Here is a 72,089-nt window from a genome sequence, read left to right on the forward strand (position 1 = left end):
GGGAACTTCCCTCCTGGAGGGGGAAATCATCGTCGTCATCATCACCAACAACTCCCCCATCTTCGGGAGGGTAATCTCCATCAACATCTTCAATAGCACCATCTCCTCTCAAACCCTAGTTCATCTCTTGTGTTCAATCTTCGTACCGGAACTATAGATTGGTGCTTGTGGGTGACTAGTAGTGTTGATTACATCTTGTAGTTGATTACTATATGGTTTATTTGGTGGAAGATTATATGTTCAGATCCAATATGCTATTTAATACCCCTCTGATCTTGAGCATGATTATCATTTGTGAGTAGTTACTTTTGTTCTTGAGGTCACGGGAGAAATCTTGTTGCAAGTAATCATGTGAATTTTATATGTGTTCGATATTTTGATAGTATGTATGTTGTGATTCCCTTAGTGGTGTCATGTGAACGCCGACTACATGACACATTTGGGCCTAAGGGAATGCATTGTGGAGTAGTTATTATATGATGGGTTGCGAGAGTGACAGAAGCTTAAACCCTAGTTTATGTGCTATTCCGTAAGGGACCGATTGGATCCAAAAGTTTAATGCTATGGTTAGAATTTATTCTTAATACTTTTCTCGTAGTCGTGGATGCTTGCGAGGGGGTTAATCATAAGTTGGAGGTCTGTTCAAGTAAAAACAGCACCTAAGCACCAATCCACCCACATATAAAATTATCAAAATAGCGAACACAAATCAAACCAACATGATGAAAGTGACTAGATGAAATTCCCGTGTACCCTCAAGAACGCTTTGTTTATTATAAGAGACCATTTTGGCCTGTCCTTTGCCTCCAAAGGATTGGGCTACCTTGCTGCACTTTTGTTACTACTTTCGTTACTTGCTCGTTACAATTATCTTGCTATCAAACTACTATGTTACTTACAATTTTAGCGCTTGCAGACATTACCTTGCTGAAAACCACTTGTCATTTCCTTCTGCTCCTTATTGGGTTCGACCCTCTTACTTATCGAAAGGACTACGATTGATCCCCTATACTTGTGGATCATCACAGGAATCAGGCCATTGACGGTGTCTGCAACGACAAGGTTGCGAGCTCGATTCCGAGCAACATGGCGGCGTTCATGGTGCTAGGCTTGGGGCAAAACGAAGACGGGTGCGGGGGGTTTATAGGGCAGGTCCGCGGGCACGGAGGGGCTCGGGGTGAGGGGATCGTGCTGCGTGGCCGACAGGTGCCCTCAGTCATGGGCAGGGACGTGCGGGCAGCGGGAGGTTAGGTACAACATGGGTGAGCCCACGCATCAGTGAGACAGAGAGGGGGAGAGAGAGCGCGGGTGGTTGTTGGGCTACGTCCGCGCGTGTGTTAGTTAGGCCGGCCTAGGTTTTCTATGTCTTTCTATTTTCTATTTTTCTTTTTGTTTCTTCTGTTATTTCTATTTCATTTTGATTTAGGTTTTTCTTTCAAAAACCAACATGCCCTAAGTTCCAAATGGAATATTTCTGATTGTGTGAACTTTTTGTTTAGGCACTTTGGACAAATAATTTCTGCAAGTTATATTTTCTTTTTGAATTTGGTTTCAGAATCAAATGGGTTTCAAATATATTTTACAAAATTGGCAGAGGACCACATTGTCATTTGGACTTATGGAAATAATTTTGCCTGCCAAGTATAATTGCAAAGCCATTTTAAATAATTTCCCCTTGATGTGAATTGATTCCAAAATAAAACCAATTCAAATATTTTCAAGAAAATTTTATTTGACTTGGATATTCTTGGGACTTATTAAGGTTAGCCTTGTGCCCAATAATATTTCAAATGGTTTGGTTTCAACCAGAGGCTAGCAAGGCTTCAACTAGTTGCATTGGGGTTTTATCCCTTCTAGGAAATCAATCAGATAGCAAAAGCAATTCAAAGTCAGTCACAAGCATTCCTAGGCTCTCACGGGTATTTCCTAGAAATAAATTAATTCCCTGTGAAATTTTTAACATACTAGATTTGGGAAAAATCTGGGATCTGACAACATGTAAGCAAGATAAATCGTTAAAGCAAGTAAAAATAAGCGTTGGCAGGAAAGAAGTTGTATATTTCATAAAATCTTAAACGGGGGTAGCACTAGAATAGTTGGAAAATGCAACCCGATTTGAAGATCCTGTTAACCAACGATCCACATGTTCATCCTCATCCCGACATCTAGCTCGTATGCCTTGGTCAATCTTCGCCAGCAACAGCAACTGAAAAGGTTTGATCATTTTCATTTTTTATTAAAACCAGGAGATTGAAGTGCTCTTCTGTTTGAAGGTTAGACTCAATTATGGTTGGCTGCTCGACTGAAACTTGTAGCATCTCAAGGACCTCAATCCTCGCAAAGCAAGGGATGATCTTAACAAAATAAAAGGGAGGAGGAGTTAGACATTTGTTATTCACATCTACATATCATGTAAGAAGCCAACACGTTATGAAACATCTATTATTCCTACTAACATATTGTGTTCGGCCTGAAGTCCTCTCGAAGCACAATAGAGAAGCGATTGGTCATCATCCATCTTTGCCCCTGTTCAACCACCATGTTGCACCATATCGCCACACCTGGGACACACCAGATCCATTGTTGCGTTCACAACAAATTAGCGTGCGTTCATATGCACATGTAAGATAATTACTAAACTCAAGTTGTGGAAAACTATTTTAAAATATAGTCATATCATCTTTGTTGATTAATTAATTGGTTGCATACTCAAGTTGTGATAATTAAAATCAAGTTGTACATACTAATTAATCAATCTACTACATATAACACTAATTAATCGATCTAATTAACTAGATATATATAGGTATAATTGATCTAAATTATGTATATACAACACTAATTAATCGATATAACTAATCTAATTAACTATGTATACTCCGAATAAACTAAATTTAATCGGTCTAAGGTATACGCATTCGTATGATTGAAGGCGGCCGGATTGAACTCACAACGTGTGGAGCAGATCGAGAGGAGGCCGGCGTGTGCAATACTAGGTGTGTGCACGCCGGCCGGCGGACACAAATGCCACCAATGATCGTCGGTGTCAAAAGTCCAGCGGCCATCGATTGCACAATGAGAATGGCGGGCGCGGTGAAGAAAGAGAGAGATGGCAAAGAGATGGGGAGAGGAAGAAGAGAGAGTTCGTGGGAGCGGGAAGTTAATAAAACCTAGGCGGGACGGTTTGTATGCCTACCGATAACAACTTGTGCGATATTGGAACGCTGCTAATGCTGCTAATGTACGTGACGGTTTGTACACCAAACACCAACCACGTGTGTGTCCACCAAATGTGGCTAAGGTTGTAGAACTAGTAGCGTGTGTCACCCAACCAAACTCTGCTACCTATTTGGCGCTTGAATTTAAAAAATAATAAACGCATTCTAAAATTCTTAAAACTTGGTGTGATGTCATTATATGACCACCTGAACTAGTGGTTAAAATTTCAAAGTGTTAAACCAAAATTTATTATAGGTTCCTTCCAAACCGAAGGTCTATGTGTCACCACGAATAATCCGAAGAGTTCTGAAAAGTGTGCCTACTTTAAGAGAGAGATGGTGGTGTTGTCATATATTCCACTTTAAAAGTTTGTTGGCATATCATATGCACCATTTTTTTATAGTTACATATACACTTATTGATTTATTGACTGTTGTTTTGAATTTTCAAGGGGATTTAATATAGAAAATATCTTAGCAGCCTGCACATGGCATAACATGATGCTAGCTTGTATAACATGAGCGTGTGGTCCTACAGCAAACGTTGTTGGTAGTATTCATGCATTTTAGTATTTTAAGCACAACAATCCGTGTTTTGTGTTCTAAATTTTATAAACTTATTTTTATGACACATTTCAAACACTGTGACATTTTTTGTATTTTTTTTAAGAAAATGTAAAGGGGGTCTCATGTTTAATTTATAATTTCAAAGTTTTACACAAAAAATTTAGTTACAGACAAGTACAAGTGGAAGACCGAGTGGAAATAGATCTATTAATGAAATGTGCAGACAAAAAGTAGAGGGGGAGAAGTGGAAGGAGAAGAAGGGGTGGTCAATTATTGGGCGCAACAATTAGCAGTGTTTGCCCAAACTCAAACGCTACTAGGTTTTACTCGTTACCAGCGTCCTTATAAGAGAAACGTCGCTAGTTTTTAAGACCCACATGTCTGCCAGTACACAGGGTGTCATAGTAGCAGCATGTGCATCTAGCGCAAACACTACTACATGAAGGACACTGGTGGTGTTCATCGTACGTGCATGTTGTCAGTTATTTATGGCACAATAGCTATCTTCATGTACCTAACTAGCAGCGTTTTGTTCCTCTGGAGGACGATAAAAGGTACACTGCTGCAGCGTTCAATTTTTAACCAGACGCTGCTAATACTAAAATCCTATAAGGGGTTTCCCTACTAGTGGTGAATAGTTCTTTTAGGACCTACGGGTCCATAGTAGTAGCTAGGTGGTTCTATCTCTCTTTTAGATCTTCAATACCATGTTCTTTTTTGAGGTCAATCTGATGTAATTCTTGTGGTGTGTTTGTTGGGTTCTGATGAATTGTGGATTTGTGATCATATTGTTTATTGAAATCAATTGAATCTTTTAAAGTTTTTTTGTTGTATAATTGAGTAGCTATGTATCTTTCCGAGTTATTTGTCTTCTCTGGTCAAGATAGATGGGTAATTCTTGAGAGGGACTTGTGCATAGTAGTGGGTTCAATCTTGCGGTGATTTCTATATCCTGGTGACAGAAAGGGATAAGGCATGTAAAGTATTGTTGTCACTAAGGATAAAAGGACGGGGATTTATCTTATTGCTAGATTTCTTTCTGTCTACATTATATCATCTTGCGTATTGCATTGCTCTGTTTTCCATTAAACTTAGTATCTTAAGATGCATGATGGATAGCAGATTTGGAGTGGAATAATAGTAGTAGATGTAGTTGGATAACGGTTTACTTATCATGACATGATGCCTATACAGTATTATTCCATGAATGATTATAGTTATAAATTATTGCTTTTTTGTCAGTTAACCAACAGTAATTTGTCTACCATACCACTACCTGCTTCGAGAGAGATTCCAGTAGTGAAACTATGGCCCCTGGGTCCATTCTCTGTTAAAACTTGTGTTTACACAATTTCTCTTTATTTCCTTTTACTATTATTGTCGTTTTGCCATACCACTATCTATCATTATTTGCTTTTAATCTTGCAATTAGCAAGACAAGGGGATTGCCAACCCCCTTTCCATGTTGGGAGCAAGTTTTTATTTTGTTTGTGTGCATATGCTGCTTATCTTGTTAGCTTGTTGACTCCTATTGGTTGGACTAAACCTTGATTATTAACTGAGAGAAATACTTCCTATTGTTATGCTACATCACCCTTCATATTCAAGGAAATCCAACAACTCCTACGGGAGTAGCAATGATATTACTGATAAAGCCTGTGAGGTTGATCGTGCTAGAGAGGCGGTGTTGGAATACTTACTTCTTTTACTAGGGCAAGAATTGCGGATTATGGGTCATCAGAATGTGCATGAAATGATTGTTATCTCAGCCTAGTATAACGTGCAAAAGAGGATGATTAGTGCCCAAGAAGACAACTCAAAATGTGTATCAGATTTTTATGGGGATACTAGCTTTTACGACAAACTTTGTTTCTGCCTCATCTCCAAAGGCATCTAAGAAAGGGGGGTTGGTCTTATCCTCCAGTGGATTTTATGAAACTTAATGCCAATGCTTCTTTTGACTATGACCTGCTTAGGGGTACGATGTGGGCGGTGCTTAGCGGTGACAAAAGAAGTTTTATTGTTGGGGGAATGGGAAGATAGACTACTGCGTGGATGTCTTCACGGTTGAAGCCTTGGCCCTAAAATTTGGTCTATCGTTGGCACAAAGATTGGGATGCAATCGCCTTATTATCAACTCGGACAATCTGGACGTGATTGATATCATGAAGGATGGACGGCTGGCAGGTGCAACGGTGGCTATTTTTGATGACTGTTTTCATTATGCTTGTGATTTCATTATTACTCGGTTCAAACAATGTAATAAAGAAGCAAATAAAGTTGCTCATGAGCTCGCATTGGTATGCGTCGATGCTATACAAACGGTTTTTAACCCCTTTTCGCGACGGCATTTGGAACCTTCGCCAAGTGAGTGTGGGCGATAGGGGGTCCTTCCCACACAACACAGAAACCGTCGGGGATAGGGGGCCTTGGTGCATACAGTTGTCCCTATATAATCGTTTCCGATATCTCGAATATCCCAAATGCTTCATCCTTGCTACCCGTTTGTGCTCGCATTGCCATCGCAGTTGAAGTTTTGCAGTTTTACCTAAAACCAGGCAGATTCCAGGCACGGGAGTTTTCCAGGCACATACCAAACTGGCTCTACGTTTACGATGTCTGGCACATCACAAACAGTTCATGATTATAAACCGTATACGATAGGTAGACAATCACACACATTTAGTTTTCCCGCATCGTATGTGATAGTGTCTGACATCACACACGCTTTGCAAACGGCAATTGTGTGCATTGTTACACATGTTTCCTCTCCCTGAACCGTGTCGGATTATGATGCATATCGCACACGCTGTGCTTTATTAACCGTGTGCGCCGTAATGACCTGCACATCGTAATTTCGCCATAATTTAATTGCTGCTATTTAAAATTGTACCTAATTTAAACTTGAAAGTAGGCTATACCTTTATTCATATCCATCAGGTTCAAACAACCAATGCATTATTCGATTCACAGGTACATATGTTTAAGAATTACATAAGCACCAAATAAAAAATGATGAACCAAGGTTCTATACTTATTACAGATGGTAAAGAAAGAGGTGACAGACATTTTGGTTGCTGAACAAAGTGAAGCGGAATGGCCCTATTATGCTCTCCTAGATACAGAAGGCACGCACGACTCTAGTCCAACCCCTTGTGATGGTCGGCCGCCAATCATGTAGTTTGAAAGATAATCTTGATTAAACCGCTTCAGGATCCACTACAAAGGAAAAAAAATTCAGACATTGTCATCTAACACAACTCATTACGGACAGTAAAAAAAGGCTAGAGGGTTCTTACTTACCATCCTACAGTTCACCCTTTGTCTTGCATAAAGTGTAAACAAATAGTTCGATTGACATCTTTTGACCCATTTTAATAACAATCTTTATCAGTTTCCTTACTTGATGCTGGTTCATGAATATCTCATTGCCCCATACGCGGAAAGGATTGGAGTGTGGATCTTTAGCAATGACATATGTACCTAAAAGCACCAAGTTAATATTACACTACTAGGAAAAAGCTACTAGCAGCGCGAGTACCCGCGCTACTAGTATCACGCTACAGCTAATAGTTAGTAGTAGCGTTGGTGCACCCACGCTACAGCTAATAGTTAGTAGTAGCATGTGTGCCACCCGCGCTACTGCTATTACGGACCCGCGCTACTACTAACGAAATAGTAGTAGCGTGTCTATAATACCAACGCTACTAGTATCCTAAATACTAGTAGCACACAGTTTTTTTCCACGCTACTACTAACTTATTAGAAATTAAAAAAATCAACCAATTCCGTTTTGTGCATACAATTCCAGGAAAACACAATAGTGACCACTGTTGGGCTCCTATTTCATGGTTAACCGGACACCGAAGGCAATAAATGAGGCAAAAACCATCATTATGCATTGCTACTCACGAATGACCACTTCAAAGAACATGCAAGTATGTATGTCATTAACAATTGCAAACAAAAGTTTCTCTTTACTACGGTTGTTGTATCTACTATCACAGTTTCTCATTCTACCTGTTGTCACTCCAATAATAAGAAAAATGAAAAGAAAAAATAGAGATAATCTGCCGCAATTGCACTTCGGTGTCATGGATTCAGTCTGCCGCTTCAACATCTCATTATCCTACAGCAATGGAAATTTGCCCCAAAATTACCTTGTGCAACTCTTCAAATCTCTTCGTTCAAGTAGACAGTGAGGTCTTAACCTACAAACAAAGATTGTCCCATAAGAATTGCAGACGTCAATCATGGGAGAATATAAGAGTGTACAAGGACATATACAGAAAATGGAACCAACCTTTAAATGTTCATCTTGTAGTTCCCTATTTTTGGCCAATTCCGTGTCATGTTGTGCCCACCCGTGATAGCCTCGAGGTAAGATCTCTGCACAAACCTTCCCACTCTGGCGCTATCTTCTACCTATGAATGAAAACATAACTGACATGTCTGAGAAGCAAATGTGAAAGCTGATTACAACATGTATGCTAAGTTGCTAACCCATATAGACTAGACCAAATTTGAAAGCTTCCCATGTAGCCGATGAAGTATATGAGCACCCCTCAAAACATCAATTAGCAAGTACTTGACACAAACAAACTTGTACAGAAAAAAATAATACTTCCGAATTTAATAGGCAAGCTCATCGACAAGGCAGGTGAAGATGAGCAGCTCATAGATTTTGTTGCCAGAAGGGTAATAGTTTGTACTCCTACTAGCTTCGAAACTACTTCACGTACTAGCTTTGGCCATAACATATATCAAAATTCAAAGCAGACATAAGTCTGTCAACTATGTTGATTAATGTGCAATGAAGCAGATCATACTAGTACAAGCAAATCAAGGATCTTTTATATGGAGGAAAAAAACAGATTTATACATCTCAATGTAATTTCAGGGCGAATCGTCAGCACTTGATTTGGCAACCTGAAATGAATAGGCAACAGGCTCCTACAGAGAACCAAATCGTGGGGTTCAGGAAAGAAATAATGGTACCGGCTGGAGGCAGAGAAAAGGAGCTCCTCCATATTGTTTTTCTTCTAGTCTTACATCTACGTATAAAGCTATGCCTTTGATGGTCACTTAGTTATGAGCCTGGTATGGATCAGAATGCTACTCTTTTCTGCAAGAAACTGCACTTCTTGTTTGTTGCTCATGCTCTAAAGACCACATGGCCGATCGACACAACGAACTGGAATACAGCCTTCGCTACTCTAACGATCGCGCGGCACCATAGAGAAGGAATGCAGCGTGGTAGGGGAGTCGGATTACCTTGAGGATGCCGAGCTTCACGGAGCTGTAGACGACACCGACGCCGAAGGCGGAGATCCTAGCCACCTGCAAAGCAACATCCATCATGAGGACAAGAAACCTGACCGTCAGCCAGTCAGTCAGCCAAATCTAATCTGCGAGGCCGCGGATGAATCAACAACATCCATCGCGAGGACAAAAAACTTATCCACTCTGGAAAATCAGAATGACTAGAGACAATGTGACACACTCAAATCCATGTGCATTCCTCCAAACTTAACTGAATGAACAGAGCATAGTTTTCACTTTTCAGTATATCATCCAAAGATACTACCAAACTGTGTAGTCCGTTAGTAAAATCACTGAAACCTCTTTCCTGCTTTCAACAAAGGGCCCAACTGATGTCTGAAGCTATTGTACTTGACAGACATAGTTTGTAGCTAAAGATGACAAACATGGAAGCACCGTGCACACATCAGTTAGATAAACAAGAATGTGCAGGCGCATGTACCACATGGTTAGAAAAAAATGTTTAAATCCGGGAAGAGAGAGGCCTAATAATGTGCAGGAGGAGAGAGGTGGGCATGGCCGGGAAGAAGCCAGCGGCGCTGAGCACTGCGCCTTCCGAGGGCGAGGAGAGCGCCGTCGTCCCCAGCTCCACTACCAAGCGCGGGCCCGGTAGACCTAAGAAGGACCCGTCCCTGCCGCCGGCGCCGGCGCCAGCCCCGGCTCCACTGTAAGCATGGGCCTGGGAGGCCTAAGAAGGATCTCGTCCCCGCCGCTACCACCGCGAGTCCAGGCTCCATTGCCAAGTGCGGGCCTGGGAGGCCTAAGATGGTCGCCTCCCCCACCGGGTCCGGCGAGGGCTCTGCTCCAGATCCCGAGAAGAGCTACGTGGGGGGCGGCGACCCCGAAGAAGTAGGGGAAGGGGGAGAAGGCGGCCACCCCAAAGAAGAAGAAGGGTGAGATGGAGAAGGCAGCCACCCCGAAGAAGAAGGAGAAGGGGAGAAGGCGGCGGCGCCAGAGAAGAAGGAGAAGGGGGAGAAGGCGGCGGCGGCAGAGAAGAAGAAGGAGAGATGGCAGCGTCCTTGGAGAAGAAGGGGGACAAGCCGGTGAAGAAGAAGAAGAAGAAGAAGAAGGGGGACACGGCGGCGACCCGTCTCGTCCCAGCGTGGGTGGTGGTGGCGGCGACGAGATCGTGGGGGAGAAGAGGAGTTCGACCGAGGGGTGGGTGAGGTTCACGAAGGGATTGGTGAGGTGGGAGTGGATCGGGTGGTGGGTGCTACGGCGGTCCCTTAGTAGTAGCGTGGGGGGTCTCACCGCTATAGCTATTCAATTAGTAGTAGGGTTCTACAATCCATGTTAAAAGCTAAACAATAATTGCAAAATGATGTAGTATAACACTTCCTCCATCCCATTATATATGATTTTATTACATGTATATCTAGATATCATCAAAACATTAAGGTAACATTCTTCCTTGTTGCTATGTAGCTTGGGATTGCATATTTAGTCATTCAGTACAATGCATGTCGCTATGTAGCCTCAGATATATTAAATATGGCTCTAGTTAACCTATTGATAAATGGGTTACAGATATATTCAGTGAAATGTCCGATTCGACGATTAATCCCTTATCAGCCCCCAAGCTATATGGTACCAGCTACCGAGATTCTGAACAGTGAGTACATATAAGCAATGCGATGAAACTAAGCTCGATGAAAAACAACACTATTCTCAATATTGTCCTGTATGAGTACATATAAAGGCATGTTAAGCACAACAGGTTAAACATCAATCAAATATATCCATGGTAGACAACATAATCTTCAAATGATAGCTTCAGTGTGCAGGCTTAAGCACACTAGTTAAGCAAAACAAGAAGTGAAAAGTTAACTGCATCAGGCATAACATTTTAAAATAAGCAAATAGTCATTCAAACTGGTATTGTGCAGGTCTAAAGTACACTAGTTATTGTTAAAAAAATGAAAAGGCATGTTAACTGCAATATCCTTAACAGCAACCAAATATCGTAATTCATAATGGTATTTTCGAAACTATTATTGATGAAATTGAACTGCACGGCAAATAGTTGCACATATAGAGCATCACATTGTGAAGAACTAAAATAAACAAGGCATAAGGCCATCCTAGCCGGTCCTTTAAAAGTTAAAGGACTAAAACCCTTAGTGGATATATATATACTCCAGCAATTTTTGGTCGTTTCTAGACCCCCTAAACTTAATGTTGTAAACTTCAATTTGATCAAGTTCAAAGCAGGTTCAACCGAAAGTAGCATGCATTCAAACATAAACATAGATAGTTTTGCATATTCGAACATAAAACATAAATTTAAACTAAGCTAAACTACTTTCGGTTAGAGGTCGAGCCAATCCTTCCTCGTCAGGTACGGTGTGCCACGAGCCGGGTCCGGGCCGGTGCCGTCGTCGAGGTCGTTGGGGAAGACACTCCTCCACTCATCAACGTCGATCTCCTCGTCCTCGCCGCCCACCTCGACGCCCTCCGTGCCGCCGTCCTCGCCGCCTTCGACTTCGTCATCGGAGGAGAGCACGATAACCTCGCTGCCCTCCGCGCCGGCAAAGATCGCCCGCTCCGCCGCCACGAGCTCCGGGTGCTGCCGGCGGAGCTCTTGCATGTAGGCCTCGTCGGCGGGCTCGGGGCGCTCCCACTCCTCGCGGTCCTCCCACGCCATAGCCGAGCTCACCACCCCTGGCTCCGGCGGAACGAGGTCGACCGGACGTGTGCTGAAGGGGAAATTGAGCCTATCCGTCGCGCCGTGGTAGCGGACCTGCTAGCGGTCGTACTCCATGGCCGCGAGCTCGGCCGTGTGGAAGCTACCGAGCCACCAGCGGGTGTGCGTCTCCCTATCTGTAATCTCGGCGACCCACGTCCCCACCGCCGCTGCCGGACCCCGAGGTAGGACCTCGTCGTCTGCCGGGTCCGAGGGAGGACGGGGAAGTCCTCGAACCGGCATAGGGGCGCGGCGGTGGGCGGATCGGGGGACCGGTGATGGCGGATCGATAAAGAGCCCATGGAGGACGACGGGGACACCTCGGCAGTCACCTCGCCGGCGTCGGGCAAAGAGGACGTGATAAACCTCTTTTTGGCCATTGGCTCCTCGAGCTCCCCGGCACACAGGCAGAGGTTGAGGATGGAGGCGGCGGCGATGGCGGCGACCTGAGGTTTGGGGAGTGTGTGGTGTGGGTGGAGGGGGGCAAGGTGGTGTTTGAGGAAAGACCGCGGCAACTGAAAATTTTACTAGGCGGGAGTAACAAGGCGGGGCTACTGAAAATTTGGATCAAGGGTGAGCAGATATTTTTGAGATTGCGAGGGATGCAGAGGCGGGAGTAAAATGACGGGGCTACTAAAAATTTGAATCAAGGGACTGAAGCAGAGCGGGAGTAACAGACATCGCACACGGTCTGCACATACTAATCGTGTGCTATCAAACACTAAAACCTTCCATGCGGTAGATATTTTTGAGATTACGAGGCAGTAGATATTTTCGAGACCGGGAGGCAAGCCTCGTGGAGCCCAATCTACTGTGCTGATGTGAGGGACTGCAGGGCACGGGTGTGGCACACAGGTAGTCTGACCGAACCATGTCTATTGCGTACCCAATCGCAGACAGTTTCTACATCCAACTCGTGTGCTGTTTATAAATTTGGCAAAAAGAATAACCCGGGAGAGGGTTAGAACACGAACACACTTGCATGTGGACCAAATATATGTATGAAAAGGGTGGTTTGATGTTCGAATACGCAATGCACAACTTTGATGTGGCACCTGTCGCACAAAAGCACAGTATTGCTAGTCAGCCACCCCCCTACGAACCCCACTTCGTGTTGGCGGTAAGGGAATCCTAGCTACGAATGCATGCCCCCAAATAGCTAGGTCTGAAATCTCATCCTACCGTAACACAAAACCTATAGGAGTCCATCATATATATATATATATGGTCAAACTTCCCCTTTCACTTCCCAACAAAGGTGGACTGTGTGCTGGCCCACAAATGTGTGCTTGTGGCACGAGATGGGTGAGACCACATACGAACCACATGCGGGTGGCCCTACTATATGTATGAAAAGGGTGTGGTGTGTGATATTTAACTACCATTCATAACTTTTGATGTGGCGCGTGGGCCTCGCAAATTAACCGGACTTCCCCGACCCCATGGAGGTTGCAGGTAGCGCGAAGTAGCCCCCCCCCCACACACACACGTCAGGGGGGAGGGCATCTCACCAAGACGTACTGTAACACGGACCAAGCAGAATCCAACTTGGTCATACAACCTCTCCCCGCTCATTGTTCGTCAAAGTGATGGACGTCCACACGGCCCCGCAAAATGGGCTAGCTTGTCGCTGATAACCTCGCGAGGGAGTATTGTATGAAGACAAACCCACTATGTGCATGTGGCCCAAGTATGTATATGTAAGTGGTGTGTGTGGTTTTTGAATACCAAATGCACAAATTTGATGTGGCACCATGATTTGGAACCGTAAAATCCCCACACCGAGCGTGGTTCACGACGCGTAGCATGCGCTCAAACTTAATTAGGCTTGGAATGGGCCGACCTACTATACGGTAACTCGAAGCAAAGAAGAAGAATATATCCACCCTGGTAACCTTTCTCGTCGTTGGTCGAAATGATGGACGTCCACGCGGGTGCACGAATATATATAGGCTTGCCGCCCATAACCAAGCGAGTGAGAGTGTGTCCAAAGACAACCGTTATTGCATGCGTGTGTCCCGAACATATTGATGGAGGTGTGTGATGCATGCATATGTGTTGAATACCCGACCCAATGCACAACACTGATGTGGTGCATGCGTTGAAAATCGCAGAGGTCCCCACATAGAGCAAGAGGTCGTTCGTGACGTGTCGTGTGCTCCCCCCCCCCCCCCTCGATCCGGCCGGATGAATTCATGTGTACAGATGCGCTATTACATATATGTAATCTCACATCATGATCTATATCAAGACAAAACATAAAATTAATCCTCTCCTAAGTCAAATTAGTTAACCTCTCTCGCGTTGTCGATGAAAGTGATGGACCAAGCTGGTCACCTCTCCCCCCCTCGACACGTACTATATATACACCTAGTAACACATCCCTAAAAGAATTAATCCTCCTTGTTCGTCAAACGCGCACCTCTCTCTCGCTGGGTCAAAGTGATGGACGACAAACTCGCGGGGCCAACACAAAAGCGAAGCGTACGTCGCACGCGGTGATCATCCTATATAGGACTATGTACCACTGTTTGCATGCACGTGGCCCAAAGAGCTATGTGTGTGATGTTTGAATACGCAATGCACAATTTTGATGTGGCGCCACGTATATAGGAAACCAAAAGGTCCCCACAGAGAGCGCGAGTTTCATGATGCGTGGCATGTGCTATATGTACGCCCCCATTCGACGCGTGGTATATATGTACTTATACTGTATAGCACAAACCAAAAAATAATCATTCCTTGATGATCAAATTAACCTCTCTCTCATTGGGTCAAAGTGATGGAGGACAATCTCGCATGCCCACGGATGGAAGCGCCACACGCGAGTGAGTTCCAATACATAGGGCAACCACCGCCTACATGGTATTGCATGATGTTTGAATACCAATATAATGTACAACTTTGATGTGGAACCTGCCTCGGGAACCGAGAAGTCCCCACATGGAGCGAGGTTATGACACGCATATATATAGAGTATTCATGTTGCCCCCTCTTTGACATGTACATACTCCTATACCGTGCATATATGTATCACAAACCAAAAAAGAACCATCCTTGTTGGTCAAATTAGCCTCTCTCTCATTGTACGTTCAACTGGTCGACGACGACCTCGTGGGCCCAAAAAGAGAGGCACACGCGAGTGATGTCATAGGACAAAACCACCGCGTGCATGCGCCCGTGTGTTATGTGATGTTTGAATACCCAATGCACAACATTGATGTGGCACATGCTTCGCAAACCGGAAACGCACTACACCACGATGCGTGTAGCCCCCTCACTTCAAGCCGGCGGGAGTGTGTACGCACGTGCTCGAACTTTGATATGAAATCCCACCATGATCCACACCACACACATGCCAAGATGAATCCACCTTTTGGTCAAATTAATGTCTCTCGTTGTCGGTGAAAACTAAAAACCTTTGCGGGCTAACGAATGGGCACGTCGTTGATAACCACACTAGGGAGTGTGTCCGAGAGGACCACCAATTCATGCATGTGGCCTGAACAATATGTATGAAAGGGTTGTGTAATGCTTTAAATAACCAATTCACGACTTTGATGTGGCATATATGACTCACAAAATGATCAATAATCCCACACGGAGGTTCACGACTTGTAGTGTACTGCCGGACCCCTCCCCCCCACCCACCCCCCACATAAACAGACACACACATCCCGCACCACCACAGCCACTCTGAGGCATGTCAAACTTTTTCTGCAGTGAACATGTGACGAAAGGCGGAGTGTTGTGTTAATTTTAAAAAAACAGACATCATTCGGCCGTTTTTATACATCGATTGATTTCCTAGGGATTTAATGTTCAAAATCAAATTCGAGCTACATGTGCACAAAAATGGGTTGCAAAATCATGTGTGTCCCTGGGTGCATGTTTCCCTGTGCAAGAGATTTCAAAATATTAAGAATACTTTTTTTTAATTCAGTAAATCCAAAACTTAGTTGAAATTCATGAAACTTATCGTGGTGTCATATATGGACACCAGTAGACTGTGATATTGTATTTTTTTCGTCAACGAGACCCGTTTATATAATCTTTTTACAAACAGGAGATTATTAAAAACTGGCAACCAATATCTCATACGGATTATTTATTCGGACCATGTGCGATAGACCGTGCCATGCTTCAGTTAAGCAGTAAAGCGGCAGAAAATAAACCAAAAAATATACGTGCTGCCACATGCCCCGTGTGTCGTGTGAGCAGGCGTGAGTTGATGGGACGCATGCGAGCAGTCCGCCGCGCAGGCATACCGGGAGGCGTGCATGCAGGTGTGCGTATTTACGGGAGGCGTGTGAGTAGCTCTGTGAAATGATGGTAGGAATGGCAGAAGTCCGCCGCGCAGGCTCACCGGGAGGCGAGACAGCTTTTGACCGCAGCCTGCCTCGCTCCCACTGGTCCATATTAATTGCCCGCCCGAGCCGCTGGCCATAATAGGCGGCCGCACCCGCCCTCCAAGTGGTCACCAACGTATGGACTCTAGAGTGTATGAGGATGCCGCCGAAGCGCATCATCGGAGGGAGTGGCGACGCCGGGGCTGGTGAAGCACCCGCGCAACGCATGAAGCTGGGCACAGAGGTTGCCGTCACCGCCGACGAGGTCTCGCGCGGGCAGCAACACGACCTTGACTTTGTCGGCGCCGTCGTGCCCCCCCCCAGCTGGAGCTGGAGGTCAACAGCAACTCCGGCAATGACTGCGACTCCGACGGAAAACCAGTTAGTCATCTATATACCCATTTGTGCGGCAAACATATCATATGTTTTCTCTGGTTACTCCCCCCCTATAATTTTTCTAGAATACAAATCCTATAGTTATGTTCTCTCAGTCCATGAAATCAGAGTAATTAAGATCCGTTAGATGCACGTAGTGTATTGATTGTTTGAATGTTATCCGTATAGAGTTAGTGATTAATTGTTTGTTCTGTACAAATGATTTTTGCTAATAATCCGACTAGGGTTAGCTTGCGTGCTAATAATTCGTGGCCAGGTCTTGAGAATTGATTTTGAATGTCCTACATATATGTTTGTGCCTTTTTTCTTCCTGATCTTGAGAACTGATTTTGAATGTCCTACATGTTATGCCATTTTTTCTTTCATATTGGTATGTACACAGACGAGGTTCCGACCAGCGCCGCCGCCGGATGTAGATCTTGGACCCGGCTGTGCGGCCAGAAGCGGCCCCCCGGATCCGAGGAACCAGTAGAATCTTCGGCGGACCGTATCAGCGATCTCTCGGACAACATCCTTGGGGAGATCATCTCCCTTCTCCCCACCAAGGATGGCTGCCGCACACAAGTCCTCGCATCTCGGTGGCGCACTCTGTGGTGCACCACGCCTCTTAATCTCGACTGTCGTCAGCTATCTGACGATGATGATTCTGAACTCCCCGGAGCCATCATCTCCTCTCACGAGGGCTCCTTTCAACGCATCTGCATCCCGGCATGCTACTTGCTGGACATACCCTGCATGGTGGCCGCCTGGCTGACATCCCGTCAATTCGATAAACTCCAGCAGCTTGAGTTCTACCATGACTATGTATGTAACATACCACGAACCGATGTATGTATGCCCTCACCACCGATGTCCATCTCGTGATTTTCCTCCTCTCTCTCCACGCCGCCACCTTCGCCCGGTGCCATCTAGCAGACAATCTGGTACAAATGCTTCGACTCCCACTGCTAAAAAAACTTGCGCTTGTGGGTTGATCTATCGGAGGCTGCACTGCACAGCATCATCCACTCCAGCTGCCCTGCCCTGGAGCGCTTGCTGCTTGTTTTTGGAATGGAAATCCGTACCCGTTGTCTCAAAATAAAGTCGCCCCACCTTGTAAGCATGGGAATTTGTTTTTTTGGACATGATCTCATCATCGAAGATGCCCCTTCACTTCAAAGGTTGCTCCTTAATTCTGTTATAGTACCTTCGCAAATAACTGTAGTCTCTGCGCTTAAACTGTAGACCATGGGTGCAATTCATGATCCTTTTAGATGGTTCAAGATGGTGTTTGGCTCCACACCTATTGAGGTACTGTATATTATTCACGTAAACTTTTGTAATCTGCTTTTTTCATTTGTGCGCATAAGTTAAGTATCATCTTGGAGTACACTTTTGGTACGAATATTATGTTCTATGCTCAATGAAGAGCTTGTCCATCCTATCAGTGGTGGTGGATTCTGTCAAGACCTTACATATCAGCATGTGGAGTTTTGATCTGAACATGATTATTGGCTTGCTGCAATGCTTTCCATGTCTAGAAAATTTGTATATAAAGATGATGATTTCACACACATTGAAAGCCCATATATAATGTACTATAATTAATCGTTCAGCTATCACTCTTTCAACATAATCTTTTTTAGACATTAACTGTTTTCAATCTTCATCTCTATTTAGCACTAACACATGGACGAGAAGGTATAACCAATCGATGGTTTGAGAAGCACCAGGATTTTCTCAGACCTCATGACATTCATTTGAAGACAGTAACGCTGGAAGGATATGCATCCAACAATGCAAACACTACTTTAGTCACATTCTTCATGTTGAATGCGAGGGCACTGTTGTCCATGAGGATTAAGTTTTTCGACAAGAAATTTCTTACGGCTGCAAGTGTTGAGCAGCATAAAAAGAAGTTTCAGGTGAACCTAAGGGCTTCTGATCGTGCTCGGCTTCTATTTACAACAGCTTGTCATCATGGACCAGTAGAATTTCTGGGCCGGGATCTTGATTTTATGGATAAGACCGACCCATTTGATTGTGACTGTCGAAAACTTTTGTTGAGTTAGATGTCATTGCCCTGTTCAATCTGGATTTTGTCTAAACCTGATGAACAATTAATCCTAGTGCTTTTGTACTGTTTGTTAGCTGGAGTTAGATATTGTTGCCCTTTTCAACTCGGCTTTGACCCATATTTTATTTCATACTAGGCCAATGGCTTGCCATTTCTTTAATTAAGACATAAATATTATAAGCATTCACAACATAGGGAAAGAACATCACTCTCGCGGGATCCTTGAGATCTTTGTTCATTACAGAACCGCAAGTTCTTAGCGCCACCAGCACCCACAAACTTATTTTCAGTTTGCACGCCAAATGGGATGTAATTCTTAATAAGAAAAACTGCATGGTAGTGACAGATTTGGATTTATCATTTGGGACCCACGAGGAAAAAGCCTATCCAGAGCGGTGCCGACTCGACAGTAAACATTGAGAAACCTGGTTTTAAAATTACTGTAAATCCAAAACTCGCCTCAAAATCATGAAACTTGGCATGGTGTTATGTCATAGCACCAACATGCCGTGGTAAAAAATTAGTCCAATTTGGGACAAGTTTTGGTACAAACTTCTTACAAACTGGAGCTTTTCTCAAAAAGGCTCATGGTTCCGAGAGGGATCTTGTCACCTATGTGTGTGAAATGACATACGCTGTCTCTTCCCGCCTTGGTTTATTTTACAGAGGCAACATGCAACTATAGTAGCGTCGTCCTAAAAATATGAAATTATTCACGGTTCGTTTTGCCTTTTTATACATTATTTGAGTTTCCTAGGCATTTTGGAACTTATTTTGGTGTGTGCAAAGGTCATGTGTGTACTAGCCACATATGTAATTGGATGTTCAATCTTTTTATGGAAACAAGTCCTTATAAGTTATAAGTACGTATTTTGTTGTTCTGTGTGCAATGACATCGCACACAGGCCATACTGGGGAACCCATCGGTGATGATTTCATCAATCGCTGACAATTGTATATCACCAAGCATTTGCCCACAACACACACAGCTTATTAGTAGCAATCGTCTACGTTATTACCAGTCTTCGCACACATTTTTGATTACAGACCTGTTTGCCGCGTATCACACACATCTTGTTATATTGAACTGTTTCTGTTCTCTTGGCTCAAAGAAAACAGTTCATCCGAGTGAACCGCATACCGTATATCGCACACACCTTGATCTGGCTGACCGTTTCTTTTGTGTTGTTCAATCACAAATAGTTCATCCGAGTGAACCGTATAATGTATATCGCACACACCTTCATCTGACTGCCCGTTTCTTTTGTTCCTCCTCATTGCAAATAGTTAATTAAACTGAACCGTATGCCCTGCATTGCACACGCAACTAAAATCTGAACCGTGTTTGATGCATCTGCATCGCAAACGTTTTGCACCTTTTTTGACAGTTTTTTACACCACCGTTTGCGACTATTGCATAGCACACAGTTTCGTCGAAGGGTCTCTGATCGTAGTATCGCGTTAGCAGCATCCTGCAGTAGTGTCGCTAGATTAGTCAGATTTTCTATGACTTCTGATTGGTTTGAGGACCCTTAAATCAAATTGTAACGGTCATCATAAACGATGTATTGCTTATCTCTAATGAATAAAGAATAAGGTTTATTTTCAAAAAATAGTTAAAAGTAAATATTTCCATAGGTAGAGTGGTTGTGTTGATTTCCTCTCAAGGATACTAAGTCTTGTATATGCAAGCAAAGCACAAATTTTGGCAAGACCGATTGCAAACAACTGGTGTGATCTATAAAAAATTTTGGAAACAGTATACATACTTAATATGTATCTTAATTTTGGTGAACATAAGTTAAAGGAAAGATATTACGGGGGATAGATGATCCGGTGGGCCCATGATGCGTCGTGCAGTTTCTTTAGCCAAAAATATATGTTAAAATAAGAAGGTGAACTCAAGACTAACACTGAGACTATTATTTGGACCTCTAGCCAACTAGATTAGCACATCTTGTGATACATTTCTAAACCACAATCTACTAGTACACATCCAAGTCTAGTAGAATCGATTGGCATGTTGAATTAGGCATCGGGAGGATAGCTCTGTATGTGTGTTCGAAAAATTAAACCAGCTTTGCTCTTCGTCTTCGTCAAAAAATACTCGACGTTGTGACAGGGCCAACATGAGATAGATGAGCACGGGTGAGACCTGGAAAAGGTGAGAGGCTGAGTCTGGTCTGGGGACTACAGAGTACGCAGTTCAACTTCTGCATGAAGGTTAAATTTTTATGTCACACATAAAAAACAAACTGTGTCGCAGAACAGCTGGCCCAACACCCTGTGGGTCCCACGATCAGTCAAAGAAGGAAAGCGGTCAACAAATAAGTAAAATTATTCCAACCAGTGCAAATAGACATCATGGATTGCTCAGAGAGAAATCAGACTATGGAACATGCGTCTCACGGGGATGGCATTAACGTCGGCCTGGTGAGTCACGCATAAACTTGGGGGTAATTTGTATCAACACTATGGTAACTTCGAGATAGGGGTAAAAAGTTGTAACATACCACTGATAACTTCTGTGTAAATAGGGTATTTTTTGCACCCCAAACCTGATTACGGTCCTGGAATGCTGGCAAGGTGATACGTCTCCAACATATCTATAATTTTTTATTGTTCCATGCTATATTATATTCTGTTTTAGATATTATTGGGCTTTATTATACACTTTTATATTATTTTTGGGACTAACCTATTAACCGGAGGCCCAGCCCAGAATTGCTTTTTTTGCCTATTTCAGAGTTTCGCAGAAAAAGAATATCAAACGGAGTCCAAACGGAATGAAATCTTCGGGAACGTGATTTTTGGGACGAACATGATCCAGAGGATTTGGACCCTACGTCAAGACATCAACCAGGAAGGCACGAGGTAGGGGTGCGCCTACCCCCCTGGCGCGCCCTCCACCCTCGTGGGTCCCATGTTGCTCCACCGACGTACTTCTTCCTCCTATATATACCTACGTACCCCCAAACTACCAGATACGGAGCCAAAAACCTAATTCCACCGCCGCAATCTTCTGTACCCGTGAGATCCCATCTTGGGGCCTTTTCCGGAGCTCCGCCGGAGGGGGCATCGATCACGGAGGGCTTCTACATCAACACCATAGCCTCTCTGATGATGTGTGAGTAGTTTACCTCAGACCTTCGGGTCCATAGTTATTAGCTAGATGGCTTCTTCTCTCTTTTTGGATCTCAATACAATGTTCTCCCCCTCTCTTGTGGAGATCTATTCGATGTAATCTTCTTTTGCGGTGTGTTTGTTGAGACCGATGAATTGTGGGTTTATGATCAAGTTTATCTATGAATAATATTTGAATCTTCTCTGAATTCTTTTATGTATGGTTGGTTATCTTTGCAAGTCTCTTCGAATTATCAGTTTGGTTTGGCCTACTAGATTGATCTTTCTTGCAATGGGAGAAGTGCTTAGCTTTGGGTTCAATCTTGCGGCGTCCTTTCCCAGTGACAGTAGGGGCAGCAAGGCACGTATTGTATTGTTGCCATCGAGGATAACAAGATGGGGTTTATATCATATTGCACGAGTTTAACCCTCTACATCATGTCATCTTACTTAAAGCGTTACTCTGTTCTTTTGAACTTAATACTCTAGATGCATGCTGGATAGCGGTCGATGTGTGGAGTAATAGTAGTAGATGCAGGCAGGAGTCGGTCTACTTGTCGCGGACGTGATGCCTATATACATGAGCATACCTAGATATTCTCATAACTATGCTCAATTCTGTCAATTGTTCAACAGTAATTTGTTTACCCATCGTAATACTTATGCTCTCGAGAGAAGCCACTAGTGAAACCTATGGCCCCCGGGTCTATTTTCCATCATATTTAATCTCCCGACAACAAGCTATTTCTGGCGCCGTTTTTATTTTGCTTTATTTACTTTGCATCTTTATCATAAAAATATCAAAAATATTATCTTATCATATCTATCAGATCTCACTCTCGTAAGTGACCATGAAGGGATTGACAACCCCTTTATTGCGTTGGTTGCGAGGATTTATTTGTTTGTGTAGGTGCGAGGGACTCGTGCGTGGCCTCCTACTGGATTGATACCTTGGTTTTCAAAAAACTGAGGGAAATACTTACGCTACTTTACTGCATCACCCTTTCCTCTTCAAGGAAAAACCAACGCAGTGCTCAAGAGGTAGCACAAGGGAGTTCAATATACTGCAAAGAAACACTATAACCTTATCCATAGACCTAATGTTGCTAACCCAATCCTGAACTGGATTTGGAAAAGCTGTTGTACCATGTCAATTAAGATATTTGCATGGCTAGTTATAATCGACAGAGTGAACACAAAGGATATGATTCAGAGAAGACATGGGAGAATTGAAGATGGCTCTGCTTGTGTGCTCTATCACTCTAGAGCCCTGGAAGACAGGAATCACTTATTCTTTGAATGTAACTTCAGTGCTAGGATTTGGAATTATCTTCAGATCCTTTGGCCTCCCAGTCAAAACATGGTGGATATTGATGTTCAAGCCAGAAGGGAGTTTGCGAAGCCTTTCTTCGCTGAGGTGGTCTTTCTCACTTGGTGGAATATATGGACAGTGAGAAATGATAAGGTCTTTAGAAAGGTGAGACCGTTTGGGAAATGGAAGGTTGGTTTTATTCATGATTTCTTTGATGGCTCACAGGATCAAGACCAAACACAAGGAGGAATTGTTACACTGGATAGCTTTCCTTCCTCCTTGAGACCCTTTTTACCCCTTGCTAGTTTAGCTAGTTCTTTAGATTAGATTAGTGTTTATTTTCCTTTTTTCCACTGCTGGTGGAACTGTTCTTTCCAGTAAATATGCTACTGCCTTCCTTTTATTAATAAAGAAAATATGATGTGGGGTGAGCCCTGTAGTTTTCATGGTAAAACAATTTACGTATAAACACCATGATAATTTTTAACCCATGTTTTTTAATTGAAAACATACCTCGGGCAACTTCTGCGTAAATATCATGGTAATTTACGTACCACAGAGGTGATAACTCACTAGTGCTAACTTTTGACCTAAATTTTTTTGGTGAAAAACATACCGGTAACTTATATGTAAATAACATGGTAATATATGCACCGCATACATGATAACTTACGTATAAACATCATTGTAACTATTTGACGGGCCGTATCTTATGTGTAAATAGCATGATAATACACACACAGCAGAGCTCATAACCCTACCAACACCATGGTAACTTTTGAACTATGGTAAAAATGTTGAAAAACATACTCGGTAACTTATGTGTAAATTGTATGTTAATGTACGCATCACGGACATGATAACTTACGTAGAAACATCGCGGTATCTTTTTAACCCATGAAAGAAATGTTGAAAAACATGACCGGTCACTTCTGTGAAAATAGCATGATAAATTATGCACGACAATGATAAATCACGTACAGATACCCTGACAACTTTTGACCCGGGAAAAATGTTTACGGAAAACATTTCAAGAATAACTTTTGTATAAGTAGCATGGTAATTTGCAGACCGTAGAAGTCATAACTTACATACAAACATTACGGTAACTTTGTGACCTTGGGAAAAAAAGTTGTTGAAAAACACACCCCAATAACTTCTCTGTAAATAGCATGATAATTTATACACAACAAAAACTTTACTTAACACGGGCATGGTAATTTTTACCCAAAAAAGTTGTTGAAACATACCAACATGTGATTAGTTTCAAAGATCTCGTCACGATAATGAGCTGATAACCCACGTACAAACACTATGGTAACTATTGAACTCCGGAAAATTGTTGAAAAAACAAACTTGAGAACTTATGTATAAATAGTATGGTAATATACGCACCGCAGATATGAAATTGTTGAAAAACAATTTATGCATAACAAAGATAACTCACGTACAAACACCTTGACAATTTTTGACCCGGAAAAAATGTTTCAAAAAATATATCTCAATCACTTTTGTGTAAATAGCATGGTGATATACTGATCGTAGACGTCATAACTTACATACAAACATTACGGTATCTTTGTCATCTTAGGAAAAAAAGTTGTTGAAAAACACAACCCCAAAAACTTTTTTATAAATAGCATGATAATTTATATACAGTAGGCGTTCTAACTTAGCGCAGACATAGTAATTTTTCACCCAAAAAAGTTATTGAAACATACCAATATGTGATCTACTTTCGAAGATCTCATCACGACAGATAAGCTGATAACCCACGTACAAACATCGTGGTAACTTTTGAACTGGGGAAAAAATGTTGAAAAACATATTCAAAAATTCATGTGTAAATAGTATGGTAATGCACGCACCGCGGACATGATAACCCATGTAGAAACACCACGGTATCTTTTTGACCCGTGAAAGAATTGTTGAAAAACATGACCCAGTCACTTCTGTGAAAATAGCATGATAATTTACGCATAACAAAGATAAATTGTACAAACACACGATAACTTTTGACCCAGGAAAAAGGTTTCAAAAAAAATATTCTCCAATAGATTTTGTGTAAATAGACCGTAAACATCATAACTTACACACAAACATTACGATAACTTACACACGAACATTACGATAACTTTGTGACCTTGAGAAAATAGTTGTTGAAAGACACACCCCCAATAACCTTTCTAGCACAGCAGGCATGCTAACTTTACTTAGCGCAGGCATAGTATTTTTTACCAATTTTTTTTTTGTTGAAACATACCAACACATGATCTAGTTTCAAAGAACTCATTAAGACGAATTTAATGGTGAAATTGGATTTTGAATCAAAACAACAGTTTGTGCCACAAAACAATTTGACTTTGAAAGTTTTAAAAAAATCTTTGCTGCCATCAACAACCTTGTCTTATATGCATGTTTGTATAGGATTAACATATGCACTTGAAAGCTCATTATAATCATAAAAGACCAACAAATCAATTAAGTCGCCCATTAATACACTCCATATCCAAAACATCTAATATTTATGAACAAAGGGAGTATTGGAAGGGCATTGCTTTTTTAGGGAAAGGGCGTGTAATATTAAACTAATACAAAGCTTCCAGAGTTTGCATAACAAAATGACTTGATATATATTTTTTGTGAATTAGATGTGCATATAGACATGTTTTAGTGTGTTTTCACTCATATCAGTCTGAATGTTGTCCGTATTAAAATATGCAAAACATCTTATATTTGTGAACGGGAGGATTACCTGGCAGGCTAGGGGTCACCTACACCTTAAAATTATAGACAAAATTTCACACGAGGCATCAAAACAGCTTTTGAGATTACATAATGGATGGAACAAATAGAGTTTCTGTCTTATTTCTACAAGACGACCAAAAACAGAAAATGACATACAACATCACAGGGCAATTGACATTTCTTTACATGAACATATATATCCTAGTAATGTCTTAGATACTTGTGGTAGCATCCCACAGCCGAAGAAGTCCATTCCGGCCACCACTGCATATTCTTTTCCTATCCAGGTCCGATGCTATACATCTCACCTGTCACAAGGAAAATTGAGGATTTATAATAGACGACCATTTGTTCAACCATGAATGTTAATATGGCATCTTGGACATACTACAAACTTATAATGATGCTTACAGAAAAGGTGATTTTATGACGTGCCTAGGAACATCATATGCATATAGTATGACTATCTACAGTCATGCTTGGGAACAATTGGTCCGGTCGTACATTAATCAAACACATAGTTGTGCCAGGAACATCACGGAGCAGACGTCAAGTATGAATAGTAATTGTTTCTCAAAAGATAAGTATGACAAAATACAGATGTGCTACAAGCATCCTTGCTAAAAGCAGGCAGCTTTGCTTGTTACGTACTCCCTCCGTCCGGAAATACTTGTCCTAGAAATGTATAAAATGGATGTATCTATAACTAAAACAAGTCTAGATACAACCATTTCGAGGACAAGTATTTCCGGACGGAGGGAGTACAAAATAGTTAACAAAAGTGGGGGAAGGCATCTATCATCTATGAGTTGAATTTCTAGTGTGTGATTGTTACGTGCCTACTGTATTGCCCTGCTTGCTATCATGCTATGACCGCGATAGAAATCAATACAAGCCTCTCATTGATCAATATTGCAAACATGCTAGGAAGGAATGAATTAAACAAAGCAATGAGATGTATTACCACTGCAGACGTTTTCTGGGGAGTTCTATAAAGCTGCCATCCTGCAACTTTTGATCCTGCATTTGAGAAACTTCCGAATCGTTCTTGTGGTCGATGGAAAAGAGACATAGAATTGTCAGCAGCACCAATTCCAAGCCAGTGATCACCAGCACTAATGGACAGAACCGATGCCGAGTGAAGCGTCAGATTCTTAACACATTTTATGCCTCCTACAATAAAAATGAAATGTCCTGAGTTCCATTCACCAGTTTCTGCCACATTAACATTATATTTATTTTTCCATATACAAGTGTTTGTTCATAAAATAATAATATAAATTTGAAACCATAAAATGATGAAATGAGGCTACCATCAACAGATCAGTTAATGGTAAGAGGAGCGGCTCGTAAATTATAAAGATTGAACATATAACTTGACAAGTAGTCTATCTTTCTTTTCTTCCTTTTTTGGTAAATTTTCATGTTGTTATGGTGTCCAAGCTAAAAGGGTTCCACATATCCAATAAGTATGCGGGTTCCAGTAGATATGCAGCCACGGGTACTAAAAGGTCCACAATACACTGATTGGTGCTAAGTGCTAGTTACGAAAACTACTAACATGTCATCGAAGTCAATGACAGATTGCATTGATGCTAAACTGCAAACTAAACATGCTGAAAACTTGTTCAGTCAATCATACAGTGCATAGGACTGCCGCCGCTAATAACACGGAACTATTTCCAATTTTATGTAACTTTGCATCCACCATCACATGGGTAATTACTGGAACAATGTGGATCAGTCATTAAGCAAACTCGTGCTGTAACACAGCTCAGTATCCTCTAGTGATAAATGCTATGTTTCCCTTTTGTACAAATAATGCAAACACATTAACTTTCCTAAATAAGGTACAAAAAGTAAATACAGAAAAACAGATGAAGCAATTTTCACAATCCATAATGCATCACCTTCGTTTTCCCAAAAACGTATAAGCCCGTCAGAGGAACCTGGCATATTAATCAAGGATCAGATACGTGTGACGTGGAGAGAATTCTTTAATAATGAATACACACTATATGATTTGGCAGACCTCCCACCAAACTTTAAAAACAAGCAATGGGTCACATACCAGTGATAATTCCTTTATCCGAAGGTGAGTATTCTACACAAAGTATGGGACCAGCATGGCATGCTAATACAGCATCACATGTTCCCCGTGTAAGAGACCACACCCTAGCTGTCCAATCATCACTCCCAGTTATTATCGTTTCCCCAGTCATCCTCATTGATCTATAATCAACCAAAATTTGTGTCAGCATCTGTAAATTACTGGTCAAAATCGCCAGCGCAGGAGAATGTGAATGCTCAACAGTCCAACAGAGGCATTACCTTATCCACTTTGTATGCCCTTGAAGCTTGAACATCTGCTTACTTGAACGAATATCCCAGACATGCGCCAACCTGATGAAATGACCTTTCAGATTAGAATGGAACAAAAGTTGTTCAAGTAAATATTAGTTTAAAGCACTAAAAACATTTCCAAGTTAAAAAAGTACATACACATCTCTCCCAGCAGCTGCCAGAATTCCAGTCGAGTCATCGTATTCCATACAGAGAACTGCACTTTGACAACGACCCACGGTAGCAACACAAGTATCAGTCCGGACATCCCACATCTTCACCGTACCATCATGAGATGCAGTAAGAACACGTTCTCCTGAGAGCATCCGCACAGAAGTGACCTGTATCAATGTCAGTTGTGCATGAACATGCTTAGTAAGGGTTAGATATGGAGACAATGATATGTAAGTTACTACTATTGATGAAGAAGCTAACCGGTGCATCATGGCCCTTCAGTTCTTCCAGAAGCTTAAAAGCTTGCTTATCCCAGACTATGACAGATTGATCATCACCTCCAGAAACTATTTTGCCACGATCTGAACTAATAGCCCGAACTGTCCTGCAAGAATTTAAGTGGACAGCAGTTAATCTAGACTGAATTTGAGTAGCCAAATCAGCATGGCAAGTTAAAGACCCTGAATACTTTACGATGCTGCTAGAAAGACAAAATACCAATCAAAAGTACTTGAAGGTCTATGACTAGTCTGTTGATAACCACTACTGCGAACGCATCAGCCATAGACCACAAAAGACCTTACAACACTTTACAATTAATGTTACTGTTGTCCTATGATTCTCAACAACTTTATGGTTGAGAGCAAGAACACTCCTCCTCCCAAAACCAATGCATGAATAGTCTTTTTTCGTCGTACGAAAACAAGTGTAGAACTGATCCAATGCTCGGCCAAAAAAGGAAAAGGAAAAAAAGGCTATCACATTCCTTGGTTGACATAAAGGAACCATGCTTGAAAGGGCAGATATAGGGTATGCAACTATTACATGCAACCCCATGCCCATGCATTGCATTTGCAAGATGGTTCAAGTTGCGCTATGCAAAAGACTCTCCAAATAACAGTAACAATGATACATGCTTGAACATGTATACTGAGAAAAGTCAACTATTTGCTTGCATTATACAGTGTCTCGGATGAGCAATTGTAATTATTTAGTCAGATTACTATACACCCAACTATGATACTCCCTCCATCCCAAAATAAGTGCCGCTGACTTGGTACAACTTTAGTACAAAGTTGTACTAAATCAGCGACACTATTTTGGGGCGGAGGGAGTAGGATATAAAATTAAGTTTAAACGCAATGTTCACACAACTGACAGTTCCATTGAGTAATGTGGATGACATTTTCTACCTGGTATGCCCTCTAAGTGTTGCTCGAAGTTCGGAACCACGCAAACTTGGATCCCAAACTTTTACCTGCATGCAAAATCACTGTATCAATCACTATCCACATTAAGGACACACATACGCACAATTGTTCATGAAGAGATTTCATTGTAATGCAGCATAGCTATAAGCACTGACCAATAAGGTGAAGATAATGAACAAGCATTGCGCAGATGTTACTGAAACCCTCAACTAGTAAGAAGCACTTAGCAATCCTTTTAGAGGAGAACAACCACTGTATTGCAAAACTTACAAAATCATGGGCTACAAAGATAGATGTACGTATTTTTGCAAGAGTTTGCAGAAGCACAAATGATGTTACCCAACATAGTACACGTAATACCAACCGATTACAAGCAATCCTGCACAATTTTGATTGTTCAAGTATGGCTACAAGATAAGGAATAATCCAATTTTAATCTGGTTTTCGAGTCTTTTCTGGAAACTGGATGTGAACTGAGTGAGCAGTGGGCCATAACCAGCCAGTTCACATTTTCGAACACAATTACAAGCCACTAGCAGGCGTTATACAGTTCGATATTGATCCTTTGTAGCGTGATCCTCTGGACACAAAAAAGTAGATCGCACAGAAGCCTTACTATGTAAGGAAAAAAAAAATATGCACCCAAGCTCATATGATCCCGCGTGAACAGGAAAATCATAAAAATAGTTTAAGAAAAGGGAATTTTAGAGCATCCAGTCAAACCCTCAAAAGTGCTTAACTCCTCAAAATATTCCCTTTTTAGGAGTTGAGCCACACCTAGCCGAACCCTCAGCCGGTTTAACTCAAAAAAATTAGGCTGTGGTCGGCGCCTAATATTTGAACGGCCGAAGCAACTTCTTAGCAAAAAAACCTCTCATATGCATCCACATCGCTCGACTACCTACGCCCCGGCGCCGTCTCCGCCGATTTCCTTTCCTCCGCCGGCCAGCACGCACGGTCGCCGACACCCCCACCGACCTCTCGGGCCATGTTTGATTAGCTCGCCGGCGGCACCGCTGCCGAAATCGCCACATATCTTCGCCGTCACCGCCGCAGTCTAGTGAACGAAAAAGGCCACCGCCGAGCTTGGTTTCATCCAAATCGGAACCGGTGGACGACCAAGATGCCGCTGAGCACCCACGGATGAGGTAGGTAGCGCCGGAATCGCGACCACGCCAGCGAAATTCTGAAAACCAGAGTATGGCCGCAGCGAGCTTGGCCGGCGACGGGCAAGCACGGCTTGGAGGAGAGTCTTGTTCCTCGGAGCCTGCAGACCATCCCCCAGCCCCCACTGTCCACCCGCAAGCCTTGCTGTCACCTCCTCCACCCGCAAAGTGTTCGACAAATTGCCTAGGTGCGTTTTTTTGGCTTTTTCATTGTGTTTTACTGTTTTTGCAATCAAAATCAACATCGAATATTCCATAGTGTAGATGAAGAGGTTAAGGGAGATATTCTTCGACGACTCTTCGTCGGAGGAGGAAAAAGACGATGATTTTGAAATGGCTATTGTCGTGATCGTTCATGATACTTTGAGCGACCAAGACTAGGATCACAGTTCTGCCGCTTGTACATCAACCACGATAGATCAGAAGGCCATGCCAAGCTTATGAAGGATTACTTTGCACCCAATTCAACCTATCGAGAGAAATATTTTCGCTGGTGATTTCGGATGCACCGAAGTCTCTTCCTCGCCATTGCAAAAGTTGTTGAGGAGCATGATCCATGGTTTACACTTAGGAGAAGTGCATTGGGAGAGATAAGTGCAACTGTGCAAGCCCATTGATAAAGTATGTCGCGGCTGTTCGAGTGCTTGCCTATGGGTATTCAGTTGACACCATTGATGACTATGTCCGCATTGGGGAAGATTCAATCCTAGAGGCCGTTCGAAGATACACACAGGCCGTCATTGAGATTTATGGACCGGAGTACTTGAGGGCACCCAATGATGAAGACACCGAGAAACTCTTGGGTTTGAGTGAAGAATGAGGATGGCCAGGGATGCTTTGATCAATTGATTTCATGCACTGGACATAAAAGAATTGTCCTACGGGGTGGAAAGGTAACTACAAAGGGCACTCCAAAGATCCAACCATCATTCTTGAGACAGTTCCATCAGAGGACTCTAAATTTGGATACTCCTCCAAATGAAGTATCGGGAACCTACACGCTACATGAATTTCATGCAACTTATTTCATTGCATCAACCATCATCCAAATGAAGTATCAGGAACCGTTTTCATTTAACTCCTCAAAATTGAGGAGTAAAGGTTTGAGGGGGCCTTTGGGGGCTAAATTTTAGGGGTTCGACTAGAAATTCCCTTAGGCATCAACCTGCTCATGTCTTCTAACTGCATGCAAAATTTCACGATGAAAGGACATCTGCAGTTCCCTGCACAAACAAAACAAAAATAGGTACTCTAGCAAAGGCTTTTTGGAGCACCCATGTTTTTTCTGCACAGGGCACCACAGATGTCCTTTCGACACAAAACTTTGCATGCAGTTAGAAGACATTATCATGTTCGATGCCTAAAACTTTCAGATTTAATGATTTTTTTACTATTTGTTTCGAGTTTACTGTTCATGCGAGATCATATGAGCTCAGGTGCAGAAACGTGGTATGTATCTCTACAAAGACAAGTATTGAGAATATCAGTTTTTCTCAACCAAAAACATGACTAAAACCATATCTGGTATTTTGAAAGCATCCTGATTAACGTAAGTGTTCCTAACTTGCCTGGTAGGTTCTAATTTTCATGATAATGTCATAATACACTTGCTTTTTCCTTGAAAAAGTTTCTCCACTTAGATTGGTAAAAATTGGAGGTCATCATACTAAAACCATGTACTCTGGCCCATGATTCGCTACTGGTGTGGTTGATACCAGAATTTAACAATTACGCTAAAGCAACGATTGCAAATAAAATAATTATGACAGCATAAAGCTAACCGTGCAATCTGTGCTTCCACTGATGAAAAATCCAGCATCTTCACGATCACCAACAAGGTCCCACACCTCTTTTCTTGTGACACAATGAAGCGCAGTAATGGCAGCTGTGTGTCCTCTAAGGATCCTCATATTTGTTTGAGTTTTCTTCTGCGCAGCAGCTAGGTCTGTTTTGCCTGCAGTAGCACCAGCCTTTGTATCACCTGAGATTATCCAAGTCATATTAGGGACATATGGAGATGTCAAGATAATATATTCTCCATTTAGGTCCTCAAAGGAGGAAAGGTGGGACTAGCTTAAACTTACTGGCTCGATTGAAGGAGCTAGCTCTTAAGCTTCTGTCCCTACTGAACATACTGTGCACCCAACTTCGGCCTAACACGGATGCCTCAGCAGGTTGTTCGCTTTCATCAGATATATCAAGCGCACGAGGGGAAGCCATGCTATATGATGGCAGTGGTTGGCCTTTTCCTATAGGGACCCCCCAATAGCCAACACGAAGTTGTTGCAGATGTGTGAGCAATGCTCTAAGTTTGATCTGAGGGAAGTTCAAAATAATTATTAAGAAAATGCATTTTACAGCGGGCATTTATCAAGACACTGTCATGCTCTAGTTTGACTTACAAGCTGCTTATAACCTAAGTTGTTTCTCTCTGCTATTTTCTCGATCATATTCCAAGAATCAATATCAGGTAGTCCCAATCCAGCCTACATTATAGACAAAATAGAAAGTCAGGATAGTAAAATTTGATTGCTTGACAGTGAATACAAGACATAACCTGCTAAGTACCATGTGAGTTGCCATGACAATGAGCTGTGCAGTAACTAATGTTACATAATTTGTCGACCTGCGGAAACAGAAAAATACACAAGAGATAAGATCATAAGATAACAAGTATAAATATTGGAATTTTCTTATTGTATTGATCGGTGCTACCATTATCACATCCATGGAATGCGCCTTGAGCCCTGTGCACATTATCTCAGTGTACATTGATTGCAATAGGTTGAGAGAATGTGCAGAAACCTCAAGCACTCACTGGTTGAGATAGTGGGAGCACCCACCCATACAAGTAAAAGGAGTTTCTCCCCACAGTAGATGCATTGGTACTTTGCTTGTCCCAATTTTTTGTAAATACTGGAATTTGTCTAGTAAAGAACAGATGAACGTTGACATCGACACGTAATATTTTCCACGTTTTATTTCAATCAACGTAATGCAATTTTATAAATCTGCTATATCAGTTACATGGTTTTTCTAGTCTAGAAGATACGCGGAGGCATAAAAAGGAAAAAATACAGTTATATTGCACATACTGCACAACCATGTACATGTAAGATATTCCTTACTGTTCATATTTTAAACCTGCATCAAGAATTTCTGTCTAATCATATGTTGCAAACTAATGCATGATGTAAAGGCATATACATAACTAATTCAGAAACTTACTTGTTCGAACAGTTTTCCATCAAATATTCAAAGTAGCCATCCCAGAAGCTGCCAAAGAAAAACAATCATGTATACTATTCATACCATAGATGGACGCTACAACAACGACTCTAACCCTAGATGGACACTGAATGACTAAAATTACACATGGTAATGAACCTATTAGAAACACAAATGAACACATGGCAATAAACCTAAACAAACAGAAGAAAGGAGAATGGATCTCCCATCTATTAAGAAGGGTGTGATCCACCTGATAAACTTAGAACTTACTCCGGAGACTGTGATCCACACAGGCCAATGAGTAATCATGCTGCTGGCGATAGACAATGTTTGTTTGAATTTCATGTAACTTATTTTGATTCTCCTCACTTTTCAGGATTGCCTTATTTTTTTTACTTATGAGAACTAAACCTACACGCTATTTGTCAATTGAAGCCCCAAAGTTATATTTTAGTCCACACACACACCCTCAGCTTATTTCAAAACAAAGCTGCAATGACATGACAGGCACGCACACACACACGCTCAGCTTATTTCAAAACAAAGCTGCATGACATGACAAGCTAATGTGCTGTTCAAGGTCAACGTAGCAACACTTTTAGATTAGACAATGACATGGCATATGGATTGCACCTTTGGAAACTAATCTTAACTTAAGAACGAATTATCTCATGGTAGTAACGACATACCGAAGCTCCTCCCAGACTGATAGGGATAACAGATGACGCTGGACATAGTCTTGAACATTGTTTGGGTCCTTCCTGTACATTTCAGCAGAAACTTCAAGAGCATCTCTAATGGTTGACACATCATCGCGAGAGCTAGCAAGAGTTATAGCCGTTTTAAGCTGCATGAAGAGAGAATGATGAGATTCTTTGCAAGAATCGACACGACAGAGAAAAGAAGATAAGCATATTGATAGATCTGCATGTACACACACAAAATGCAAGCTTCATAAGCTTGTAAAGAAAGAAGCTAGGCGTAACTTCCATAGTAGTGAAGTGATAATTAATTGATACGATTTCTATTGAAAACATCGGCACAAATATAGCATTATAATTTTATAAGCTTATAAAGGCAGTACCCACCACCACCTGATACAGAAGTCAAATTTTCATAGCAATGAAATTATAAGTGATGAGTTAGCACAACTAGTTTGCCGACTTACCTACATCTTAGTGACCAGCTAAATATCATGGCAATCACCGCCTTGAACATGAAAACTGTTTGCAAGAACCAGTACTTATACCATGCAGAATGTGGGGCTATGGAATAAGAAATAAGACTCACCAGTTCTTTTACAGCAATAAACTGCTCATCAGTCAAGCGGCATTGCCAACCCTATAAGGTAGAAAAGTTACTTATGAAGTGGATCAGAAAGTAGCAAGGTATGCATTATGTAGTTATAAGATTCAGATTACAGAATGAATGTGCTCTCTGATGCATTCAACAAAGCCACTCCCTCCGATGCCTTCTGCATCAGACTCAATCAAAGCTGCAAAAAGGCAACAGAAATCATGTGGGGCAAGTAAGACATATATAGATAAATGTGTTACACAATGACAGAATATAGTATAAACTGAAACTTCAAGATACCAAGAATGGTTCCATATTCGAATGATGAAAGGGGATCCTCAGTTGCCCCAAGTCTCAGAAGACGAAGCCATAGTCCCTGAAATAAAACATACAAATAACTTTAGCATAATATGCTTAGTAGGGAATTTTTAGGCTAAAATTCTCTATTAGGAGAGGAGTTTGCTAGAGGCTGGGCAAGGCGAGTTTCTTGTCATTGTGGTCATAGGTCGATTGGTGAGGATGGCTCTTGACCTCGCAGTTGACGGATGCAGTGCTCATACTGTAAATACTTGTATTTTAGACGTTCACGCTATCTTAGTGTTTTCTTAATGAAAATGGCACGCCTCCTTTCTCTCAAAAAAAAAGTGATGCACTTCCTTTCTCTCAGAAAAAAAATGTCACTCCCAGGCATGTTTGAGAAACAAAGTTTGCAGCGCAGAGTTCAAAATGAAACAAACTGAACAACACTGCTTCAAATTGCAGACTGTAATGGTTCTATCACGATTTTGGGCCTCAAAATGTTATATTTATGGCATTCCAGCTTTAGTGGTAATAGCAATCTACTGAAAATTTACACAAAACAGAGGCGGCTGCACACTTGCTACTTTCAGGCACGGCCATAGCTAGGCTTTTGGCTCAGAAAGGATTTAAATGACATCAAGACTCTTAGCGCTTGTTTGATTGGTCACTGGGTTTGCCTCACTTTTCCACACTCCGGGGCTGTTTGGTTTCTAGCCACATCTTGCCACACTTTGCCACACCTCACCTTAGGCAAGTTTGACCAAGTTAGGTGGGTGTTTGGTTCTAGCCACACCTAAGGCAAGATTTTTTTATAAGAAATGAACCCCACATGTCATAGACACAAAAAGTGTGGCAAGATTCCCTTAGGCAAGCCAAAGTGTGGCTAACAATTTGAGCAACTCAAGTTAGGCAAGTGTGGCAAGTGTGGCAATATATGGCAAACATAGTCACAATCCAAACAACCCCTCCATGTTAGCTAAGTTTGACTGAGGTAGGCATTATTTTCGGTCCGCAGCCACATATTAGGCAATATCCATTTCTAAAGTTGGGGTCCCATGAAGCAGCACAAAGGTTGTGGAGGAGCAACTCCACCTTGCTGCTACACTGTGTACAGCATAAGTGTTGAAGGAACAGCTTCAACGTGATGTGCTAGATATCGCTCTAGAGGCGAATGTAGGTCGATGGGGCAGCAAGAGTTCAATCCAGAACTCCTAGGGCACAAGATCTACTCCAAGATCTTAGATAAGAACAACAAGTTCTGTTATAGGTAGTGGGTACATAGTCTGGGTTACAAAGTAGAGGTGAGGACCTCTATTTATAGGGCTTTGGGAAGCCTTCACATACTTCTACTTATAGCTGGAATACTCTAGAAACATTATTTAAGGTCCACCATTCTACTCATAGCTACTCACAACTAGAAAACTCTAGAAAACAGTAGGTAGGATAGAAAAGAAAAGAAAAGAAATACTACACTAGAGTGGAAGTATCTATAAGTAGCCAAAGAGATCTGGCATGTGTTTTTCTTTCTTCACATCTAGTGTTCCTCATCATTCTCCCCTGGTTGTTTCGAACTCGCCCTGGAGTTATCTTCAAAGAGCGCTTCTTCTGGATGGTAGAGAGTCAAGTCCGCAACATTGAAAGTGTTGGAGATAGTCATATCGCTTGGAAGATCTATCACATAAGCATTATCATTTATCTTCCTCGCGATAGAGAAGGGCCCATACCTTCGCTGCCTAAGTTTCCCCTTAACACCTAAAGGTCTTTTCGGAGGTAGACCATCACCTTATCATCGACTTGGAATGATTTTGGCCTCCTTTTGCAATCAGCAAGTTGTTTATATTTCTGATTTTGTGCTTCCAAAGCACCGCGAATCTCTTCAAATAACTCGGGGTAATTATCAGCAAAGGACAATGCTGATTTTGAGTTTCCCCTTGATGGTAGCTTCACCAGGTCCACCACATGTGTTGGAACTTTAGTGTAGACAATGGAAAAAGGGCTCCTTCTTGTGGATCTATGCTTGGGAGTTATTGTAGGAGAACTCTGCAAGAGATAGGTCCAAGTCCCATTGTCCCTTTCTTTCTCTACAAATGCAACGAATCAGATTACCCAAAAACTTGTTCACCACTTCCGTTTGTCCATCTGTTTGTGGATGAGCGGTGCTAGAAAATTTCAATTTAATGTTGAATTGCTTCCACAAAGTGAGCCAAAATGCAGCAAGAAACTTGCTATCACGGTCTGAGACGATGGACCTTGGTACTCCATGAAGTCTGACCACTTCTTGAAAGAATAGGTTTGCCACATGATGAGCATCCGTTGTCTTGCGGCATGGGATGGAATGAGCCATCTTAGAGAATCTGTCCACGACCACAAACACAGCATCACTCCCTCGTCTTGTTCTTGGCAAGCCCAAGACAAAGTCCATAGAGATGTCCTCCCATGGAGCGACAGGAATAGGCAAAGGCATGTATAACCCTGTGTTCTGGACTTGACCTTTGCAGGTTTGGCATATAGGGCATCGCTGAACAAACTTTCCAGCATCTCTCTTTAGTTGTGGCCAAAAGTAGCGAGCTTTCAGGCTAGCGATAAGTCTTGTCCCGTCCAACATAGCCCCTAAGACCACTCGAAAGGAGCTCTCTAACCAGCTTATCACGTAGAGAACTTCTTGGAATGCACAAACGATCATTTTTTAAGAGATATCCATCTTGCATCAAATAGTCATCACCTAATGGTTGTCCCCTTGCGTGCTTTACCCAAACATGGCCAAAGTCTTCGTCACCCTCATACAACTCCTTTATTTGATCCATGTCCGGAAGTTCAGCTTCAAAAGAAGTTAAGAGGCATGCACGACGACTCAAAGCATCGGCCACTCTATTACTTGTCCCAGATTTATGCACAATGAGATAGTTAAACCTCTCGAGATATGCTGCCCATCTCGCTAGCATGCGGTCAACATGCTTTTGATTTCTAAAATGCTTCAAGGATTGATGGTCACTATATACAATGAACTCTTTAGGCAGCAAATAAACTTCCCAAGTTTTCAAGGCTCTGAAAATGGCATACAATTCTTGATGATAGGTGCTCTATTTCTGCCTAGCTTCACTTAACTTCTCACTAAAGAAAGCAATGGGCTTCCTTTCTTGAGATAGAACAGCTTCAATGCCTACTCCACTTGCATCACACTCCAACTCAAAAGTCTTGTTGAAATCAGGTAGCACCAAGACAGGGGCTTGTTATAGTTTTTGTTTAATCTCATTGAAACTAGCTTCAGCTGCTTCTGTCCATTGGAACTTTCCTTTCGTCAAACACTCGGTAATTGGTGCCATGATAGTGCTGAAATTCTTCACAAATCGCCTATAGAAAGTTGCAAGGCCATGAAAACTTCTTACCTCAGAAATGGTCTTCGGAGTTGGCCATTCTCGGATTGCTTCAACCTTAGAATCATCAACATGAATGCCGTCACATGTTATGACGAATGCTAGGAAAAGAAGTTGTGTTTGCAGGAAAACACATTTCTTCAAGTTGACGTAGAGCTCATTTTCCCTTAGTACTTCTAGCACCTTCCGAATGTGATCAAAGTGTTCATCCTCATCCTTGCTATAGATCAAGATGTCATCGAAATAGACCACAACAAAGTGAGACAAGAAGGGTCGAAGGACTTGACTCATTAAGCACATAAAGGTACTTGGTGCATTTGAGAGTCCAAATGGCATGACTAACCATTCAAACAACCCTTCCTTTGTCTTGAAGGCGGTTTTCCATTCATCCTCGGGTCTGATACGGATTTGATGATATTCACTTTTTAATCTAGCTTTGTGAACACTCTTGCTCCACTAAGCTGATCCAACATATCATCCAGACGGGGAATCGGGGATCTATACCTTACGGTGATCTTGTTAATGGCTCTACTGTCCGTACACATGCGCCAAGATCCATCTTTCTTTGGCGCGAGTAGGACTGGTACAGCACATGGGCTAATACTTTCTCGAATGTGCCCCTTTTGCAACAATTCCTCCACTTTCTCCTTCAATATATCATGCTCCTTTGGGCTCATTCGATAGTGTGGAAGATTAGGAAGACTTGCTCCCGGAATTAAGTCAATTCTATGTTGAATTCCTCTCATCGGTGGTAGGCCTTGTGTCTCCCCAAGTATGTTATGACATTCTGCTAATAAGCCACATACCTTTGCTGGAATTTCAACAGTCGGGTGCTCTTCTCCTTTTATAATAAGTGCAGCACATAAATCTGCCTCCTTCAAGTCTTCCATAAACTCATTAGAGGTGTGGGAGATAGTTAACATACTTTTCCCCTCGTCCTTAGATATATTACCATTAGTTTTGTTTGGTAGAATAATGATCTTTCTCTTGTTCCAAATGAAAGAGTAAGAATTTTCCTTGCCCTTGTGTGTAGTATCCACATCAAATTGCCAAGGTCTCCCAAGAAGAACATAGCTGGCATCCATGTCAACCACATCACACAACACATTTGAGCGATAATGCTTACCCAAAGAAAGTGGCAGGTTGCATTGTTTGGTGATCCTCATATTCACTCCTTTCTTGATCCATCCAATAGTGTAGGGATTTGGATGATCATGGGTTTCAAGCTTTAAATGGTCCACCAACTTCTGGGAGATGAGATTATCGCAGCTGCAACTATCAATCAGTAGTTTGCATACCTTGCCATTCATCGTGCATTTGCTCTCAAATATTTTCTTCCGCTGTGTGTCATCGGGTTGTGGTGTGGAACATAGGAGACGCTGGATCACACATACCACCTCTTCACCTTCTTCTTGACAAACCTCTTGTCCGTCTACATCTTCAGATTCGTATTCTTCCTAATCGCCTACACCATCATGGATAGTCGTGCTAACAAATTTCCTTAGTGGGCAACCGCTGGATATGTGTCCCTCTTTACCACATTTATAGCATTTTGGGCCTTCATTTGCCTTACCCTTGCCTCTAGTTTGCTTCGGGATGGGCTGTTTTGTCTTCTGTGGAGTGGTCTTTTCTTCCACTCTATTAGGTTGGCTCCTAGATGAGCCTTCGGTATGAGGATATGGAGGATATGGAGCCTTAGTTGTCTTTCTCATCCTCACAAACCTCTCGGCCTTTAAGGCTAGAGCTTGTGCTTGATCAACGGACCAGATTTGTTGCATCATCAATCGATCTTGAATAGCATCATTGAGACCATTGATGTACCTTGCAACTTGTTGATCTTCAGTTTCAGCAAGGTTGCACCTCACTTGTAGCCGTAGAAACTCCTCCGTGTAGTCTGAAACAGTCCTATTTCCTTGAGCATAATTTTGAAATTCGATAAATAGGATCTGGTCATAATCAGCAGGCAAAAATCTCCCTTTCAAGAGACTTTTCATTTGCCGCCAAGTTCTCACACGAGGTTCTCCTCTCAGCCTGCGCTCTTCTTGAACGCGATGCCACCATGCACCGGCTCCTCCTTTCAGCTTGTATGCGACCAAAGGAACTCTACGATCTTCCGGAACCTCCATGACCTCAAAGAAAGTCTCCACTTCATATAACCAATCTAGGCACCCTTCAATATCAACATTTCCATTAAAAGTTGGGATCTCAGCTTTCACCTTGTATGTATTCTTTGCATATGTAAGGTTGGGTACTCTCCGATATGCATAGAGATCAGCTTCTTCAAGGGCTTCATCATATTCTTCACCTTCAGAAGCTTTAACATAAATTGGCCTTCTTGAAGCACGTTGAACAACGTTGTTGTGGCGGTCTTGCTCCAAGATTATCTCTCCTTCTTTGATGAACATCTTCTTCTTTAGATGAATCTCCTTCATTGGTAGCAGGGGGAACACCCTTTCTTATCATCTCAACCAGCTGGTCAAATCTCCGATTAAGATCTTCACGCAGCTCTTTGATTTGTTGTTCTGCAGCATCCATCCTCTTCTACAATTGCTCCATTGGTTGCTGCAGCTTGCTCTCGAAGAAGACAGCAAGAACTAGTATGGGTCAACAAGGCTCTGATACCACCTGAAGCAGCACAAAGGTTGTGGAGGAGCAACTCCACCTTGCTGCTACACTGTGTACAGCACAAGTGTTGAAGGAACAGCTCCAACATGCTGTGCTAGATATCGCTCTAGAGGCGAATGTAGGCCGATATGGCAGCAAGAGTTCGATCCAGAACTCCTAGGGCACAAGATCTACTCCAAGATCTTAGATAAGAACAACAAGTTCTGTTATAGGTAGTGGGTACATAGTCTGGGTTACAAAGTAGAGGTGAGGACCTCTATTTATAGGGCTTTGGGAAGCCTTCACATACTTCTACTTATAGCTGGAATACTCTGGAAACATTATTTAAGGTCCACCATTCTACTCATAGCTACTCACAACTAGAAGACTCTAGAAAACAGTAGGTCTCTTTCAGTGCTCTAATTGATCAAATTGACTGTCGTGTGATCCTTGACAAATTCGGGTACGTGATTCAGGAGCGACAGACGAGTCAGACGGTTGGGACTGGCACCAGGCGTAGGGGGCTCTGGTACATGGACCAGGAGGTGCAGCCGGACTTGGTGTGTGCTGCGACCATGGAGGACAAGGAGAAGGAGGCGATGATCCATCACTGTAGGATGGGCCATGTATCTTTCGATAAGATGAGTAGAATCTTTCCGGATGTTATGTGTGGGATAGGCAAGGGCAAGTTGACATGTGATGCTTGCGAATATGCCAAACACACACGAGCCTCATATGTGAGTAAGGGGCTTAGGAGCATATCTCCTTTTATGCTTATTCATTCGGATGTATGGAAGAGCCCAGTTGTATCAATGAATGGAATGAAATACTTTGTTACATTCATCGATTGCTATTCTCGTATGACTTGGATTTATTTGATGCGTCACAAAGACGAGGTGTTTAGCTGTTTTCAGAATTTCCATGCCTTGGTGAAGAATCAGTTTCAGGTGCAGGTGCAGGTGATCAGGACTGACAATGGGACAGAGTATGTGAACAACACATTTGGGGCTTACTTGTTTGATCAAGGTATTCTTCATCAAACTTCATGCCCAGACACCCCTCCTCAGAATGGAGTGGCAGAAAGGAAAAATCGGCATATTCTTGAGGTTGCCCGGTCATTGATGTTTACGATGAATGTGCCCAAATTCTTGTGGGGTGAAGCAGTTATGACAGCCACATACTTGATCAACAGGACACCATCAAGAATACTAAGCATGAAATCTCCGTGTGAGCTAGTATATGGAGCTAGTATATGGAGAAACTAAGTTTGTTGTTCCCCCAAAGTTGTTTGGCAGTACTTGTTTTGTTCAAGATCACCGTCCTTCTGTTGGAAAACTTGATCCGCGGGCAGTGAAGTGTATTTTTCTGGGCTATTCTTCTAGTCAGCAGGGATATAAATGTTGGTGTCCCTCAGAGAAACGCAGGTTTGTCAGTATGGACGTAACCTTCAGGGAGTCTGAGCCATTCTATGGTGAGCCAACAGATCTAAGTGTGTTGTTTCAAGAGCTTGACCATTTACACTCTGTGCAAGATGGTCAAGAGGGGGAGAAGGCTGTATCTCACACTCACGAGGATTCTGTGGGCACTAACATTGATGATGATGTGCAGGTTCAAGTCCAGCCAATTGTGGGTACAATTTCGGTTGGTACTCTCACTGATGGTGATGTGCAGGTACGGGTCCAACCAACAGTGGGTTCCATTTAGATTGGTAATCTCCAGCTCCCTGTTCGAGATCGGTGGCAGAAGATCCCCCTAGTGTACTCTCGACGAGAGCCACAAGTGCCACAGGTGCATGACTCATCTGACACTCGTCTGGTATATTCTCGGCGGCAGCCACTTGTGCAGGAGGGGGAGCAACAAGTGCAGGGGGAGCAGCAAGGCAGTGGTGCAAGCTCATCTGACACAGTGGAGCTACCTATTGCGTTGCGAAAGGGGACACGTGAAGCGGCTCAGAAGGCTTTACCACCGGAGGTTTTGGATGATCATGACATTGGAAATTTTGTGTCTTATGAGGCTTTGTCTCCTTCCTATAGAGTGTTTGTTGCCTCTCTTCAAACTGTGTCAATCCCAAAGGATTGGAAGGCTGCAAAGCAAGATCCGAAGTGGCATGAAGCAATGATAGAAGAGTTGGAAGCATTGAGGAAAAACAAGACGTGGGTGCTAACCACATTGCCGGCAGGAAAGAAAGCAGTGAGTTGTAAGTGGATCTATACAGTGAAGCAGAATCCTGAGGGGAAGGTGGAACGGTATAAGGCCAGATTGGTCGCTAGAGGATATAGTCAAACTTATGGAATTGACTATGACGAGACGTTTGCTCCAGTGGCAAAGATGAACACAGTAAGGATATTGGTTTCCTGTGCTGCAAATTTTGGGTGGAAATTGCATCAATTAGATGTCAAGAATGCCTTCTTGCATGGTGAGTTGCAGGAAGAAGTGTACATGGAGATACCACCAGGTTTTGGTACTTCACAGACCACGGGGAAGGTATGTAGGCTGAAGAAATCCTTGTATGGACTGAAGCAATCGCCGAGGGCTTGGTTCGATAGGTTCAGACGTGTTGTCCGTGCTATGGGGTATGGTCAATGTAATGGTGACCACACGGTGTTCTACAGACACTCACTCTCTAATCGAAAGATCACCATTCTTGCAGTTTATGTGGACGACATTATCATCACCGGAGATGATGAGGAGGAAATAAAGAGATTGAAGGGGTGTCTGAGCAATGAGTTTGAGGTGAAGGATTTGGGCAACCTAAAATACTTCCTTGGGATTGAAGTGGCCCGGACAGAGAAGGGAATATCTTTGTGCCAAAGGAAATACACCTTGGATCTCTTGAGTGACATGGGCATGATGGGATGTCGTGCAGCCCCTACGCCGATTGAACAAAATCATCAAGTGACAGCTCAGTCAGGCGAGCTGGTGAATAAGGAAGATTATCAGAAACTGGTTGGGAGGTTATTGTACTTGTGTCATACCAGGCCTGACATTACGTATGCCGTGGGTGTGGTGAGCAGATACATGCATGAACCAAGGAGTGGGCATCTTGATATTGTGCACAGAATTCTGAGATACTTGAAGGGGACTCCAGGTAAAGGGTTGTGGTTTGCGAAGAGTGGACATCTTGAGGTGGATGGCTATAGTGACTCTGATTGGGCCAGTTGTCAAGATGATAGAAGATCAACTTCTGGCTACTGTGTTTTTGTGGGAGGAAACTTGGTGTCGTGGAGAAGCAAGAAACAACCTGTTGTGTCTAGATCAACAGCAGAAGCCGAGTATAGAGCTTTATCTCAAGGGTTATGTGAGATGCTCTGGGTGAAGTACCTACTGAGCGAGTTGAAACTTCTGAGGAAGGGACCCTTGAAGGTGTGGTGTGACAATCAGTCAGCTATAGCCATTGCTAATAACCCAGTTCAGCATGATAGGACAAAACATGTGGAAATTGATCGCTTCTTCATTAAGGAGAAACTTGATGCTGGTATCATCAGTCTTACTCACGTCAGCTCTGGGCAGCAGTTTGCAGATTGCTTGACAAAGGGACTGGGAACGAAGGACTATAACTTGGCATGTGACAAGATGGGGATGATAGATATCTACCACCCATCTTGAGGGGGAGTGTTGAACCGGTATGGGCCCAAGCCCATCAAGCCTTGTCACTTAGGGCCCAAGCCCATGAGGAGGTGCTGACCTAGAAGGAGGCATCCAGTCCTCCCGTTCTCAGAAGAGCCGCCACACACATACATAACAGCCAAAAACAAGGTGAGCCTGCGACTCAACAGTATCAAAAGGTTGATCAGGCAGATCCCACTGCAATCAATATTTACGGATGGTATATAACTGGTTTAAAAACATGGCATCCAATAACTTCCACCATACTTTAGATCATCCTCAGTACCATTCTTTATGAGCAATACCACAAAACCATGATAATCACAATTTAGAACATGGTAAAATATAAATGAGAGCAGTGAGAATGATCAGATAATTACCTGGAGCTTTACTTTTATATCCAGAACCATCCTTTCTCTCTCAGCCTGTATAGATCAAAACAAAGATCGTTATTATTTTAAGAAAAGAAAAGCTACTGTGGCATGCATGTACAGAAACAATGGTAGGGATTATTTACATAGCAGTATGCATGACTTACCGCCCTCTCTCTGGGACTCAGACTTTCTGCCTTTGGACCTCCACTGATTCGGACAGCAGGAGAGCTGAAAACAGATGTCAGTTGATATTGCAGTTATAGACTTATAGTTACTGGAAAAGGTTAACGGTGAAAAAGCTTGCAGGCCTGTCATCATACCTTGGTACTTGCTTACTAGCCCCACCAACTAATGCTAGAATTGATTTACGCTTTTCTTCTTGTTCTTCTGTTCTTGCATTTGCTGGAAAGCTTTTATAACAGTGCCTATTGCCTGGTTCTGCAGATGTGTTTATGGCTAATTACCTTTCCAAATATAATGGAAGTGCAGCACTAAACAGATACCCCACAACCCAGGCATTACAAGTCAAAATGAACCTCGACATGGAGAAAATACAACAGTTACATGGTTCCTTCAGTTAAAGTGTTTGAACAGTTTTGGTAAAGAGCTCAAGTTGTTTACAATCAATTCCTACACCGTAGTGTATTAGACCCAATAAAAAAATGCACGGTCATCTACACAATCCTAAACAATTGTGTTCCTGGGGTCATCTGATGCTAGCATACATAGGGTCTGAACTGTTAGAAACACAGTGATTAAGTGTGACAATACGATGGAGAGAACAAGTGTTAGGCAAAAAATAAAATGTAGATGAGTACCTGAACCTTCGATCTCAGAATCAGCTATTGTTATGATCTCAGGATCAGCAACATGAGAAGGAAAGATGGCCAGAGGGCTTTGTCCTCTCCCAGTTGCATCCTGCAACTTATCAAGAAGGTTATTGGTGAATTCTTCTGCGTTGTTGCATCTTTCCAGATAATCCAAGAATCCCTGAGTCTCTATAAACTGCATAATCTGCCAAACAAGCATCAAGTTTATAGTTTGTTAAGGATACGACCAAGCTAGCTATGCAACGACGATGTTAAAATGCAAACACATGATTTAAGGTTAGGGTACACTTTAGTTAACTGTGTATATGCTTACCCTACCTGGCTACGAAGGATATAAAACTGAAGTATATTATAACCAGCAATACTAACTTTAAATTAGAAGAGCTGTCGCGTTACAAAATAGGTAGGCTATTGTGAGCAACAAATAGAAGTCAGGAAGCATCAGTGGAAAATCAGAAATACTGAGTTATGTCAGCAGGATTAATAAGGTTAAGAACAATTATCAATCACCAAAGCACTTGGGAGATGTTTGGTTCGACCAATTTGTATCGTTATCTGATTACACCGCATGCTGATACCGTTAATTACGTTTGGTTGGGCCAGCCCGTAAATGAATACGGGGTAAACAGATTACGCCTTAAGTCTCGGTCGTTTCTGCCCATCCCAGACCGGAAACAGATCCCGTTACCGCTTCGCCTCCGGTGACGGTTCCATGGATCGATCCCTCCGCCCTCGATCCCCTTCGCCCCGATTGTTCTACGTCAAATCGAACGGCACAGGTGGTGGCGATGGAAAGCCAATCTCGGCGGCACCATGCGAGGAACAGCACAATGGTGGCCGCCACCATCCGAGGAGCAGCAACAATGGCGGGGGCCACCGACCCCCTTGCCGATCCCCTTCTCTACTCACGGTGCTGCTTCTTCTTCGGGCCCCATGTTATTCTTCTCCCGTGTTCTCCTCTGCCCTCTAGTTGTCCTTCATCTCCCCTCCAGTTTTCAGTTGTATTCAGGTTTTATTGCACAAACAAACGTTGTAAAGTAAATCGATACCCTTACCGAAAAAGGGTTTCCCCCGCTTCACCGATTACAATCATCGCAAACAACTCAACACCACACCACACCACACCACCACACAACACACCCAAGGCCAGATACAACCGGTAAAGGAACAGACACAAAGCTGAGCTCGGCGAAAGTAGGCCTCCAAGACGGCGCCTTCAAGAAGGGGAACAACACCGGAGCGCCGTCGCCGCCGGATCCAAAGGAAGGAGACGACGCCCACGGACGCCACTGTCGTCGGCCCAACCGAAGCCGAGCAGGGGATCTCCCCTGGCACGCAGCGGACAGGTGGCGGCGAGGGGGAGGGGAGGGAGAGGGAACGCTCGCGGCGGCTAGGGTTATCCCCTCGGTCGCTCGCGGGAGCAACGCGAGGGTAGGGAGGAGATCTGTCTCGTCAGCGAGGCCGTACCTCAATCGATACCCTTACTGCTTATAATCAAACAAAATAGCAGCTGAATCGGTTACGCCCCTTCTCCACTGTAACCTCATACCAGTCCTGTTGCCGTTACCATTGTGTGAACCAAACACCTCCTTGGTAACTAGTTAATCAGATGAAATCTAAGTAAACTCTGATTTTTGGAATGTGTCAACCCCATATATGCAGATATAAGACTAATGATGAATGTTGAACAGATCAACAACAAAGGAACCAAGGGACCAAATTTCAGGACTCGGGTGACAGATGTAACTTTGCATACATGTTGACAAAGCCCATCTAGCAATAGGTTTGACCTGTGTGGAATGGCACATAACTCTTGTATAAATATAAGTATGCAAATGCGTCTATGGAATAAGGTGCACAGTTGTTATTTGTGAGCAGCTATTTTCTCTGTCTCGCAAAAGGGGATTCATTAGTTACTTTACAAATTAATGAACCATAGTACAGCATGACAGACTTCCATGTTCTCTCGAGGATGATCATTGTATATAGTACACGCTGTCAATGGAAAGTAGCTTATGTGCCATATAGCTCCATTTATATTAAGGCCAATTCCTGAATGTATAAGAATAGTGTATACTTAAAAACACCCTATACATGGAAAAGCTTTCAGAGGCAAATCATTCGCTGAAATGACAGATTAAATATTGGAATAGTTCATTGGACTCAAGTTCATAGACAGGTCTTATGTGAACTAAGTTTATGAGGGCATTATTTTGGTCCCTAAACTTCAGAGGTAAGCCCAAGTCAGATATTCTGAGCACTGGCAGCTGGGTCAAACAGAAACTTAACAAATATAAACTTTTTGTTCCACGATATACAAAGATGTAAAGTGCCAATGAATTGTAAGCATACCATCAACATGGACTCGACAGGCTGATTAGTTGCTCGAGACCGTTTTTTAAGGAATGCTTGAGCATTGAAACCGGTTGGTAAAGCATTATCCTGACAAGCAAACCTCTTGAGTTACCACCAAAGAACGTAGTAGACAAATAATAGTCAGAAAACTTATTAGAGTGATGACTTACAATGAAGTTACGGTAACCACTCATAATCTGTGCAAAGAATCTCAAGAATATCAGCCTGCAAAAAAAAAAGATCAACTAATAAAATAGCTCCCATGATGCCCACTGGAGAACAAATAGTCCTAAACATAGATCATGACTGAAGACCCAGAATAGTCTTTGGGGTTAATTCAGGATCGTACCATGCAACAAAGAATCATAAACTCCCTATCTGATTAGTGTCAAGCATATTTTCTTTTTCTCTCAGTTTCCAATTATTTACCATGCTCAGAATGGTAAGATACAGAATAGTCTACATCAACTGATTCTGAGCCCGTTCTCATCTAAATATACTTGTGCAGGCAGCCAGGCACTATAATTTATCTATTCATATTGTTGTCTAAGCCACTAGGCCTACTTCCAGTGGAATGCTTCTACCATTATAAGCCTACTTTCAGTAGAGTGCTAGCACAAACATCCTATTAATTAGCAATTGCGCACAGATACAAAGTAAACATTAACATGTAGCACAGAATTACCTGAGCTGAAAATCATGATCTTGCCCCCATGATTTTGTCGCAGTCCTTAAAGAATAGTCACCCATACTGCCAAGATTGATTTTCATGTAATCAATGGCCACAACATTGGGCTGTAGTAGTTTCAATATCTCACCACGCAAGAAACTATGTTCACTTTCGGGTATAGGAGGAATGTCTTCCGTGGTTGTTATCCGATTGTATTCGAGATCAACCACCACTACCTGCAATTGCATGCATTGCCATTATCACAACATCATGATGCATCATAATGGTAAAGTTTGAGAAAACAAACAAGGAAAACGCAAGTTTGCATTGGTTGGCCAAACTAACAAAAACTTGGAGCAATAGTAGACATCATTCTCATAAAATGCATTCAGTATATGCAATATAAGAAGTTCTACATCTAAGCGCGTGGTGTATAGAATAAATAAATGCAATTCAACTTCTCTTGTTAAGGCTATGGTACTGGTACTCTTGAACATTGTTCGTTTACAAATCAGTGTGTTGTTCTCATGGAAATTATTCACACGCCCAAAAGAAAATCCTGACTTCTCAAAGTTCAGACTATGATGAGGAACAATAGCTGAGAAAAAAAAACAGATGCCAGATCTGTTTGACTACTTCTAGATACTTTCACTCTAGTGTAGTATTTCTTTTTTTTTCTTTTCATTACCCTACCTGCTGTCTCCAGAGGTCTCTAGTTATAAGTAGCTGTGAGTAGAGAGGTGAATCCTAAATAATGTTTTCTAGAGTGTTCCAGCTATAAGTAGAAGTATGTGAAGGCTTCCCAAAGCCCTATAAATAGAGGTCCTCACCTCTACTTTGGAACCCAGACTATGTACCCACTACCTATAATACAACTTGTTTTTCTTGTCTAAGATCTTGGAGTAGATCTTGTGCTCTAGGAGTTCTGGATCGAACTCTTGCTGCCATATCGGCCTACATTCGTCTCTAGAGCGATATCTAGCGCAGCACGTTGAAGCTGTTCCTTCAACACTTGTGTTGTACACATTGTAGCAGCAAGGTGGAGTTGCTCCTCCACAACCTTTGTGCTGCTTCAGGTGGCATCAGAGCCTCGTTGACCCATACTAGTTCTTGCTGTCCTCTTCGAGAGCAAGCAGCAGCAAGCAATGGAGCAATTGGAGAAGAGGATGGATGCTGCAGAACAACAAATCAAAGAGCTGCGTGAAGATCTTAATCGGAGATTTGACCAGCTGGTTGAGATGATAAGAAAGGGTGTCCCCACTGCTACCAATGAAGGAGATTCATCTAAAGAAGAAGAAGATGTTCATCAAAGAAGGAGAGGTAATCTTGGAGCAAGACCGCCACAACAACATGCTGTTCAACGTGCTTCAAGAAGGCCAATTTATGTTGAAGCTTCTGAAGGTGAGGAATATGATGATGCCCTTGAAGAACCAGATCTCTACGCATATCGGAGAGTACCCAACCCTACATATGCAAGAGATACATACAAGGTGAAAGCTGAGATCCCAACTTTTAATGGAAATGTTGATATTGAAGGGTGCCTAGATTGGCTATATGAAGTGGAGACTTTCTTTGAGGTCATGGAGGTTCCGGAAGATCGTAGAGTTCCTTTGGTCGCATACAAGCTGAAAGGAGGAGCCGGTGCATGGTGGCATCGCGTTCAAGAAGAGCGCAGGCTGAGAGGAGAACCTCATGTGAGAACTTGGCAGCAAATGATAAGTCTCTTGAAAGGCAGATTTTTGCCCGCTGATTATGACCAGATCCTATTTATCGAATTTCAAAATTGTGCTCAAGGAAATAGGACTGTTTCAGATTACACGGAGGAGTTTCTAAGGCTACAAGTGAGGTGCAACCTTGCTGAAACTGAAGATGAACAAGTTGCAAGGTACATCAATGGTCTCAACGATGCTATTCAAGATCGATTGATGATGCAACAAATGTGGTCCATTGATCAAGCACAAGCTCTAGCCTTAAAGGCCCGAGAGGTTTGTGAGGACAAGAAAGGCAACTAAGGCTCCATATCCTCATGCCGAAGGCTCGTCTAGGAGTCAGCCTAATAGAGTGAAAGAAAAGACCGCTCCACCAAAGGCAAAACGACCCATCCAGAAGCAAACTAGAGGCAAGGGTAAGTCCAATGAAGGCCCAAAATGCTATAAATGTGGTGAAGAGGGACACATATCCGGCGGTTGCCCAGTAAGGAAATTTGATAACACAACTATCCATGATGGTGAAGGCGATGAGGAAGAATACAAATCAGCCGAATCTGAAGATGTAGAGGGACAAGAGGTTTGTCAAGAAGAAGGTGAAGAAGTTGTATGTGTGATTCAGCGTCTCCTATGTTCCACACCACAACCTGACGACACACAACGGAAGAAAATATTTGAGAGCAAATGCACACTGAATGGCAAGGTATGCAAATTAGTGATTGATAGTTGCAGTTGCGAGAATCTTATCTCCCAGAAGTTGGTGAACCATTTAAAGCTTGATACTCATGATCATCCAAACCCCTACACTATTGGGTGGATCAAGAAAGGAGTGAATATGAGGATCACCAAACAATGCAACCTGCCACTTTCTTTGGGCAAGCATTATCGCTCAAATGTGTTGTGTGACGTACTCCCTCCGTCCCGTAATGTAAGACGTTTTTGCAAGCTTGTTTAACTTGCAAAAACGTCTTACATTGTGGGACGGAGGGAGTAGTTGATATGGACGCTAGCCAAGTTCTTCTTGGGAGACCTTGGCAATCTGGTGTGGATACTACACACAAGGGCAAGGAAAATTCTTACTCTTTCATTTGGAACAAGAGAAAGATCATTATTTTACCAAACAAAACTGAAGGTAATACCTCTAAGGAGGAGGGGGAAACTATGTTAACTATCTCCCATACCTCTCATGAGTTTACGGAAGACTTGAAGGAGGCAGATTTGTGTGCTGCACTTGTTGTAAAAGGAGAAGAGCACCTGACTGTTGAAATTCCAGCAAAGGTACGCGGTTTATTGGCAGAATTTCAAAACATACTTGGAGAGCCACAAGGCCTGCCACCGATGAGAGGAATTTAACATAGAATTGACTTAATTCCGGAGCAAGTCTTCCTAATCTTCCACACTATTGAATGAGCCCAAAGGAGCATGATATATTGAAGGAGAAAGTGGAGGAATTGCTACAAAAGGGGCACGTTCGAGAAAGTATTAGCCCATGTGCTGTAGCAGCCCTACTCGCGCCAAAGAAAGATGGATCTTGGCGCATGTGTACGGACAGTAGAGCCATTCACAAGATCACCGTAAGGTATAGATCCCCGATTCCCCGTCTGGATAATATGTTGGATCAGCTTAGTGGAGCAAGAGCATTCAGAAAGCTACACTTAAGAAGCGAATATCATCTAATCCGTATCAGACCCGGGGATGAATGGAAAACCGCCTTCAAGACAAAGGAAGGGTTGTTTGAATGGCTAGTCATGCCATTTGGACTCTCAAATGCACCAAGTACCTTTATGTGCTTAATGAATCAAGTCCTTTGACCCTTCTTATCCCACTTTGTTGTGGTCTATTTCGATGACATCTTAATCTATAGCAAGGATGAGGATGAACACTTTGATCACATTCGAAAGGTGCTAGAAGTACTAAGGGAAAATGAGCTCTACGTCAACTTGAAGAAATGTGCTTTCCTGCAAACACAACTTCTTTTCCTAGGATTCGCCATAACATGTGACGGTATTCGTGTTGATGATTCTAAGGTTGAAGCAATCCGAGAATGGCCAACTCCGAAGACCATTTCTGAGGTAAGAAGTTTTCATGGCCTTGCAACTTTCTATAGGCGATTTGTGAAGAATTTCAGCACTATCATGGCACCAATTACCGAGTGTTTGAAGAAAGGAAAGTTCCAATGGACAGAAGCAGCTGAAGCTAGTTTCAATGAGATTAAACAAAAACTATGACAAGCCCCTGTCTTGGTGCTACCTGATTTCAACAAGACTTTTGAGTTGGAGTGTGATGCAAGTGGAGTAGGCATTGGAGCTGTTCTATCTCAAGAAAGGAAGCCCATTGCTTTCTTTAGTGAGAAGTTAAGTGAAGCTAGACAGAAATGGAGTATCTATCAGCAAGAATTGTATGCCGTTTTCAGAGCGTTGAAAACTTGGGAAGTCTATTTGCTGCCTAAAGAGTTCATTGTTCATAGTGACCATCAATCCTTGAAGCATTTAGAAATCAAAAGCATGTTGACCGCATGCTAGCAAGATGGGTAGCATATCTGCAGAGATTTAACTATCTCATCATGCATAAATCTGGAACAACTAACCGAGTGGTCGATGCTTCGAGTCGTCGGGCATGCCTCTTGACTTCTTTTGAGGCTGAACTTCCAGGCGTGGATCAAATAAAGAAGTTGGATGAGAATGATGAAGACTTTGGCCATGTTTGGGTAAAGCACATCAGGGGCCAGCCATTAGGTGATGACTATTTGGTGCAGGATGTTTATCTCTTCAAAAATGATCGTTTGTGCATCCCAAGGAGTTCTCTGCGTGACAAACTAATTAGAGAACTCCATTCAAGTGATCTTAGTGGCCATGTTGGACGGGACAAGACTATCGCTAACCTGGAAGCTCGCTACTTTTGGCCACAACTAAAGAGAGATGCTGGAAAGTTTGTCCAGCGATGCCCTATATGTCAAACCTGCAAAGGCCAAGTCCAGAACACAGGGTCATACATGCCTTTGCCTGTTCCTGTTGCTCCATGGGAGTACATCTCTATGGACTTCGTCTTGGGTTTGCCAAGAACAAGACGAGGGAGTGATGCCGTGTTTGTGGTCGTGGATATATTCTCTAAGATGGCTCATTTCATCCCATGTCGCAAGACAACGGATGCTCATCATGTGTCAAACCTATTCTTCCGAGAAGTGGTCAGACTTCATGGAGTTCCAAGGTCCATTGTCTCAGACCGTGATAGCAAGTTTCTTGCTGCATTTTGGCTCACTTTGTGGAAGCAATTCAACACTGAATTGAAATTTTCTAGCACTGCTCATCCACAAACAGATGGACGAACGGAAGTGGTGAACAAGTTTTTGGGTAATCTGATCCGTTGCATTTGTGGAGAAAGAAAGGGACAATGGGTTATGGCTCTATCTCTTGAAGAGTTCTCCTACAATAACTCCAAGCATAGATCCACAGGAAGGAGCCCTTTTTCCATTGTCTACACTAAAGTTCCAACACACTGGTGGACCTGATGAAGCTACCATCAAGGGGAAACTCAAAATCAGCATTGTCCCTTGCTGATAATTACACTGAGTTATTTGAAGAGATTCGTGGTGTTCTGGAAGCACAAAATCAGAAATATAAACAACTTGCTGATTTCAAAAGGAGGCCAAAATCATTCCAAGTTGGTGATAAGGTGATGGTCTACCTCTGAAAAGAGGCTGCCTTTAGGTGTTAAGGGGAAGCTTAGGCAGCGAAGGTATGGGCCCTTCTCTATCATGAGGAAGATAAATGATGATGCTTATGTGATAAATCTTCCAAGCGACATGGGCATATCCAACACTTTCAATATTGCGGACTTGACTCTCTACCATCCAGAAGAAGCGCTCTATGACGATAACTCGAAGGCGAGTTCCAAACAACCAGGGAAGAATTATGAGGAACAATAGATGAGAAAGAAAAACAGATGCTAGATCTGTTTGGCTACTTCTAGATACTTCCACTCTAGTGTAGTATTTCTTTTTTTTTCTTTTACCCTACCTGCTGTCTCTAGAGTTCTCTAGTTATAAGTAGCTGTGAGTAGAGAGGTGAATCCTAAATAATGTTTTCTAGAGTGTTCCAGCTATAAGTAGAAGTATGTGAAGGCTTCCCAAAGCCCTATAAATAGAGGTCCTCACCTCTACTTTGGAACCCAGACTATGTACCCACTACCTATAATAGTACTTGTTGTTCTTATCTAAGATCTTGGAGTAGATCTTGTGCTCTGGGAATTCTGGATTGAACTCTTGCTGCCATATCGGCCTACATTCGTCTCTAGAGCGATATCTAGCGCAGCACGTTGAAGTTGTTCCTTCAACACTTGTGTTGTACACATTGTAGCAGCAAGGTGGAGTTGCTCCTCCACAACCTTTGTGCCGCTTCAGACTAGTATGTTGAACCAAACTTCTTCGCTCTCAAAATATCATAGAACCCTTGCACACATACGTCTTCAGTTCAGGGTTACAAAACTATAAATATAAAGATTTGTTGCGACTTTATTAATCAAAGCAACAAGAAGCATTCACACATCGGCTGTGAAAGGAAAATGATCCTACCAGCAAAAATAAAGAACAGGTGGACCAAACCTTTAAAAAGGCTATTTCCACCAGTAAATAAGTACTAGTACGTATTGCCAAGAGAATATAGGCAGGCAACGGCAGAAAAACGGCCAACGGAAACTTCATTTAATGTTGCAACTTACACCATCCATTGTCACTGTAGATGTGTCAACACCTGAATGAAGTCCCATCATGTAGGGAGTCGGAGCATCAATGTAGTCAACACCACTAGAGAATATTATTGGAATGTAGACATGCTGCAGCACAACAAATACATTGAATGGGGATAATTCACCACATGAGCATAACATAAAATAATGAGAATTTCTGGAACACATATGAATGAAATCCTCAAGCGCAATAATTATTTCACATATTTGTGAAGCCCGCTAAAGACTTGGGAATAAAAAGGAACACAGTTGAATGAAACCCACCTGCCACCTAATCGGGTATATCAAATGGCATATGGCTTCTGAAACTAGAGTTAATAATGTATACCTGCATTACAAAACAAAAGAGAAGTCCAGCAAACTTAATATAAACTTCAAACACTTCCACTTAAGGTGTTGTTCCAAAGTAACAATCCATTCACTTGTAAACCTAAGCTAAGACTGGGATGGTATAATGTTAAAACATGGTCAAGAGTTGCATTGTGAAACTCAACAGACTTGTTAGATCTTAGCAATATCCTTCTTTCAAGCAGAACGGCAGTAAAGAGCTGTATTAGTTTATCAACATCCAGACACTGCACCAATGGCTGGAAGGATATCTGCAACCACAATCAGCTTGATATTACAAGTTGAATGTGAACAAAATGGAGTATCTAAAATGGTACTGGAAATATGGTCAAGGAACATAAGACGAAATGGAAAGGAAGCCATACATCAGCGTGAGGAAGCCATTCTTTTGGAGGAGTTTCCGCGGAAAGAAGGCAATTATCAATGGCAAACAAGACACGATCCTTTCCCGGTGTTGGTAATGGAACATTTGACACCACATGGGATATTATATCCCACAAAGGCTTGCTGAAATCAGGGCCGACAAATATTAAGCCATGAAAAAGGCGTAATCCATAGTTTATAAAGCGCACACATGAACAATGAAAGTTTACCTACAACCGGCAGGAGAAAAACAAAGGACAAATATTTCCTCTAGAGCATCGCGGAGGACTTGGAAACAAGGAGAATGGGACACAAAGCAGATGCATTTATCAGCAAAAGAATTCACCGGAATTTGGTAGGCTTCAATAATATCTTCACAAATTGGATCCCGAAATGCAATACAACTGACATAAATTTTTGAACCATCTCCCTCTACAAAAAAATGATGACTATGTTAAGAGGTATCTATGTAAACAATAAGCAATAATAATTTCAACTCGAAGGGTTAAAAACATGTAAAAAGTTCAGGAAATGTCAACTACCAACAAGACATACCTGTCAAAACTATGGGATAGCTCCTTGGATAGGTGGAGACGTCATTGGCGTCCAACCGAGAAGAGTATATTCTTACACCCGCTGGCAAAACACACTGCAGTTATCAACGGACAATGATAGAAAGGTTCAGATTACAATAAAACAAGATTAGGGATAAAATAGACATGATGATATCACAATTGTCATTCAGCAGTTTAAAATTATTATAACATGAAATCAATCACATTCTCTTGTTCACATTACTATCTTTTCTTTTCAGTTATCTGGCAAAGATCTCCACTATTTTATTGGTGTTCAAGGTTCAGCCCCTGGGCAAATGACATGGAATTATCCAACATTGCTAAACAAAATCGATAGTTAAAATAAATGGATGGCACGCCCTACCCCTTGTTTTCCGTCCCATGTGTCATTAACATGTTTTTCCGCAATAATACCTGGCATACAGACTTTGACACTGCTAACAAATTTTGGTTGTAAATTATATGTGCTGGTACAAAAAGGTCACGGGCAGGGATGTGATTGAACATGCTAAAATAGCATGCCCCTACATACATCACACGATCACATTGTAACAGTATCCTTCCATGTTCAATTATCTCCAACCACACAGATGTACTGAAGCCAAATTCCCTGCTTCCACCAGTTAATATAGCATCAAATCGTCTGCGTGCAGGCAGAGAGGCCACTGGAGCAAGTTGGGGCACTTGTCCTAGAATGCCAGCATTTTTCCCAAGATAGCAGGATCTTGAACTTTCGATGATAACTTTCAACAAGGAGAGATGAAGGTAACTGTTCAAAGAAGAAACTCTGTTGGGCAGAGCGGTTAAGCCTCTAGTAATCTAGTGTGCACATTGGCCTGAGTGCCTACAGACTCACCCTTATAAAAATCAATCAAACTTGAAACCCAACCGAATCGGGTCAACCTAATCAACAGAATGACTAGGTGACCGCATAATCTTGAGGCGGCACAACCCCAGTAGTATGGCGAGCAAGCAGTGGCATGGTCCGGCAGGCTAGCAAGTGGCCGTGCAAAAGAACTATCCCCAGCAGGCCAGCAAGTGTGCAGACAATGTTATCACGTCGCAGGCCAACAATCCACGGCGCAGTGTGGCGGCCAATAATTTTCCCAGCCATTCTTAAATTTCTGTCTCGACCGATGCACGGTTGAGTACGCAACTGGCATATAGTACAATTCTAACCTCAGTGCACTAGAGCATCACGAATTCACCTCTACAGATCAACCATTTAGAAGTTAGCAACACGCCAGCCCAATCAAATGCTAAACAACACCAATTTGTCCATTTCACCGAAAATTCGAACGATGGGGGCCGAAGCAGATCGCGAGAGGAAGAACTGAGGCAGCTGGAGGAAAGGGGCGGGATCTGCGACTCACGGTGGGGAGCTGCGGGGGCGGGGGAGGGTAGAGCGCGTGGCCCGAGTGCGGGAACTGGTCAATGAAGGCAGGCATGTACATTTCTTCGGCGCCATGGAAGCCCTTGAGGCCATCCAGCGCCCGGATCTCCGGCCCCAGCCCGCATACCACGAAGTACTCGAAGATCCGTGACGTTGATGCCATCGCCTCTGCCGTCGATCACCGGCAGTCACGCCCACCCGCCCTCCTCCGGAAAGGGATCCTCGGCGCGGTCGGTCTCCGTCGATCTCTCCCTAGTTTCGACTCTGCGGGAAAGGGAGGAGACGGTGTAGGCCGTGGGACGAAGGAGGGCGACGGGTCGGGTGGACTTTCTGTTTGTGATCCGTTAGCGAGAAAACAGAGACAGGCCCGTTAGGAATCTTTTTTTCTCACGAAAATGTTAAAATCTGGCATCAGATTTTTTTTTAGCGCTACAAATCTGACGACCAAATTTGCCATGCGAAAACAGATATATAAGAATTTGTCATGTTCTAAAATAAAAATTACCGCGTAGCACGCTACAACGATCAATTGCCATGCTTCTCGGAAAAAACAATTAAATTAGACGCGTCAAATTTTTAGCCCTAAAAATCTGACATCACATTTATGTTTAAATCACTTTTATAGAACAACCAGTTAGGAATATCGGAGCCAATTTTAGGCATTGTTCTCTGAAGTTCATTTGTCGTCCATGCTTATTTGTCAACTATTAACGAGGGATACATTCCCTTCAAAAAAGATTAACAAGGGATACAAAAAAAGTCTTTCTCCCACATTGTTTTGTATATTTCTCTGGCGACGCTATGCCTGAATTCCACATCTACCGATCGGATTCGGGGGTTTCTTGAAGGAGAGTGAGGGACGGTGAGAGATAGAGGAGAAAGATTGGGTTTTGACTATTTGATTACATTTTTTAGGGAGACTATTTGATTACACTAGTAAATGTGCACGTGCAACGCACGTTAATGTTTAGGCAATATAGTAATTGCACGCAGATATTAGGTATGCTATTATTTGTGTGTTAATCCTGTGATTAGTGCAATAGTTGGTGTGATATTAATTGCATGTTAAACACGTTTAACGCTCGCCATTGGAGCAGTCTAGGTCGTTGGATTGACTTAGTTCGATGGCCGAGATCAGTTGGATCTGCCCCTTTGGGTCTTTTTATATTGGTATAGATATAGATATAGATATAGATGGGGAGTAGTTTTCTAAAGCCCACGCAACAGTGTGAATGTGGAAGGCGAGAGGGTCGCGCGGCGGTACGGTGCCTTATAGATTTTTTTTAGACAATCAGCGCAGCTTTTATTAAATCGTCACAGCATTTACAGGGACGAACTGAAGTTCACCAGGGTTGCCTAACCAGACATGGCGGCCGACCCCTAGTTTCAAAGCATGCTTCGCTAGATTATGAGCCTCAAAATTCGAGCTCCTAAATTCATGCACAAAATTGCATGACTGAAAACTACGAGAGTAATCTATGATCTCATGTATAATAGCACCATAGCTATGACTGTTCTTTTGACTGATATCCTCTACAATGCCCTTGCAATCAGTTGCAACATGAATCGCCTGCAGATGGAGGTCCTGAGCTAGTGCCATTGATTCCCGGACTGCCAACGCTTCTAGAGTTGCTAGGTCAGAAATACCTTTGAACACAATTGTTGACGCTCCCAGATATACTCCCTCCCTGTTCTTACATACTGCATCAACCACACCGCAGCTTGATCTCCGCCTAGTAGCAGCGTCAACATTTACTTTCATCATGCCAGGAGGAGGTTGGATCCAATGTGACGGTCTCACGGGTACCGAGTTCACTGCAATACTGTCCGGTTTCTTTACTATTTCAATATCACTCAAAATGAGTTAACAAAGCAGTGGGTCGAAAAAGGACTCTGAAATATGTCCTCATAAATGGTCTTTCTTCTTGCTGCCCAAATAGCCCATAGTGTGACAGTCAGACGGACAAATAGATCGCTCGTCAGGGCCTTCTTCATAGCAAATAGCTAGCCCCTTACGTTATCGCTATCAAAACGACTCATCTGGTCCAAAATCCCCTCATCTGCCAGTGCCCAGACGCTGCGGGCCATCGAGCAGTTCAACAATGCATGTCTCCATGAGTCCCTTGCCCCACATAATGCACATGCCGACGATGTTGCCATGTTTCTATGCTCTAGTACATCTGCTGTTGGAATGGAACTCCGTGCTAGCCGCCACAGAAACAACTTGATTTTTGAAGGTACTTCAGTCTTCCATAGATCCTTCCATTCACTACCAGCCTTGTCCGCTACGGAGGTACTGTCATGTTCCTCAATCTAGTTCTCCCTCGTGATCTTTGTGTGCATGATAAGTCTGTATGCTGATTTGACAGAGAAAGAACCTCTTCTCTCTCCGCTCCAGGCCCAAAAATCATCTCGATTCCGTGTACACAAGGGAATTGCCAAGATTTCTTCAGCATCAATTGGCAAGAAAACCGCCCGAACTAGTTGTTCATTCCAGTTTGCTGTCGCCGCATTTATCAGTTCTGAGACCAATTGTGGTGGGTTGGGGATTAGTGGTGCTATAGGCCTCATCATACCAGGACGCGGCAACCAGTTTTGTGTCCAATTTTCGGTTGTTTGCCCGTTGCCTATTCTCTGTATTAAGCCTTGCCTGAGCATGTCTCGTCCATCTAGGACTGCTCGCCAAATTTGCAAGGGTCTGCTACCAAGCTCCGCCTCCATCGGAGAAGTCTGAGGGAAGTAAGTTGCCTTCAAAATTCGTGCACTAAGTGATGAGGGATCACATAGTACCCTCCATGCCTGTCTTGCTAATAAAGCAAGGTTAAAAACCTCCATGTCCCGAAAGCCAAGGCCTCCAAGATTTTTGGCCGTGTCAAAATATCCCATGCCACCCATGCTGGTTTGCGTTTACCCGCTTTCCTTCCCCACCAGAATTGTCGAATTATGGAGGAGATATTCTCACATAGACCCCTAGGCAATCTGAAACATGCCATAGAATAGACTAGCAGGGCTTGAGCCACTGCTTTAATCAAGACTTCTTTCCCTCCTGCCGATAAGAGCTTCTCCATCCAACCCTTCACCTTTTCCCAAACTCTATCTCTGAGACATTTGAACGTGCTCATCTTGGACTGTCCCACATCTGTGGGCATGCCCAAATAGCGCTCATTCAATGACTCACTATGAACGTTTAAAGTAGCTTTGATGCTATCTCTCGTCTGTTGTGGGCATCCTTTACTGAAAAATATAGACGATTTGTCGTGGTTGATTCGTTGTTCCGATTAATTACAATATACCTCCAAAAGGTTAGAGACCTCAACTGCCCCCTCTGTACTAGCCTTGAACAACAACGGGCTGTCATCCGCAAAGAGGAGGTGGTTGACAGTCGGAGCTGTGTTTGCCACGTTAATCCCCTCAAGCGCAGATGACTGAGAACTGGTTTTTAGAAGGCACGAAAGGCCCTCTGTTGTGATCAAGAAAAGATAGGGGGAGATCGGATCTCCCCGTCGAATACCTCGTGATGGTTTGAAAGATTCAAGCTTCTCTCCGTTGAATAGAACTAAAAAGGATATTGAACTGATCATACTCATTATGATATGTACCCATTGTTGTGCAAAACCCAATTTGATCATGATAGCCTTGAGGTACGGCCATTCTAATCTGTCATATGCCTTCATCATGTCCAACTTCAACGCACAATGGCTATTTGTTTTGGCTTTGCTTCTCTTCATAAAACATATAATATTGTCAGTTATCAACCGACCTGGGACGAACGCTGATTGCTCCTCTGATATTATCTCTGGCAGGATAAGTTTCAACCTGTTCGCAACAACTTTGGAAGCAATTTTGTATATGACATTACATAAGCTAATAGGACGAAATTGCGTTAAGAGTGTTGGATTTATCACCTTGGGACATAGATAATAGCGGTGTGACGTCTTTCCGCAGCTCCAACACCGACATAGCGGCATTCGGATTTTACATCACACCACTAAATTATACAAATTTACAAATTAATTTAATGCTTGCCCATAACATATAGAATTTGCAAAAAAATAACAGCAAACTACAAAAAATAAACAACATACCAATCAATTATTTTTAAAAAGATTAATTGCAATCAATATTTTCTTTAATTAATTCTTTGGTCATAATATACATCTATTTTCTAGACAATGTACATCACAAACTTTATGTAACTCTCTCAAAATATAACCAAAGCCTATACAGATCATAGCAATACAACATGATAAGTTAATAATTTTTGACTTAGTTAGCTTGTACGAATTTTCTAGTGACCCCCTAATTAATCGTAACCATACCCTAATTAAAATGCCAAAATGTTATCAAAAACCTCCAATGTTGTATCTACAATGTAGAAAAAATGAAACTCTAAGACGATAGGGAAAAACTATAAGTCTGCATGCATCGATCTTCTTTAATTGAACTGGACATGGATCGGTTTTCTAAGCAACGTGCATCATAAACTATGTATAACACTATCGTACTTTAACCAAAGCCTATAAGGCTGGTTGTAATGGGGAGTATCATATAGTAGTATCATGCATATGGTACTAGTGTGTGATACTACCTCCCTAATGCATAGTATCAAATATTAGTATCATGTAATACTTTATTTATTGTCATGCATGCCACATAGTAGCATAACATTTATTATGATACAGTATCATGATATGATACTCAACCCTCTCTTTCTTCATTTAATTCTATGACACCTCATCAAAATTGTCTAATTGGCATGCATGATACTAGCTATGATACCACCATTACGACCAGCCTAAAGGTCATAGCAACGCAACATTAAAGGTTTCAAGAACTTTTGACTTCATTGACATTTTTTTAATTCAGAAACATCTAACACAAAAAAGTGTAAGGGCCTTGCCCTTTTGGGGGCAACTCCGCTGATATCTATCATGATTTTAGGTGGCGCTACTTTTTCTGTCCACGTCACTTATCCATTTTCTATATCACCCCTCGCGAACGGAACTTTGGGGAAAATTTTCCCGAAAGTCTACTCCATGTGCACGCCTCCCACCCTAATCCACTCTACGACGACTCCTTCCCCACTCCCTCCAACCAACGACAGCGCCCGCCCATCCTCGATGGGGCGGCGAGGGCGTGCAACCCATCTTCCTAGGTACTGGTGTGCATCCACGACGCCATCGGCGGCTAACACCTCTCCCCGGACAGTGGGTCGTCTCTGTTCTCCAAGGCCGAGCCGGCGCACGGCCTCCATACCGATGCCAGCCGCGTCCCTCCAAGCTGACACACTAACACCCTATCTGATCCCCGACCCGCAGGTTGTCCTCCCCCCCCCACACACACACAATGGCCTTGTTATTTTAAAACTGCAACATTCATTTTGCTATATGGGTAAATACTTGCTATATTTTGCGTGTAATGCATATATGTAGTTTATCTGTGATAGATCCGTACATTTGATGGATCATGCATTTGTGATATTATGTTTGTCCTTGATATGTTATTCATGTGTGATATAGATCCATTACATACATATTTGCATGAGGATATGTCATGCCTTTGTCGTAGATCTGTGTGTCGACTGATGAAAATCTGTAGCATTATTGATGTCCCATGAGTATAGGGGATCTATCCTAGCCCTTTTCATAAGTAATAGTGTCGAATCCAAAGAGGAGTATAAGAAATTTACAAGAAGCTTTCAGCAAGGTTTTACTGTAAAATCTATAAAAGTAATTTGACAGGTTGTTTGATACCAGATAATTTATAAAAATGGTAAATAGCAACAAAAGCAATAGAGTGAAGCAAGTGGCCCAATCCTTATGTATGCTAAGGACAAGCCGTTTGTGTTTTTATAGTGATTAAAACGCTCTTGACGACACTCGAGAATTTTGTGAAGTTACTTTCACCAAGTTCCATTCAGTTACCGTTCATTGTTTTGACAAGTGTTGTGTGAGTTGATATATGCTAAGGTATTATATATCCTTAACTGGACAGATACCTACTTATGATTATATCTCCATGCAAGTATCCACAAATAAAAGAGAAATAATTAAGATAAATCTAACCATTGCATTAAATTCTAGGACCCAAAACAACCCCTCCTGAAATAATTCATAAACTGGGGTCTAGGTTCTATCACTCCCGCAAACCATCATAATCCAACAATCTCGTCCCATAGGCCCAATGATAGTGAAGTGTCATGCAGTCAACGTTCACATAACACCACTAGAGGAAGAACACCACAACATAATATCAAAACATTAAACGGTATTAAACTTCACATGATTACCAACAACAAAACTTCTCCCATGTCCTCAAGAACTAATGGATCAACTCACAAGACGGCATATGGATCATGATTAGTGGGTATGAATAGATGATAAACAATCTGAACATAACAATCTTTCACCGATAGAACTCCTATGCATCAACTACAAGATGTAATCAACACATAAAAGTACACTCAGCAACCGATTTTAGGTTGTGATACATAGGTTGAATAGATGGATAAACTAGGGTTGGTGATGAAGATGGTGTTGGTGAAGATGTTGATGGAGATGATGATCTCGACGATGAACTGAGTGTTGGTGATGACGATGGCTTCGATTTCTCTCTCCCGGAGGGAATTTTCCCCGACATATTCTCTGTGCCAGAAAGCAAAAGTGCTTTGCCTCGGTTCTTCTGACTATTTTCTGTGTTTTTAGGGCAAATGTGATTTCATAGCCAAACGATATTGTGAATCACTGGTACAGCAAGCTACTATACAAACGGTTTTTAACCCCTTTCCGCGATGGCATTGTAAACCGTCGCCTAGTGAGTGTGTGCGGTAGGGGGTCCTTCCCACACGACCCAGAAACTATCGGGGATAGGGAGTAGCAATGCATATGTTTTCAATAACTAAGCATATGCATTGCCGGCATGTATCCCAAACGCGAGTCTTCAGACAACTGTTTTGTGATATCTTGCATATCCCAAACGCCCATCCTCGCTACTCGTTTGTGCTCTCATTACCATCGCAGTCAGACTTCTGTGGTTTTACCTTATACCAGGCACAGTCCAGGCACGGGATGTTTCAAGACACGTACCAAACTGGCTCTACGTTTACGATGCGCGCCACATCACAAACAGTTCGTGATTGTAAAGTGTCTATGATAAGGCGACAATCACACACATTTAGTTTTCTCGCACCGTTTGTGATATTGTCTGACATCACACACGCTTTGCAAACGGCAAGTGTGTGTGGTTACACATGTTTCCTCTCCGCGAATTGTGTCGGATTATGATGTATATCGCACACGCTGTGCTTTATAGACCGTGTGCACCGTAATGACCTGCAGAGCGTATTTTCACCCTAATTTAATTTCTGCTATTTAAAATTATACCGAATTTCAATTTGAAAGTAGGCTATAACTTCATTCATATCCATCAGGTTCAACAACCAATGCATTATTCGATTCACATGTGCATATGTTCAAGAATTACATCAAAAAAGAATTACATAAGCACCAAATAAAGAATGATGAACCAGGGTTGTATACTTGTACTACTATAGATGGTAAAGAAAGAGGCGATATACATTCTGGTTACTGAACAAGGTGAAGCGGAATGGACCTATTGTGCTCTCCTAGATGCAGAAGGCACGCACGACTCTAGTCCAACCCTTTGTGATGGTCGGCCGCCAATCATGTAGTTTGAGAGGTAATCTTGAGTAAACTACTTTAGGATCCACTGCAAAGGAAAAAAGATTCAGACATTGTCATCTAACACAACTCACTACAGTAAAAAAAGGCTAGAGGGTTCTTACTTACCATCCTGCAGTTCACCGTTGTCTTGCATAAAGTGTAAACAAATAGTTCGATTGACATCTTTTGACCCATTTTAATAACAATCTTTATTAGTTTTCTCACTTGATGCTGGTTCATGAATATCTCATTCATACATAGAAATGGTCGAAGCGTGGATCTTTGCCAATGACATATGTACCTAAAAGCACCAAGTTAATATTGGAAGCTAAACAACAATTGCACAATGATGTAGTACAACACTCCTTCCGTCCCATTATATAAGATCTCATTACATGTATATCTAGACATCATCGGAACATTAAAGTAACACTCTTCCTTGTTGCTATGTAGACTGGAATTGCATATTTAGTCATTCAGTACAATGCATGTTGCTATGTAGCCTCAGATATATTAAATATGGCCCTAGTTAACCTACTGATAAATGGGTTACAGATATATTCAGTGAAATGTACGATTAATTGATTAATCCCTTATCAGCCCCTGGGCTATATGGTACCAGCTACCGATATCCTGCACAGTGAGTATATATAAGCAATGTGATGAAACTAACCTCGATGGAAAACAATAGCTATTCCCAATATTGTCCTGTGTGGGTACATCTAAAGGCATGTTAAGCACAATAGGCTAAACATCAACCAAATATATCCATGGTGGACAACATAATCTCCAAATGATAGCTTCAGTGTGCATGTTTAAGCACCCTAGTTAAGCAAAACAAGAAGTGGAAAGGTGTGTTAGCTGCAACAGGCATAACATTTAAAAACAAGCAAATATAGCCATTCAAACTGGTATTGTGCATGTCTAAACTACACTAGTTATTGTTAAAAAACGAAAAGGCATGTTAACTGCAATATCCTTAACAGCAACCAAATATCGTAATTCATAGTGGTATTGTTGAAACTGTTATTGATGAAATTGAACTACGCGACAAATAGTTGCACATATATAGCATCACATTGTGAATAACTGAAATAAACAAGGCATAAGGCCATCTCTAGCCGATCTCCTAAAAGTTAACGGAGTAAAACCCTTAGTGGAATATTTATACTCCAGCAATTTTTGGCTGTTTCTAGTCGATCCCCTAAACTTAACGTTGTAAACTTCAATTTGATCTAAGTCAAAGCAGGTTCAACCGAAAGTAGTATGCATTCAAACATAAACATAGATAGTTTTGCATAACCAAACATAGAACATAAATTTAAACTAAACTAAACTATGTTCGGTCAAGCCAATCCTTCCTCGTTAGGTACGGTGTGCCACGAGCCAGGTCCGGGCCGGTGCCGTCGCCGGGTGTTGGAAATATGCCCTAGAGGCAATAATAAAATGGTTACTATTATATTTCCTTGTCATGATAATTGTCTATTGTTCATGCTATAATTATATTAACCGGAAACCGCAATACATGTATGAATACATAGACCACAACATGTCCTTTGTGAGCCTCTAGTTGACTAGCTCGTTGATCAATAGATAGTTGTGGTTTCCTGACTATGGACATTGGATGTCGTTGATAACGGGAATGATGTGATGGACAAGACCCAATCCTAAGAATATCACAAGATCATGTAGTTCGTTTGCTAGAGCTTTTTTAGTGTCAAGTATCATTTCCTTAGACCATGAGATTGTGCAGCTCCCGGATACCGTAGGAGTGCTTTGGGTGTATCAAACGTCACAACGTAACTGGGTGACTATACAGGTGCACTACATGTATCTCCTAAAGTGTCTGTTGGGTTGGCACGAATCGAGACTGGGATTTGTCACTCCGTATGACGGAGAGGTATCTCTGGGCCCACTCGATAATGCATCATCATAATGAGCTCAATGTGACTAAGGAGTTAGCCACGGGGTCATGTGTTACGGAACGAGTAAAGAGACTTGTCGGTAACGAGATTGAACAAGGGATGGGGATACCGACGATCGAATCTCGGGCAAGTAACATACCGATGGACAAAGGGAATTGTATACAGGATTGATTGAATCCCGACATCGTGGTTCATCCGATGAGATCATCATGGAACATGTGGGAGCCAATATGGGTATCCAGATCCCGCTATTGGTTATTGGCAGAGGTGTCTCGGTCATGTCTGCATGGTTCCCGAACCCGTAGGGTCTACACACTTAAGGTTCGGTGACGCTAGAGTTGTAATGGGAATTGTATGTGGTTACCGAAAGTTGTTCGGAGTCCTAGATGAGATCCAAGACATCACGAGGAGTTCCGAAATGGTCCGTAGGTGAAGATTTATATATGGGAAGTGTGGCACCCCGGCTCAGAGAAGCCGGAACACCCCGTATTCCAGCCCAGAGATCGAGGAGAAGTCTCTGGAATACGGCACTGCTTGACATAGAACAAATCAGCTCTTATTACAAGAATAATAATACAAGGGTCTGATGTTACAAAGAAGCACATCAGCACGGTGACACTATGCCTGCGATACTACACTTGCTCTATGCTAGCAGCGAAACAACTCATAGCAGCGGAATACTTCTAGCAGCGGAACAACGACGAAGGTGGTGAATCTCCACTCCGCAGGGACTCTGGCTGGGACACGATCTAGCTCGCACGCACGGCAACCTCGACAAGCAATCAAGCAATCATGGCATCACCTGCAATCTGGCATGACACGCCAGGTCAGTACATTGAATGTACTTGCAAGCTCACAACAACCATAAACATCAAGGCAAGACAATAACATAGCATTAACAGGTTAATTAATTAACAACTACCATGATGAAGCAACTACTAAGCATGGTAAGAAACTAATACAATACTGATAAATCACCATCTCAGATCTCCATAACCATATCTCTCTTGGCTAACCGGCCAAGCAATATACCATCTCGATCACCTCGTGATCAAAACCAAACGGTGATCATTCCGGTGATCACAACCATGACCAACACTTGGTCTCAAACGGTGATCTTTCCGGCGATCACTACCATGACCAACACTTGGTCTCCAACATCATCATCAACATCCTGCCAATCTGTACTGCTCAAAATATCAACATATAAATCACCTATAAGTCATTCTGTCATGTGAGTGTTGATCGAACGGTGTGACCTAGTACGAACCCATGCCCATGACCGAGGACGCGGCTACCGATAGTTTAAAAAAAACACTCTGCAGAGGTAGCGCACTTTACCCACACCACGGAACCCATGGCCTCACACTCCCATTCGGGTGGACCAACGGCGTTCCGACAAAACCGACCTACTGCCATGACACTCTCCCAGCCACTCCGACCAACACCCCTTTTGGGTTCAGTCCTGGGTGGCCCCGTGCCTACCAAAGGCACCAACGGCCACCTTCGTGGCAAAACATACACGTCCCAATCGGGGACAAGAGATCTCAATACCAACTACGAGCACACAAGGCTTATGTTGTCCTACCTGATCAGGGTAGCGCCCGCGCATAACCTTCCCTCGTTGGAGGCACCGGCGAGAGGCACGACAATAGACCGCATTAGGGCCTTCCCATAAAGGCAAATTTGGTCGCACTGGAAAAGCCCGGTTCGGTGGCACCTGACCAACTTAATGACGGAATTTATCCCCAACATATAACAGTGATAACTGATAATCTGCTATCATCTTCCAACCTGTGATCCAAGTCATAGAAATATCCAACAAATAATCCAAAACATACCATCGACATAACAAAATACTCCAAGGATAGCATAACACTTCTATCATGATAAATCCAAGAACAATAATACTACTACTCAAATATCAAGAACTAGCTATCCAACTATGATCCACATGCAAGCATCGTCTCCAACATCATACTCCAAAATATAACATCAACTAGCATCATGATGAAAATAAATACTAGCCACTAATAATCCAAAGGCAGTGTAATATTCCAAGCATAATATTAGATACCAACATGAAAATAATCATAACATAAGCCACTAATAATCCAAAGGCACCATGGCATCCACATAATCATCAAAATATAAGTCCTAGTACTCCAAGCAAATTCATGGCAATAGCAAGATCAAAACAATACTCCGAGAAATGCCATGAACAAATCACAAGTAGCTAGAACAATATTTTAAACAAGTTTAAATAAAGAAACCATGTCACTGCATTGCAATCATGCAAATGGAGGGTGTGGCTTGCGTGGGGTGGAAGAAATCACCGGGAAGAAGTGCGAGAAGCTCGCGGAACGAATCGCCGGAAATCTTTCTCTCTCGGAGGGGGTTGAATAAGGGCAAGGGCATAATGGTCATTTTTAGAATGTCAAAACATGTTGAAAATGATACCAACGGAACGGGCTCGACGAAACAAAGACTTGGGCTTTGGAATCACCTCATTTGGAGTTAGGATCAAAAAGTTACGAAGTGTTTTCTGCCAGGGACCTATTTGCAAAGAAAACTTCACAATCTGGGCCTGGACAGAAAAACAGAAAACGTCTTTAGAGAAATGCGCTTTCAGAAAGAGAAAGCGTACTCTGGGCCAAAGAAGAAAGGGAATGCGTTTTCCAGAGGCGAAAACGTATTCACAGAAATACGTTTTCACTTAAAACACGCGGGCCTGGGGCTGGTCAGAGATGTGAGACTTAGGGGTGGGGCCGGCCACTTATCCACGTGGGAAGGGAGGGGTCAACGCCCGTGCGGCTGACCGGTGGGACCGCGGGGTCCACCAGCCAGCTGGCAGGGAGAGGGTCGGTGTCTCCTTCTTCCTCGCGCTCGCCCGCGATACAGAGGACAACCGCGCGCTCCGGCGATGAGCCCTGGCGACACGGGCCACCTCTGGTGAGGCTCCAGCCACCGGCATGCTCCCCGTGGAGTGGCGCGTCCATACACCACATCCACGGACTCCAAAGACGATCGGAGCGACGGCGGCCTCGGGTATGGCGGACGGCGGCGTCGGGCGCCGATGGGGACTGCGGCCAGAGGCCAGCAGAGAAGGAGGGAAACGGCGGGGAGGCTTCTAGGGGTGTGGGGAGGCTACAGGTGGTGCTGGAATGGAGGGAGGAGGCGCGGCTCACCGGAATCAAACCGAGCAGAGGTGGCGGCCATGGCGGCGATGGTGGACACAGAGAGCTCCTCGAGCTCGAATGAGAGGCTGGGAAGGGGTAGTGGAGTGAGGCGAAGAGCTTGAGGCGACCGGGAGGCCTCGGGGCTGCTTAAATAGCCAAGGGGAGGGGAGCCGTGCTGGCGTCGCAACCTGAATTTGGTGGAGAAAGGTTATTTGGATAGGAGAACAATCTGGTATTTTCTCAGAATTAATTAAGCAATATAAAATGCACTTACTTCACAACCTAAAAATATTGCCAGAATCAAATATTTGGTCCTGTGCTCACATAGATGATTGGATGGAGCTGAAATTTGGAGGAGGCTAATTATATGGGCACATGAAGAGGCATGCAAAATTTCAACTCATTTGGGTACTCCTAGCTAGCACTTCCTTCACACTGGCTTCTGTTTGACAGAAACTTTGAAAAATCACTGAGGCAGATTGGCTAGACAAATAAAGTTGAATTTTGGCATGTGGCAATTATTTGGACATAAAAGAATGCCCAACAAGTTTGGGAGCAAACAAGATAAGATAAATGACACTTCCTTCACAACGTGCCACTCTGGACAGAAATGAAGAATAATTTTTGGAGAATTATTCTTGGGCTAGGACAGGAAAGTTTGGGCATATTTGAGCAATATATGACCCAAAGAAATTATGAGAATTATTTGGGAATTTATGGTTGGACAGAAATATAGGTTGCTTCACAACCTAGGGCAGACATGGTTATTCCTTTAATAGAAAAAGGAATTTTCCCTTGAAAAAGAAATTAGGGTTTGGTCAAGGAGTGAAGTGACATGATCTTGGCAAGGTTTTGAGAATGATGAGC

At 42.6% G+C, this 72,089-nt stretch overlaps 1 protein-coding gene and 1 long non-coding RNA gene across 2 annotated transcripts; both read right to left on the reverse strand.

Annotated features, from left to right (window-relative positions):
• Nucleotides 1–6,682: 6,682 nt before the first annotated feature.
• On the reverse strand, nucleotides 6,683–10,325 carry LOC123078439 (uncharacterized). Its single transcript, XR_006437457.1, has 5 exons — nucleotides 9,060–10,325; nucleotides 8,089–8,210; nucleotides 7,946–7,996; nucleotides 7,089–7,268; nucleotides 6,683–7,004 (listed from the first exon to the last, which is right to left on the reverse strand). It is a non-coding gene; the product is annotated as an uncharacterized lncRNA (long non-coding RNA).
• A 15,514-nt stretch (nucleotides 10,326–25,839) lies between these two features.
• On the reverse strand, nucleotides 25,840–58,749 carry LOC123078440 (DENN domain and WD repeat-containing protein SCD1). Its single transcript, XM_044500947.1, has 31 exons — nucleotides 58,417–58,749; nucleotides 57,024–57,117; nucleotides 56,699–56,900; nucleotides 56,471–56,612; nucleotides 56,256–56,356; nucleotides 56,022–56,085; nucleotides 55,731–55,844; nucleotides 49,324–49,544; nucleotides 48,809–48,863; nucleotides 48,636–48,725; nucleotides 46,272–46,467; nucleotides 45,774–45,891; nucleotides 45,618–45,681; nucleotides 45,460–45,504; nucleotides 35,496–35,571; nucleotides 35,321–35,394; nucleotides 35,190–35,240; nucleotides 34,589–34,746; nucleotides 33,897–33,944; nucleotides 33,237–33,294; nucleotides 33,071–33,154; nucleotides 32,753–32,984; nucleotides 32,450–32,649; nucleotides 29,485–29,549; nucleotides 28,553–28,676; nucleotides 28,277–28,458; nucleotides 28,106–28,177; nucleotides 27,846–28,006; nucleotides 27,685–27,723; nucleotides 26,739–26,947; nucleotides 25,840–26,082 (listed from the first exon to the last, which is right to left on the reverse strand). The coding sequence occupies exons 1-31, from the start codon at nucleotides 58,597–58,599 to the stop codon at nucleotides 25,987–25,989; spliced, it is 3,618 nt and encodes a 1,205-aa protein (XP_044356882.1). The 5' UTR covers nucleotides 58,600–58,749; the 3' UTR covers nucleotides 25,840–25,986.
• Nucleotides 58,750–72,089: the final 13,340 nt, after the last annotated feature.

The sequence above is a fragment of the Triticum aestivum genome, chromosome 3D (genome assembly GCF_018294505.1).
Source record: "Triticum aestivum cultivar Chinese Spring chromosome 3D, IWGSC CS RefSeq v2.1, whole genome shotgun sequence".
Classification (NCBI taxonomy): Eukaryota; Viridiplantae; Streptophyta; class Magnoliopsida; order Poales; family Poaceae; genus Triticum; species Triticum aestivum.

What these genes read in the sequence shown, in the direction of transcription:
- LOC123078440 (XM_044500947.1), bottom strand. Translation starts at nt 58,599, where the DNA reads ATGGCATCAACGTCACGGATCTTCGAGTACTTCGTGGTATGCGGGCTG. An exon ending in TTTTCTCCTGCCGGTTGTAG is followed by an intron (nt 56,613 to 56,698) that starts GTAAACTTTCAT and finishes CCCTGATTTCAG; the next exon opens with CAAGCCTTTGTGGGATATAA. An exon ending in CTACAGTGACAATGGATGGT is followed by an intron (nt 49,545 to 55,730) that starts GTAAGTTGCAAC and finishes ATGCAATTGCAG; the next exon opens with GTAGTGGTGGTTGATCTCGA.